Raw genomic sequence first — 72,089 nt, 5'->3', positions numbered from 1 at the left:
TCTGGAATTTAGGGCGAGCTAAAATTTTGTTAAAGTTACGAAATCTATCTGAAAACACATGTGTATATTATATAGGAAATTCAATTTCCTGATCAGCTCTGGCAAACTAAGTGCATCCAGAGCTTTTAAAGTCTAAAGTTTAACTGTGACTGATAGCATTCAATCCACTGAAGGATATATCCTACAGAAACACAAAACAGTAGTTTTCCCATATGATTTAAAACAAGGTAGGATCTATTTCCAGTTCTTAAAATTATTACAATTTATGGCTTAGAGCAAGAGAGAAAGAGAAGAGAGAATTCAGAAAAGAAATTGCAACAAGTGAAGTGGTAAAATAGTAAATACTGTATCTTTTTTTCTCCTTCACTACACGCTTCCTCTACTTTACCAGCTTGGAATTCAGTGCTACAATCTTGCTTTAGGAATTGGATCTAATTGCAATAGCAGCTGGTAACAATTTCTCAGCTCTACTGTATGCACAGGATATAAGTGCATAAAATTAAAGATCACTGCTTTTGGCAAGCAGACACAGCAGCAGTTTTATTGCTGGGCTGGGGTCAGGATTGTGTTAGCCCAAGAGCACATCCAGAGCTGCTGGGAAACTGCCATTCAAATTCCTGACAGGTACGAGCACCGAGGGTAGACCTTAGTACAGACAGTGTGGTAGAATGGAGAGCTGGAGTCCCTGGATGAAACCACAGACAGGGGGCAAAGCTGCACAGGAAGAAACATTGAATAATGCTCTCATCAAATGTGTCAATGGCTGCAAGGGGTGGGAACAACATTTTTTTAAAACACACTATTTAGCTAACAGACACTGATATTTTGAACTAAGCAGATACCACTTTTCATATTGACAGAGAGATCTTGTATAAGGTACATGGTTAATTCCACTTTATGGCACACTGCTGAGGCCAGAACAGAGCAGCACCCCTCAGCACGGGCAAATCAGATTTTACAGTACTGAATTAGGAAAAGTTATAACCCCTCCAGAATAAGAAAACCAACTAAATATCCCTCCAAAAATAAACTATTGAGTCAGTGAAGGAAACTATGAAGTGACTGTGAAAAATAACACCAGCTTTGACTGGCATTTTGATAGTGTTTTTAGGTTTTAAAAATGCAAACATGTAAGCACTGGAGTTTTAAAATCATGTTTTCTCCAAATCTGGAGTCCCTGTGCCAGACCTATGACATCCCAGACATTCTGCTTCAGTAAAATTGGCTTTATATTTTAGTAAATTAAGAGATATAAGAACAGAACTGATGGACAAAACAACTAAAATGCAACCTGTAAAACAGGCAGTACTCTGCATGCGTGAACCAAGAGACAGTCAAGCAAAGGGGTACCACCAAGAACTTTAGGCAGGCCACAGATACTGATGATGTCTAATTTACTCTCCAGTTCAGGATCTATTGTACCAATAGGTCAGAGTTTTCTAAAGAAAATGATCTTGTGAGGTTACATCACATTGTGTCAGATACCAGAAAGGCAGCATCGAAATTTCTGCTAGAGGCAAATGGCTGTGAAAAATGTAAAGAAGGCAACACCATCTATTAGACCAGGAAGAAGGTCCACTAGAACTGTGGTCCAATGACAGACAAAGAGAGCAGACCCTGAGCCAGTTGGGGGCTGCTGGGCACCGTCTCCTTTCCCAAAATCTATTCTTCAAGGCATGCTGGGCAAACCGATTACAAAATTCACCTAAGATGACAGAATTTTTTACAATAGGCTGCAGTGCTGTTGATGGAGCTGAAAACATGGCAATTTTTCATACTTCAGGTTTTTCACAAAGTAAAATGCAGCTAATTCTGGAACTGATCTCCAAAACCCAAGTGAGTGTAAGGCAGATGTCAGCTTTTCCTAGGAGAAGACAGACAGCTCTGTGAAAGAATTTAGCAGAGTCAATGTTTCTGAAAAGCAGACAAAGCTGAGGGATGGAAAGAAATATGTGTGCAGTCTCTAACAGGGACCTGCTGTGGGAAAAATAGTTTAGGGGACAGATTTTGGGACTGTGTGTAAAGACACCTGGGCTTAATTTTGGTTATGGCACAGATTACCTCCTTGCCAGGAAGATATCCTGCTTTGCTTTGTTTCTTGAAATGTAATTCAGACGAAACGAACATTATGATACATACCAATTACCCCACTGGAGGCAAGAGATATATGCCTAGCAAGAGATTTTTCATTCATCCCTAATGGGACACTTAGACCACTGTAAGTTCGCTTATTTGGGCCTCAGCCAAAGGACTGCTTCATGGGAAAATGGTGCTAAGAATCTGCTTCTGATTACACAGTTCTATTTCCTGTCTACTCAATTGAGATTTATGCATGGAAAACCAGATGCCTATTCTATTTCAATCTTAAAAGCCAACAGCTTTCCAGATTTTATTCCAGCAGTATATTTATTTTTTTGCTTTGAAGCTCAATATTAAATATAGGTGTATTGTTTAAATTCAGAGCACAGAGTAGGTTTCTGAAAGAAAAGGAGAATTTTTTCAAAGGTAGGAAAAAATTATATTGCAGTAAGTTTGAAAATTTTGTTTGAATAGAGTCTGTTGGGCTCCCTCTCTTATAACGTTAACATTTTTACAAAATGCATTTTGCCGCTGCATTTATCCTGATTTTGTCTAGGATAAATTGCTTTGAGTGTACCAAGGGTATAACGTTTCAAAAAGTCCCTACCAGATCATGACAAAAGGCCTGGTGTCCCAAGGCTTACTGAACTCTGAGCTTGGTGTCTGTGGTTTCCTGGGACAGAACCTTTTCATGGTACCACAGTATGCTCTGATACAGGAGCACCACACAGATCTTTATTTTGGGAGTACAGGCTTTAAGACTCTTTTTGCACTAAAAGTCAACTTTCATATTTCTACTCTCACTGAAGTCTGTTGCCTTCCTAGTGAGTGCGGGCAAATGGTTTGTAGGAAAGGAACACCTCCCATATGTTCTGAATTTCAATTCAGTGGGAGCACAATTTGTTTACCTTTGGTAAGGTCTCAGCTGGAATAACACATCCAGCTTGGGAAGAGATGATAATGATGAATGACCAAACAAATTAGAGCTGATTGGTCTAAAGAAAGGAGACGAAATGTCTAACAGTCCTAAAAATTCTAAAAAGAATGCAGAGAGGAATGGAAGTGCCTTCTCTATATTTAGAATTAGACAAGAAGCTTTAGGTTTAAAGCACATGAAGGAAGATCCAAAATAGATGGTAAACAAGAAAGATTTTAATAATGAAGGCTTGTTTCATTTACAGTTCTTGAAACCTTCAATGGAAGAACAAAGATGAAAAATTGTCTGCCAGGAGCAACACAGGTGGGCCCAAAGAGGGACCAGCCCATTGTTATCTGCATCTCCCTCTCACGTTTCCTGGAGTGGAATTGTCCACCCTTACACAATCTCCCAGTATGAAACTCTGATTCTGATATTAGCTTTCTTCTGAATAATCTGATTCAATTTTCTGAATATTTTGTTTCCATAGTATGAATGAGACTAAAATATGCATAAAGTACAGAAATATAAAAAATATTAAATATCACCTGCAGTAAAAAATACATACCTTTCACCACACAGCTATGAACTTCAGTTACTGCTTTTAGTTTAGCAGGTGCAAAAAGTCATGCACACAAATGCTTCAAAAGCTTTTGATGAAAGCCTCTTCATCAATTTATAGAAGATACTGAGCTGTATCTGTATTAAACTTCCTTTGTTTGTGTTTGGTATTATTCTACCAATACTATAATATTTGCATTATAGTATTGGTATACTATACTACCAATATTGTAAGTATTGTATTGTAAAAAAAAAAAAAAAAAAAAAAAAGAATTGTGGAAAAACTATGTCAGTAAAAGACTGTACATTTCCTGTAGGTTATAATCAGATATTTATTCTTTTTCCTCTGAAAGTTGAGATTTTATATTCAGTAATTCCAAATTCCAGCACCTTAATCTAATATAAATGTTTACAAATCACCACAAGATCTACAAAATATTAAAAAATGGTTCTATTTTTATAACGATAACTTTTTGCATTTTTCTACCCTAACATAGCAGAGTTACATTTCTGAAAAACAGACACGAGATCCAACATAAACTGCTAGGGGCATTTTTGCTAAATTAACTAAAGAACACCAATAACTAATCAATATGAGAGTAAATCTAAGGGAAAGGTTGATAACTTATTTGAAATATAACACTATCTTCAGGAGGGAAACAATACATAAAGCTTAAGAGTAATTCAAACCAGCAGTCCCAGAATAGGGTTTAAATCAATAACTGTAAACTTCCTGCAGGTAAATTACAAAACACAATAAAGCACCATAAGTGTATGTAATATAGGAGTTTGTTTATCTAACTCCACAGTCGCCAAAAAGGGTTCAGCTTCTTTTTTCCACTTTTATTTAAAACTCATGAATACAACGAATGTGCTGATGGCAATTTTTAGATGAGGAATTAAACTTTAATTTTCAATATTTTGTTGGCTTTTACTGAGAATTGTTCTGCAGTTTATCCACCTTTGTATCCACCCAACTGAAGAGGAAGGGTGCTTTACAGACAGCGAGTGCAAACCTCAAACTTCACACTTCTTACATGCGGGGATTCAAGAAACACCTCTAACTTACTCACTTAGCAGGCATTAGAAGCTTCCTGCCTGTCCCTAAAGCCGCTATGGGGACTACACTTCCATCTGCAGAAGAATAAAATTATCTGAAGAAGTAATAAGTGGTCAGCAGCAGATCCAGAATTCTAAAGGCAGTTATGTTGTCAGTGGTGTCAAGGAAACCTTCACAACATTTTAGCTGAAACAAGTAATGAAAGGACAATGCCTTTCCACCAATGCCACCAACTGCCTACAGTGCTTCCTTATAAAATTCACATCTCCACTAATGGCATCATTTGCATTTCTCATTGGTCCTTAACCTAATTCCTAATCCCAAATGCTTTTAAAAATTTAATTAATTACCTAATTTAATTGAAGCTGTTTATCAATACTATAAAAATAGATGTGTAAATTCTTCCTTCCATTTTTCTAGATATTTTTGTAATATCTTCTTTAAGTTACAAAGTTTCCTCATAATGTTTGACCTAATCCACCAAAATGTCTTGAACTCCTTTGAAAGTTTTAGATTTACTTCACTGATAAATATTTCCTAGCAGGGAATCTTTAAAATCCCCATGCCTTAAATATTTTCAAATTGCAGAGTCCCTTCCTAAGTATAGTAGATAAATAGAAACTATAGCTTTGTGTGTGTGTGTGTATATATATATATATATATGCAAAATTTCCTCCTCTTTGTTTGCGGTTTTCACCCTCCAAAACAGCTGAATACCACACAATAAATTTAGACTTCAGTTGGACTACCTCACTTGTTTTTATACTGGCCTAAGTGTTTTCTCTCTTCAGACAGTCTCTTAAAAATCTCTTCCATAAATTCATGCTGCTTCTTTAGTTTTATGTAAATGAGAGACATTTTTCATTAAGTAAATGTTAGCTGTGAAAAGGAATGAGTTGAGAAGGAGGAAGAGATTTGGTGAAGGGAATGATATAAATATTTTTGTCATTGATATTTCTCTTCATATTTTATGCCATATTTGCTACTCCTGTATAGATCAGTATTTAACACTCTCATATTCCTTGAACTGCTTCATGGTTGATATTAATTTCTTCAGTGCTTGTTCCATTGATTTAGAAAACAGTTCTAGGGATTAAAAAGCCATTTAAAAATTAGTGAAAATACATCTAGAAATTATTCTATTGACATATTCTGTTTTCAACAGAGCTGGTGTGGGTTTGGGCTGATTCTCTTTTCTTTTCTTCCTCTTCTTTTGGAAACCATTGTGAGACAAAATAATTAAAAAGGTGCTTGCTCTTGCTACTTAATCCCACATGAAAATCATAATGATGTGCTAGGGACACCGTAATCACCATAAGTAACTAGAAATGATGTTGAATAATCAGCACCAGGTTTGTCATAACTATTCATTAAGGGTGTAAAAAGATGGGATTAGGCATTCTGATCCGTTCCACTGAGAAGAGGGCTGGAGAAAACATCTTGCTGTGTATTGAGTTCAACTCAGAAAGTAGCACAACTCCTGGCAGGGGAAAATCATGGCTGCTGACTCTTCCTTATAGAGTGAATGAGAAAACAATAATCAAAGTATGATTGAACTCCTCATGTTCAAGAATCTCTTCCAGCGTTGGAGGGAAGACATGATCTCATAAGAGCACAGGGTCTCTTCCCTCTGCCCTGCCCCTTAACTGAGCTTCTTGCATGTCAGGACTGGCCTTGGTCAGAACCTCCTTGCACTTGGTAATTCTTAAGTAGAAAAAACACATGGGAAAGCATCACAGTATGAGCCGTGAGAATTCAATGAATATATTCAGTCTGCTGCAGTACCGTCTAACCTTTAACCACTGCTAAATTCCCAGAATGAAATAAAAAACAATAAAAAAAATCATTATCTACATGATTCCTGTATCTTGTACAAAAGAAAACAAACCATATTTAATGCACAGAAAAATGCCACTAAATGCTTACAGGCATAAGGAGATAAACATTTTTTTCCTAAATTAAAATATAAGCAAGCTCCTTGAACTTTAAATTAACCTGTGTTCAACATGTTCTGTCAGAATTTAGTACAGCTATATGAGTTACATGCCTGCTTTTTAACAGGCAGGCACTTTGTAACTTAGCACTAGATTTTGAGTGGGTTAATAGATAATAAGCAAAGGAGAATCTCAAAGCCTCAAATTAAATGAAATAAAGCCTGTCTTCAGAGATTGAGGCAATTTGATGAGAATGAAAGATATCTTTCATATAACACAAGACAGGTTTGTACCACAAAAGCTAAAATAACATAAAAAGAATTTATTTCCACTAAAGACACCTCTGCTTCCTAAAGAATCACTGATTCCTTAGACAGCCTAGTCAACTTTATTTCTCTCCCAGTTCATTTCTTTTTTTTATATCCTGTGGGGTGCAGTAGTTCAGTACAGCCAAGCACTTTTATATTTCCCTAATGCCTGGGTTCCCTACATTAATATCCCAATGGGATATAGTGTTACTGAACTGCTTCTGCTGCACTTTACTGGTGAAAAAGAAAAATTACTCTACTTTCTGCTAAGGGAGTAGAAAGAACTTTGGGTATTTCAGTTACTAAACATTTGAAAATTTATTCTCATGGTCTGAAAAGTTGAAAGAGTTATCCATTTCTATCAGTTTTAAGGTGAGATTTCATCCTCTAAATCCAGTAAACAAATGAGGCTTTTAAAGTGAGCCTTAGGCATCTAAATTTCATCTACATGCTTCTGAAAAGACCCACCTAGTTCCAACTCTGAAAACGCTTCTCTTCTTTTTTCCTAAAATTTCCAAAAAGCTTTTTTGATGCATCTTCACAACTGTTCAGCCTTGAAAGGCTCTCTCACAGTTCTCCATCAGGAGCCATTAACCTAATATTACTATAGCTTGAGCTTCCGTAGCCTGGTTTGGTAAATATTTGCAGGCTATGCCCAAACCAAAAACCAGCAAGGATAGGGATTTTTATGAATTCTAGTTTCACTCCAGAGTAATTTTTAATTTGAAGTGCTGATACGCGGTATACATAGAACCCATACTTAGAACACTTGGCCACGACAAAAAGCAGAGCTGAAAATCACTTATACTGCATTTGCCACCATTTGGGGTGTGCTGCTTTTGGCTAGGGTAGAGTTCATTTCCTCAGCAGTAACTGGTCTAGGCTGTGTTTTGGATCTGTACCGAACACAGCAGTGATAATACAGAGATGTTTTTGTTATTGCTGAGCAGGGCTTGCACAGAGCCAAGGCCTTTTCTGCTTCTCACCCCACGAGTGAGGAGACTGGAGGTGCACAAGGAATTGGGAGAGGGACACAGCTGGAACAGCTGACTCAAGAGATATTCCATACCATATGCTGCCATGCTCAGCATATAAAACTGGGAGAAGAAGAAAAAGAAGGACAAGGAGACATTCACAGAGGTGGTGAATGTCTAAGCAGCCATCACTCATGATGAAGCTCACCTTTCCTGGGGATGGCTGAACTCCTGCTTGCCCATGGGAAGTGGTGAATGAATTCCTTGCTTTGCTTTGCTTGCATACAAGGCTTTTTCTCCTTTTATATAACTCCCTTTATACCAGCCAATGAGTTTTCTCACTTTTACCCTTTGTTTTTTCTTTTCCTCTCCTGGAAAGTAGATGTGCATTTGAATTGCTTATGGGCCCTTAAACCAGGCCTCTCAGTCAAGCTTTTTAAGTGCTGAGCTCTCAACACTGCAAGCAAAGGAAGTTATGGAATTCCATACTTCAATCTTTGTAGCCTCTTTTTTGCCTTGTGTCATTCTTCCAAGCTGTCACATGTGGAAATTACTCTAGTGGAAATGTATAGCACCCTATAGCTGAAGGAGACTACCTGCACAGAAGGTCTAAATCCCTACATATTCCACCCATATGGATGGGTTTTACTAATACATGTCTTTTTGTTCAATTTTTCAGCTGGATTACTTTATTATAAATTAAACCTCCAGTGTTTCTTTATGTGGAATTATTTCTCCTGTCACGCTTCCTGTAGCTGTTGTACTTAAATAGGAATTTAATGAAAGGAAATGCACAGCAAGCCAACCATAAACTCCTTCAGTGCCTCGCACTAGAAGGGGGCCCAGGTTTCTGATGACTACTTCTATCTCAGAACATCCTGAAGATCAACTGTACTGACTACCTGTCACAGCAATCCTCTGAAATACCTCTGAAGGCCCACTTCTCCGTCAGACTGTAAAGTAATATGATGAAGCAGAAATGGATGGATTATCTTGAACTATTAACTGTAATCTGGGACACACAGCGTTGTAAACCTTTTACTAAATCAGACATCAAGAGCTATATAGAAAGGATAAACCAAAAAGGGAAGAAGTAACTAATTGTGAACATTTTTTTTTGTAAAAGTATTTTATATATTAATTTATATACATATATAAATTAAATAAAAGTGAAACTCAGAGTGTGGATTAAAACTATACATCTGTGAATGCATGAAGTTTTACTTATAAGGACGGACTGACTTCCTGTACTGCTGATTAGCTGCAACTCTTGAGTGTTTCAGTAGATCTGCTAGAAACCTCTGACATGGCAGGCTCATAACTTTACTGCCTCTGCAATCTCTCATGAACTTACAAGCAATTGATACCAATAATAGAGAATTCAACAACACTGCTGACTAAAAGATTCTGCCCTTACAAAGCTGGGCGAGGAATAAGCGAATCACTAAGAGACATTCAACTGGAAACCGTTCACAAACAGAAGGGAATAAGTCTGACCCTGCCATTAGAAAGGGAACATTTTTGTAGCAAAAAGACTTCCTGAAATCTGCAGCTCCTAAGGCCCCAGCACCTCTTCCTGTGCCTTTAGTGCAAGGCTCAATCACTCCACATGGTCCTGGACAAGAACAGCCCAGCTCTGGAGGCGCTGTGGGGACACACGGTTCATTGAGAGCAATTGTTCGACAGCTGGATCAGGTCCCAGCAATCATAAAACATTTACACTCTCTGTTCCTGCAGAGTTCACAGTACATTTACACTCTGTATATTCAGCCCCCATGGGTCATAAACCAACATAGTATGACAACTTTAAGGCCCACAAGAAAGGCAAGCTACAATGCACCATTGGAAGACAACAGAAAGAAATCCTAAACACAAGACTATTACCAAAATCCTAAAACAATACAGGAAGGAGAAACTTGGTGTGTCTGCTAGGACAAATTTCACAAACCAGATATATATTTCACAAACCAAGGTTTATTGCTTAGCAGTAGTTCATGCTAAGCAAACCATGCTAATTTGCAATAAAGTATTTCTGACTGTAACATTTTCTCAAGAATTAATTTAACTCAGCCAATTTTTCAGCCTTTAATATTTTCTGTAGTTACAACTGAAACAGAATTAAGTTAATTCTCGAAAGTAACTCACAATTCCTCATGACGGACTACTATCTCTAAAAACGAGATATGGAAAAATACAGGGGGGGATTTCATATAATCCATGTAATTCAAATAAACTAAATAATTAATATAATAAAAGATACATCCAACTCCCATGGAAGGATTTACTATCTCCCTTGTAATTTACATCCCTTAATAGAAGAAAATTTTGCAGAGCATTTTAAAATTCCTGAGGATTTCACAATAGCTGTTGCAAACCCAGGGTAACATAAATTCAGAGATAATGGACAAACTGTACTGCAAGTCAAATAAGGACAGATGAACAGTTTTGGAAAAAGAGGACCTTGCCATCATCCTTCCAAAAGACAGGATAAATACATTCCATGTCTTACCAGACTTATCAGAATCTATGAAATATTGAAATCCTCTGGGAAACATTTACCTTTTTTCTGACCAGCTCTATTTTTAACCTGTAATTTTCTAACAGGATAAAATTATACTGTAGGCTTCCCTAAATTCCCTAGATTACATCTTTTGATAAAAATTTTTGACTTGTTTTACAGATACTTGAGTAACTGGATCCACTGATTTTGAGTGGTTGACACACACTTTACATTCCCCCCCCCTTCCCCATCTCCTTGTATGTTTTACAGAAACTTGTATTCAGGAAGAACAAGAATATATTTTGTAAATATTCTTATTAAATATCATTTCCACATTTCCTAAAAAAAAAAGTGTTAAAAAGACATTATTTGCAATGGTTTTTTATATTTACAAAAATACACTACTATGTAATGTCTACATTATTTCACACAACAGAGTAGTTTTAGCATTGCCAGAGATGAATGCAAGATTCCCCACACCACCCACAGAAAAGTGACTCAGTATAATTACAGAGACACCACTAGTAGTGTTGGGAAGATAGACACTTGTTATGCCTCTCTAATTACTGGGTTGCATTAATATGATTACCAGCAGTGCTGCCAGTTGGTGCCATTATGACAAAATGACAACATCATAGTGTGGACAACTGGCCTCAAATGACTTCTTTTATATACACTGGGGAATAGCCATCAGTAATGGCAATTTCTGTTAATTTAGTCTAGATTTGAATTTTTACATAAAAAAGCAATAACATCGGTTATTATTATGCTACACTCTGACATCTCTAAAATGTATATTCCTCCCTAACAAGTGGGCAGGCTGAAAATCCACACTGTACTATATGCTTAATACCACAAGAAGTTTGAGTGTTTTTCCTGCATTTTCCTTGCTTATTCTACTCATCCATGCAGCAATTACTCTCTGTATGAAAGCACATTCCTGGCTTTCTAAGTATTTTTCCACCATTTTAGTCTCTCTCCATGAAACAAGAGTCTGTGATTTACAGGTTAGGTCTACAATACAGCCTCGGTGGCTTTTGGAGAAATAATCCTGTCTTTGAGTCCTGTGTTGCTATTCCCAGTGCTTGAGATAATAATTTCAAAACTCCCTCCAAACCATTGAGTGTCCACATTTCTTATTGGACTCCAGTATCTCTTGCTGTAAAACATCATCTGAAGGAATTTCCTACTCTGCAAGAGACCACACAGATGTGCCTTGGAGCTGGATATATATTCAGTGCTATGATTCTATGAATCTGTTAATAACCAAGCAATGGGTTAGGAAAGTCTGCATGGCTGAGAATTGATAGAAAGGATTTAGCAGCTGAAAACTGACTGAAATTCAATTCTCTGGCTAGAAAAGCAGGGGATAAATTAATTTAAAAAAATAATTGACTTAGTAAATAAATTGCTTTAGCTCATTAGTAATATAGAACAAGGGAGCTCACTGGCATTCTTAATTGAATAGGAGTAGAGTCACATATGAAAGAAAATCACCCCTCACAAGCAGTACCCTTATGAGCAGGCCTCAGTCCCAGACTCGAGAATGATAACTGTCTTTGCCCACAGAAAAAATGCAAATAAAGGCTTCAAAAATCAGCGCAAAAATTATATCATAATAGACTGCTTAAAATATCTTTTCTCCTCTTCTTCTCAACAAACAAATATGCATTTTTTTTCTACTGACCACTGCTCACAAGTATAAACTATGGTACCATTTAAAGTTTACAAAAGTATTTTCTTCCTGGTCCTGAAATTCAGTGTGCTTTCCCTTTCCTAGTTCAATCCAGCAGAATCTATCAAACATTTTTTCATGTTTTCAGAGGTAGCACAGAATTTCAGTTTTCTGACTGCTTCTCTGATGCATGTGGAGAATAAGACAGCTTTTGATTAAAGCCAATTGTAGTGTGAAGCCCGACCTGCAGGGCCACCACAGCAGATACATCACTCATACATTGTGCCACGGCAGTAATGCTTCCATATATGTACAACTTTTATGAAGCTCTGTTTTGTAATGGTATTGGACATAGTAAATATTTGGAGACAAAAATTAGAAGTAGCTGCAGCCGACTATAAATACTTCTTTCTGAATCATGAGATGCATATCCAAGAAGGAATGACACACGCAGTGTTTAGAGTTGTGGGATGGCAGAGCTCCCAGGCATGGGTGAGTATTGGGTGGGATGTGTGTGAAATTCTCACCTCCCACCATCCTGTCTTACACATTCACTCCAATCCCTACAGGAAAAGCAAGAGTCTAAGTATGGCAATAGTGAAATGATCAGAGCACAAAACAGTCTATAAACATTTTTCAGGACAGAGGATTAACAAATAGAAAAGCCATAACACCAAATAAGGTTTCTCAAGTTCTGTAAAAACCTAGCACTGGGAAGATCTGTATCTGCAACAATTTCCTTCCTCCAGCACAAACTTTGGAACTGCACAAGTAATCTAAGTTTAAATAAACCAGTTACAATGATGGAGAATGGAAGGGGGAAAAATGAAAAAGAATCTTGCTCTTATTATGCACCAGGTAATCTATAGTTACTCACATACAAAACAAATTAGCTCATCTTTTAGTCCAGTTTTTTCTGAAAACAATATGAGTGTGGAACCTAGGGGTACTTCTGAGAGAAACAGTTGCACTGGAGTTCCCCTTCCCTGGGATACTGAAGAGGGTTGAGTCTTTGCACTGGTCGGTTATGAGATACCACTAAACTCATTTCACTCTTCTCTTCCCCTTCTTTGTCTTGACTTGTTTATAGAGAGATGGAGTGCCTCAGTTATTCATCCATCCTGTCCCTTCCAGTATAATCCATAGAGGTCCTATTCAGTCCCATAGGGGGTGAATTTGATAAGGCTGCCCAGTTGTGAGGACACAAATATTCCTCACTACTCACTCCCTCATGTTGCCTACCACAAGAATTTCGGAGAAGCAGAAGGAGTTTCTCTAATACTAACTAATGCAAATACATGTGAGCAGCATTTGGCTTTGTGTTTTCTTTGTGATATAAACTCAGCTCTGTGTCTCTTTAAATGCCTCCTATGAGATGCCACAAATTTCCTAACTTATATGTTAAAAGAGTGCACTGGTGTCCTAATAAAAAATTAGCATATGAGTTAGATGATAAGGGATTAACATAAAAATGAATTGCAAAAATCTGGATTCCAAAAAAATTTGCATTGTACTGTCAAACCTCCAGTTTACATTAAAATGTAATCCTAAAATTAAAACAGCACACAGCATCTTTGTATGTCAACTTTCTTTTTACCCTGCAGTGTATTAAAAGTGTCCAGACTCTGGGGATAGAGAGTCGGAAGTTTACACAGCATGAATTTAACTCAAACTGCTGTGAGAAATTGGTGTTTTTCTTCTTTTGCAAAAGCAAGCAGAAATGAAGAATAAAAGAAAGGGAATGCCCTGTCATAGCAAGAAGATAACTTATTCACTTGCTATCACACTTTAATGTGCAAATCAATCCTCATGGCGTTCTTTGCCAGTTTCCACCGTGCTAGTCACCCTGGAACAGCTGGGAGCTCTCCTGCTGCTCCACCTGGCATTGGCTTAGGATCAAATGGGGTCATCTGTTAAATAATATATGAGAAATAAATGGATGGAGGTCTTCCAAGGGGTGGAACCACCCCTGTTGGTTGTGTAGGTAACTTACGAAGAAACAACATAAGGCTCATTAGTTTGTTAATTAAAGATTATTAAATAAATTGTCTACACACTAAAGATTTTTTTTTCCTAGATGCCTGCTCCAAATCTCATAAAAGGTATACTTTTAGAAATAAAAATGTTTGTTTTCAGGTGGTTGAAAATCTCTGAGGTAATTTTGGTTTAAGAATTCTTTCTATACATCTCACATTTCATCTAAACCAAAATAGTTTTGAATTTTAAATTATTTCTAAGGAAGATTTTTTTTTTTCTCCTTCACCATTAAACATAACACTTGGGTTTTCAAAATAATTTCAGTGTCTTTTTGGCTTCCTCAGAAATCTTATCTGTACTCTAAAGAGAGGCATGTGCAGATACCTGTAACAAAACCTCAACACAAAGCACACGTTGCCCTATTCCAAGCATCTTTTAAAATTGTGCTCCATCTTGATTCAATTGGATAGCTCTCCTGATAGGCTTTATCTTTACCAGGAGCTCTTTTTTACTATTCTGTTGCTTTTCATTAAAGTGTTATCTTTCCCAAAGCAAACAGCCACTCACCATCACTGACACTCTGGGATATTTGTACAGGAATCCTGAATGCAGGCTGCACACAGTGAACCAAGTGCAATTCAGTACATGTGCACTGATGTCAAACATTTTGCTCCAATATTCCAACTCTATCAGCTAGGGTTCTTGTCCAAAATTTTAAATATGTGCACAGTATTATTTCAGTGATTTATCACAATAATCTGGACATTTTAGTGCATGTCTCATCCAGAACACCAGTTTTGTCATGCTGAACACTAATTTGCTTAGAAATTCTGTCATGCTTAATCAAATTAAGCATAATATCAAATAACCTCACTGAATTCAATGACTCAACCACTTCTCCTGTGGGAAACAATCAAAGCAACTTCCCATGTCATATAATTCCTTAGCAGCTTTGAAGGCTACTCCCATTTTCAGAGGGGAATAAATTTAGATTCTTCAAAAGATCTTCACAGATACTGGATCCTTATATGTGATCTACATGTGTAATCTATCTCTAGGGCTAATTTAATAGCTGTTTGATTGAAATAATGAACAATTTACTGTAATTATGCATGTAGCATTGTTGTAAGTGCAATAAGGCTGGCAAAATCATGAAAACCATATTGTGTAAAACAGTCACTAAAGGAATTAATGGCCAGAGTTCAGCGTCACAGAACTGATACAAGCACCTGTGGTTCAAGATTATATGATAGCATTCTGTGCAGGCAATGAGCACCCCGAACTTATTCCACAGGTTTAGTTTTGCTGAGTGCTAAAGGAGTTCCAAAGTTTTCCAAAGAAAAGTTTTGACTCCATACAGAACACAACACTAAATTACATGAAGGACATACTTATAGTCAGAACAGATGTGTGTGTGTCATAATTGTTCATTTTTGCAGGCAAAAAATAAGCAAACGTTAATGGCCTCGTGGGTGAGGTTTTCTTATAAATTTCACGTTATTCTTTTTTTGTGCAACATAACTTTCCATAGGAAACAGCCTGGATAATAGGAAAAAGCTTCATAGTATTCAGCTTCCTTGTTTTTTGGTATATGTTTTATGATAATACAGCAAGAAAAAATGCCATATACATTTGCTTTGTCAAAAGCACATAAACCCAAGATGGGTGTGTTTGCATAGGTTTGACTTGACTTCTATGAACATTATGTCTAAGTAGAGACTAAAAAATAATGGAGCTTGAAGGTGCCCCCATTTCTCAGTGGCCCCTACTTCTTCCCAGTGATATACATAAGATCAGATAAGGTTTCCTCCATAATTATCTTATCACGTACATCTCACTTTCACTTCAGAATTCTTATCTCTATAAATCTAAAGTAATCTTAATGTATGAGTTTATTATTCAATTGTTTCAGCTTATGATGCCACAGCTGTTCTTTTCTTTGTCCTTTACATAAGCAGCGGTGGAAATTCAGTCACGTAACACAACCAGCCTTGGGGAACAGTCAATGAGAAATGGTACTTTCATCATTAGGTCATCAATTAGGTTCTAATTTGGCTTGATACTCTTGATTACACATTCACTGCAGCATTACTACTATTGGTTTTGTTTGACAAGTCAGATGCAAAGCTGCTCGGGATTTACCTGCAGGTCCTGACCTTACATGCATTGAAGTAAATTAAATAAGTTGTGCTAAAAAGCTGGCAACAAATGAGGAAAGTCCAAACAGCAAAATCGGTAAGGCCATCTTTCTGTGTGTCTCTCTCTGAAGATCCAGAAAAAGAGAGAGTAAAAAAAGTGTTTTTAATTACTTACTGATGTCTGTCTGTATGTAAAGAGTTTTATACTTCTGATTATACTCTTAAGGCAAGGGGAGGAAGAAAGTAACTCTACTAATATCATTAGTGTCCTCATCAGGATTTAAACGACAGAATCCTGAAGAAACATAAAACTACATTCATTGTGAGAAAAAAAAAAAATCTAAAGGAACTATAGCAGCAGTCTTGCTGACAAGGTAAAGTCACAATACTTTAGATCATTTTATCTCTTGATGCATTGTTTTCTGCTGCAAGCCCTACATATCCTGTCACAGATAACAGAAACTAGGAAAAATGAAATAAGACTGAGGAAGTAAGTTAAATAACACAATAAACTTGCTGATAATGGGATCTGCTGTGCCTGTGAGATAACTTCCTAAAGAAAGTGACAATGACCTAGTTATTCAAAGAATGGAAAGCAGATGACCCTTGAAAAGACAACCATTTTTCTTCAAGCAGAGCATGCTGGGCTGCCTGGTATTTCTTAATCCTGAATATGACATCTGCAAAACCAATTGGACAATTTTTTGTCTTTATCTTTTCTAACTAACACTTTTTCTGTCATTGAAAAATAGTGAGATTGCAGATGCCTTCAAAAGTTGCTTGAGAAATTTTGAGAGAACCATTGCTCTTCAGTGTGATAAAGAAGTTTCAGAGATAAAATATCATCTAGGGAACATTTCTTATTGCGATCAGCTTTCATATTTGAGAACTACAAAATCTCTATCTTTTCTCCTGTGGCTTATTCAGCAGAGTGTTTATTATTAATACTCTAGCACTTATGAACAAGAAAATATCTTCTGAGCTCAATATGCTTCTGAAGAGGACACACACTTATAAATGCCTATCTCCCTGCCACTGATTGTTTTATTCCTTAAAGAACAAGCAACTTACTTGTGGCTTTAATTTTCATTATCCTTCCCAAATGTGTCAAGTCTCTACTGTAGTTATTTTTCTACCATACTATGTAGGCAGTAGAAAATGGAAGAGGGCAAAGAAAAGGAGGACTGCATTTTTCAAAACATAGTAAACTAAATTTTACTCAAAGAAAATTTTTGGGTTTAACCATGAAACATCTTTAAATGTTTGAAAGATTCTAGTTTAACACAAAAGCACAGGAAGTTTGCTTGACATATTATTTCATGTTCTTACCATCTGTTACTAAAATGTTGGCATTGGTATTTTTTCCCACATTTTTACTAAAAGCTATTTACAATGTTTGATTTTATTGTAATAAAATACTTTCTAATATTCCTCCCAAATTAAAAAAATCTAAAGCTAAAATATGCAGAAGAATATTTAAAAATATTTCTTAAATGCACATTTTAATGAAATTTATATTTGATGTTGGCACTGATCTCTTTGTTACTGTAGATATCCTTATCCAGCAGCTTTTTAAAATAGGATTTACTTTTCCCTCTAACAAGAGTTAAAATAATATCTGCCAAAATAGCAGGAGTAATATTTGGACTCTGTTTCATGAAAATTACCTAAGAATCTTTGATGAATATATATTTTCTTTGTTCATTCCAGCAAAGAAAAACCTCTAAGTGAAAGCAGGAAGCTACAACCACCCACCAGGAAACAAAGATTCCAGAATTTATTATTATTGTGGTTTTTTAAGTGCTTGGTGTCTATCCTGCTGAACACACCCACATTTTACAGCTCCAGACTTCAGTTTTTTGAAAAGGCAGGATTAAATGACAGTATTGAGAGCAAACCTGTACCCTGTATAGAATTACAATTTAGTTTCAGGTAAGCAACTTTCAGTTTTTCACAGACTTTGTACTACTTCAGTGTCTCTAAGGCACTCTTCATTTAAAGCATTTGCTCCGTCCTCTTAGTGCAGTAGGTGCCAGGTTGCCATGGACTTAACTTTTCTCTATCACTCTACAGAAAATTAAACTTCATTATGAATTATGAAGCTCTAAAATGTATACACACATAGGTATTTTAAATCACTGTGTCTTTGCTGATGATTTAATCTATTATATCTGTTTAGTAACAGCACCAAAAGCTTGGTACTGGCTGTGACAGTCAGGTCACATGATGTTAGAGGGCTGTCAGCGTTATCAGGAGGCCAGGTTCTTAATCCCCTTTTTGGAGACTGAAATCCTGTCATTTCAGACTGCACATGGCTTCAAAGGGCAGATCAATTTTTATAAAGGCACTGGGGATGCTTCTACGTAGTGGCTGCGAGAGAACACTTTGTTTATGTATCTTGCTTGTAAAGCAAATATGCAGTGATGCATTCCTTTTATCACTTTCAGCACCCCTCACAATTTGTCCAGTAAAGCCCTCTGATGGAGAGGAAATATATCACAGCGGCACCTCCAGTACAGGACCGTGCACATGGCTGGTTCCTTGGGAAACAAGATTGCCATCTCCCTCCCAATTCTCCCACATGTCATTCTAAAATCAAAACAGGTTGTCAGGAAAAAAAGCTGCCTTCAACAGCTGCTTTTTAGGCACTAAATGCTTTAGGCCAGTCTCTTGAAAGAAAGGATTCCATGGGACTGGATTTGCAAGCGTATGATTGATTGTTACCGTGAAACACACATGAAGTAGCTACCTGCATTTAGAGAGGTATAGCTTCCTCCTACTGTCGTTGAAAAGCAGTGACCTTGGCATACCATTTAAAAGAATCATTAATGGGCAGCTGATGACACTTATTCGTGGTTTCAGTTTGGCTGAGCTTTTGGGGACAGATTAGAGGTTTGAACACTCTCATTCCCCAAGTTGTGAGGCATTCATGGGAAAGCTCCAAGTCATGCAGCCCTAATAGCTTGTATAAAATACATTTAGATAAGGAGATTTCATACAAGTAATTATTTGGTATTTACAAAAGCATCCAGAAGGTGTTTGATTGCTTCCCCCTCACTCCCAACCTCACACCAATTTTTTCTTCATGGCCAGAGCATGCTGAACCTTTGTTATGCATTGAAGGATTACAAGTATTCCTCTTAGACTGTTTTCTAAAAAGGTCAAATTTGCTAAAATGTAGAAATGAGTTTCAAAAGTGGCAGAGGTGAAAACTGTCACCCTTGGCCATTTCCAGAAGTGCCTTTCTTTGGCACCCTATACTCCAGAGGAGGAAGGTGGCTTCCAGTAGAGTGTGTCTCCTGCTGCTTTTGGGCAGACTGCCATGGGCACCGTGAGCCCATGCACACACTCTCTGAGGCAATGGATCATTTTGGTGACGCCAGTGCACTTTGTGAGGTGTAATGCTATCAGAAATCCTACATATGGTGCATATATTCCCTCCTGAATGTACACTTCATCAGTGATTCTGAGTAGAATAGAAATGCACGAATTATGTAGGAGAGATTTCAAAATAGGAAACAGGTGTCAAAGTTGCACTACTTTTAACATTTAAAATCTCTTTTTCTTATGATATAATCACTTTTAACAAGCTCCAACTATGAAACACTAAAGCAGCATTTTGAAAGTGAAAATTCATTTTTTGCTTGCTTTGTCAGTTTTCTAATAACCTGATATATACATTAAATTCCTTGCAGAATTAATTAAGATACAGGATTTAAGCCTGATTAACAAATACCAATTTTATTCATGAAATCCTTGGTTTTAATTTTTAAATAGGAAAAAAATTAAAACTAAAACACGTAGAGCAGGAAATACAATCTCCTTTAATGTTCCAACCCATTCGTTTATTGCATTAATTTTAAAGTAATTGTGCTTAACTTTTGCTCGGCTAGGTACCCTGGAACTTGAAGAAATTAGTGTATTCATACTACTAAGACATAGCACAGTGATCCTGTCTTTTTATTTGCTTATTCATAAATTAAACTCTTTGCTCGTGCCTTAATTCTTTTATTCCTTTATCCAACTGTAGACTTTTTCTTTCCATGAGTAAAAATTATAAATTCTAGGGACAGGTCAAGGCATAAATGTCACACAAAATCTTCCAAGAATAAACTTAAATACAGCTTAAAGAACACATGTAATTTCCCTACTCCAAGAAAAAAGATTACTCAATGCATATAATTACATTTGCATTCAATATATATAGATGAAGATTTGCATATAACTGGAAAAGAAATTAATTACTAGTAAAAAATGCATCCTTCATATTAAAAATAGCTTTCTTCATTGTTGAGGCAAAACACAGAATTCCCTGGACAATTCTCACGCATGGTTTTCCTTTGTGTGAATGATACATTTATTCCTAGCAGGCATTCATTTAGTTTGGATGCAGAGAGGGCATGGGAGATAGCTTTACCTGCTGTGCCTGTGGAATTGCCTTCTTAGATCATTGGGATTCAGAAATGCAGGCAGGCACCAGAGCCAAGCACAGCCTAAGTGGGCATGACTGTGTGCAGAGGGCTCTCAGCACTGAGCTGCCACCCTTGGACCAGAGAAGTGCAGTCCAACAGCATTTGGCCAGCGTGAGACATTGTGTGAGTACTCTGGAGCTGATGTTTTACCTCATATCTTGGCTCTACAGTACCTGGAATAGGTGGGTGCTGGCTGGGCACAGAACAGGAGCCCCACCATGCTCCAGGAGAACTTGTCCTGATGTGACTTGGGATTTTCCCTTCCAAGGACCCCAACCTGCACTTGTAGCTGGCAGACAGGGAAGGTTCACCCTAAGCTACTGTGTAGCTGAAACACGGTGGAGAGCACATGAATCCAAGACTTGAGTGAATGGCTGGGAGGGAAAACTAGACCCTGGTGATTTTGCATCTCTGCTTTTGCATCTCCAGGTCCAGCAGAATGACCAGCCAATGTACTCTGCTTGGTGCCTTACAGTCAGGCCCACTAACAAGGCAGAATAATTTGCCCCGGTAAAAATTTACATATGCCAAAGAACCACAAAGAATAGAGCTTCTCTTAGAGCTGCATAAAACATGAAGACAAATAAAATCTATGCAAAATAAAGTCCTGATATGATTATTGAACCATCCTAATGTACTCTTCTGAGGAAAATCAGCAGTTTTTTCTCAGACTTTTCTGTCATCTGATTTCTTCTCATTTCTCTCAAGGACTTCGGCATGTGAGAATGGCTTGCTTCTCTTTCAGAGAGAGAGGGCATTGTTTTCCCTGAAGTTTTAGTACAAGTTTTCTCTCCCACCTCAGGTAAAATTTATGTTCTTGCTTGATTACAAATGCAACAGAACACATCAATTTTCTCATTACTAGTTTTAGGTTAAAAGCCAGTAAGTTCTCATCTTTGCCATGCAATATCCAAGGGTTAACAAACCAAAAAGGCAAAAAATAATTGCTAATGACACACAGAAATCACATTAACACATTTTGATTTGCAATAGTTCTGATTCAACCATGTAAAATTTTATAGGGGTCTTCACTGAGTAGAATGAAGCATATATTGTATTATAACTCAATACTATCAAACTCCTTTCAGATGCATAATCAGTTTGTACTTAACAGGACCCCAATTTGTTCTATATCCCTTTTGCACAGGGGATATATTCAATTAATAGGCTTTCTTTAGATCTGAATTCTGTGACCTAGTAGTTATGAATTTGCTGCTTTTCACCTTTTTAACCCCCCTCTGTTCTTTTTCAAACCAACAAAACCTAGTAATTACTCCAAATGCTATTCTGTATGCTTCATCAAACGGATAAGGAAGCACCAGGTTGCCATTTATATTTGTTAAAATGAAAAATATCTCCTGGTTATCCTTTTGATGAATCCAGCTGTCAGAGAAATTAGCATGAAAGGCTAACTCATGCAAAGAAGAATACATAAATGAACAATAAATTATACAATAAATAAAATACATCATTTATATTTATTAAGAGCCTAACTCTGGATGCTCTTACTCATCACAGCATCCCTACTCAATTTAAATACTAAACAGAAATATAGGTATTTTCATACTGGATCAGGATATGTTATTCCATCTCTGAAAATGGTAGAATCATATAGTAATTTTAGATGAAAATGGCAAGGGAATAGGCCTTAAAAAAACCCTGCAATGTATAAACATAGAATTTATTCTGCTCTCTAAAGATGCTGGTCTTACCCCAACACTAAGATATATTGTCACTTCTATGAAAATTCTAGATGTTCCTTACAGTCAAAAAAATACATAGATCTTTTTTGACCCTTTAGCCCATCCCAAAAGTCAATGAAAAGTCTTCCAAATTCCTTTTGCAGTGAGCTGCCAGTCTGTGCCACAAGGCACATCAGGCTTCCAGTCTTCTGCTGGCTCACTACAGCTTTTTTCCAGATCCTTGTTCTAGGTTTTCTTCCTCTAAAATTAAAATCATACATATGCAGGGCAAAGAACTGGTGTGCACTCAGGACTTGCCACATAAATGGCTGGGAGAGAGCAATAACACACACCTAGACCAAAGCAAACCTGGCAGTGCTTTCGATGTCATCAGTTTCGAGGTAGTTACCCTAATTTCGCCTTCTTTAATTTGCAAACTTGTGTTGGATTAAGTTTCAGTTACTTCCCTGGGTAGCTATAACACAGTAGTGTTCTGGTTCAATATTCTCCAAGGACACCAGCTACCTTTTATGTGAGCAAGTACCATGTACTTATTCCTACACCATCCTCACCTTGTTACTCAAGACTTGATTCTGTCCCTTGTCCTGTTGCAACAGAGATAACTTTGAAAATCCAGGGACTGTTATACCTCCACCTTCCTTGTGGTACCATCAGCTGTCTTTTGATCCCATCCTCATTAGTATGCAGGATGCAGCTACAAAATGTGCTAACAGTTTGTCTAGGTAAATGGGTTATGGAAATATGATGATCTTCAATCAAAAGCAGCATCTAAAATGTACCTGATGGAGGCAGGAGCAAAAGCCTAATCAGGTGAAGAACATAAGCTAAATTGTGGAATGGAGCCATCTGAAAACTCCATAAAATCAGTTTTTCATGGTGAGAAGAATGAGAAAAGCACCTTGGTGGCTACCACTGTAAGTGCTGGACAGGAGCCAATGTCCAGATTCCAGGGGTATTATATCATTGTCAGGAGCCAGATTAATATTAATGTCTCCAGCCTGTACAATTTTGTACCAGGAAAGCAGCGAGTATCACTGGATGGACTGACTTACATTTGGTATTATCTACTAGGCTGTGCCAAGGATTCTTCATTCAGTGTACTCAGGTAATTGCTGTATTCGTGCTGAAACTCTACAGATTTTGGCTTTATCAACTCTTGCACTAAGTAATTAATCACACCGTGGTCTAGTACCAGTTGCCAAGCCTTCAGAGAATTCCCAATCTACTTGTTAACTAACATCCATCACTGTGATACCAAATTAAACAAAAACAAATTTTTCCTTCAATTATTTGGTTATTTTTACAATTTGTTAATAACTAAGAAGATACTTTTTAAAAAAACCCAAAAGCCTAACTAGTCTGCCCATGAGCTAATCTTTATCTTCTGATCATTCCATGTGCATATATTTGAAGATCTTGTTTTTAATTCTTAAAGAATTCTGTGGTGTTTCACTCAGGCTGCAGTTGGCTTACTCGGAGGACTAAACTCAGAAATGTATTATTCTGACAGCAGGAGCAAACAAGCTGACGAGTCTTCTGTTGGCATGGCAACGCAACACTGAAACTAATTCAGATCTTTGGTAATGACAAAAAAATATTCTCTTCAAAAAGCGTAGTAGTGAAGCATTATTTCATTCCACACTTTCTTATTTTGGGATTAGAATTTTGTTGGCTTTTTTTGGTTTTGTTTTGACAAATCCTATTAAACTAGCCTGTTTCTAAGCAGTCTGGTTTATTTGGATCAATGTTGATACAACCTCCCTTCACTCTTTCCTTTCGTAGTTTGACTGTGTTCGCACCTTGATGTTTACCATTGCTCCCGAAAACTGCAATTACAGACACCTCTCAGCGTGCAAACTAATTAATTAACACCCTCAGCTTCTATTCAGAAGCCGTCAGTGCTGTAATGGATGGCTTCTGGAAACAGATATAGAAGCACTAGGGATTATGAGCTCTTTTTCTTTCAGTATGTAGCCATGGCAGAAGAAAAAAAAAAAACCACAAAAAAACCCCCAATCAAACAAAACAAAACAAAAATAACACCCAGCAAAAACACCCCAGATAAGGATGATATTTTTGAAATCTTCATGTAACAGTACAGATGTGGAACTGACAGAGTCAAAGCTCCAGTTAAAACTCACGAAGTCCATGATTTCAGTGAAACTGTATAGAAGAAAGGTAGTCTACCCTAAGTTATATTTGATACATACTCAGCAAAAATATTTATGTTAAAAAAAAAAAAACCACTGAAAAGCCCTTACAACATTGTGGACAAGCAACAAGAAAACCCTTTACAAAAGCATTATGGAATATAATACCACTTCCCTGTACACCTGCATTCTTCTTTTAATATCAACCTCCTTTCCTGATTCGATCTGATCAGTTCTGCCATTAATTTTATAGAAAACAGACCTGTCCTCCAGCCTGCCTTCTGCTGTCCCAGATTCAAAGAACTCACTGAACATGGCGCACAAAAAAAGGAGAGGAAAAAACAAAATGCAGAAGATCAGTTTAATTTATCCAAATTCAAACAGGCAATGGGATAAGTTGAAACAGATGCTAGAACACCCAAGGAAAGAGATCAAGGTTTCAGATCTCATTCTTTCCTGTGACTCAAGACATCTTGCAATTAAAAACAAACAAACAGCCTGAACAAGAAAAACCACCATTATTCTGCCCATTTAATAGCAAATCATGGAAGTGTAACAAACTTTTCCAGTGTCTGAAAGTGTTTCCAAAAGACCCTTAAAATAGACTACAAAAACCACTGATAGCCTTGCTTTTGGTTACAAGTCATGGAACTGGGGAATTATTTGCATGCCTAAGCAGGAAACTGATGTTGGTCAGTTCAAAATCCATGACATGAGTAGACTATTCCAATTCAAGCACTCACTACTGAAAACTCCTGACACATTACAATTGTTATGCTGATCTCTTTAATTTTCATCGTTGCCTCCATCAGAAATAAAACTCTATGAGGCTGACATTGTGTTCTTTTCGTTAGGAGTATGCTGGTTTTCTGTGAATAATTTTTATCCATCGTTTTGTGGTTTTGTCAATCACAGCACCACAGACCGCAATACTGACAATTTTTTTTCCTCATGCACACACCATTTTAGCAATGGCTTTAGTAGGAGTTTTGGCAATTTAAGCACTGCAATTTGGAGACCAAGTCATGCTGGGCGTACTGACATCTAGTTTAAGAAATGAGTTCTTTAACTACTGGTCTGGTTTTGAGGTGATTTTTCTGATGCCATTTTTTACTTTAATGCTTTTAGGAATGCACTTTCATATAGCTAACTTTTCATCATTTGTATTTGTCCTGTGTTCCAGTGTTACTAAATGAGATTCAGTTCAGAACTGAGGTTAGAAACAACACACACAGTGAAAGGCAGGCTGCAATAAAGAAAGGGTGAAAAAAGCGCATTCCCCTGGACTTCTAATCTCTCTCCTTCAAAGGCAGAACCATATCCTTTTAAAAATGTTATGTTATATAGGAAGCTACTGCACTTTGAAAACTGGATGCAATATGCTATATATACTTAATTAGCTCTGTGTTTCATCTTTTTATTTTACAGGTCCTTTGTTGGTCTGTGTAAGTGCAAGCAAAATTCTGCTTTTCTTAAGGGTTTGTGATCCCCGATATTATTATTTTAAGAAATACCTGTGTGATCTATCCCATTATGATATTCCATTGTGCTTTTGACTTGGACTGAATTACATTATTGGGTTCCACTCAGACCTCCCATCACATCTGCACTGTTAAAGTAAACAGAAATTCCCACAATAAAGGACAAGAAGGAAGAAATACAGAATTATCCTTCTATTTCTTGCAGCCATTTCCTTTCCTATCCATCACCACCTAGATATATCACACAATTTTAAATCATTTACACCAATGCTAGTAGGAATCCAGAAGAAAAATGCAGGTACTGGACAATTTAAAAAACAAGGCTTTATAAGAACTAAAGAAGTACTAAAGAAAAGAAAGTCTTCAGCTCCCTCTGAAAGATACTTGAAAAGTTTTGCAGTTTATATTTTCTTACACTCTGTTTCATTTGCATTTAATTCTAAAAACCAAGCCTTTGGTGGAAAAAGCCAGTGAGAAATCCTATACTTGTCAAAGAGTGAATATATTCATATATCCATAAAAAATAACAAGAGTTATTAACAGTCAGAGTTACCATGACTATTTACAGATATACATTTTTCACTTCTTCAAATATACAATACAGAAAATACAGAAAGTATTTTTAAAAAAGCTTTGAAATATATAATCTGTTAACATTAACATTAGCATTAAGGTTATCTACCTGGTAGATATGAAGTAATATTTTTCATTGGAGGACAGAGATGAGCACATAATTTCAACCTCCGAAAGAGCTGCTGCTACTCAGTAGCAGAGATGCAATGCTAGAGCAAATGAACTACCATTTTAATCTATCTGCCTGCAATTACCTTGTCTAATTTGGTTTAATGATTTGCAGCTCTGGTTTTTATGTATTGATAAAACCTGGTGAGGATTCTGTGTGAATATAACATCTTTTTTTTTTTTTTTTTTTTTTAAACTTGAAATGGTTTCTGCACTGCTGGGAGTTTGGCCATTTTTAAACAGCCATCAGAGTGCACGCCTATCGCCTTCCTTGACTGTACGCTTGTAAGAGACAGGCAGCATGCAACAATATCCAAAATTACACCATTAATGATTCTGTAGGAGTTGTTTGTCTATGAAATATGGACCTGATCAACTCCTTCAGCTCAGCTCAGTCAGAGGCAGAGAATGACACTGATCACCACAAAGAGAGAAAACCAGATGGGAAACCTTAAGGGATGAGCCATGCTGGAGCAGCTCAGGCAAAGAGAGGCAAACAGTGGATTCATGATGAATGAGACATTGAAAATTGCACAGGGAATGAGGGACAAAAGGATCACTCCTAGCAGGTATGGAAACTCCATCTGCAGCAATGAGAGACATACAGAGGCAGAAAGTACCCTAACAATATAAGAGGACAAAAGAACACTGGAAGGGGTTTGCGAATGAACTAAGAATAACCTAAGGCAAGAGGGACACAAAGTCTTTATTATACTTTCTTAACATCCATTTCTTACCACTCACACATGAGCTCATTTTCTGAGCTTGTAGGCTTCCTTTAAAGATCACATTTTAACAGTACAAAGTTACTCCAGGCCACTGAGAAACATTTTTTTCTTAACCCTTGCTAAGTCATACATAAAGCAGGACCCAAACCTAGACATTATTCTGAGGAGTCTGGTGTGAGAATTGCAGATAAACTGTATCAGCTTACAGTATCTCACACATACTAAGGCTTACTGCTTGTGTAAGTGATTGCTGCTAACAGAGAACTGATGCCCACAAGGAGTTTGAGCATATCTTCGAGGTATAATGAAAGAAAGTGATCTCTGTCAAAGCAACCTGCTAGGAACTGCAGTTTTTGAACTTCATGAAAAGCAGCAATAATTTGAGAGCTAATGGGATACCATCAGGGAGTCTTCAAACTCTCAGGTAAGGCAATTCTTTCTTCTCAGCATGTTCTACAGCTAGAAGAGAATTATTACATTAGCTTGGACCCAAATCCTGAAAGGAACTCGCCATTAACATCGATCTCTTTTCCCTGGAACAGCCAACAGTAACTATTCAGACATCAAGAACACCAAACACCTCTTTGAAAACATTCTATGCAGGAATTTGCACATTCAAGTCATGGTAGAACTACAGCAACACCAAATACACTTAAACTCTTAAAGTGCCAGTGCCTGTTTCCTTGGCTAGCATCCCCAAAGATTGGTTTTGTCATTAAACATTCAATAAAAGTATTATGTAGCATCTTTCAATTTCATTTATGCTTATGCCTTCTAACAGTTCTCTCTCTTCTTTCCAGGAAACTTCATTGTTCCTTCCTAGGAATTTTTCAAATGATTTCTAGCAATGCTCCTGCTGCTTTCTGAGAATTTTTTACAGCAGGGTTTCAGAAATATCTCCTGTGCTTTATAGGAAATTTTCAATTGCTTTCTTATGCCCACTACTTTTTGAAATTATTTTCTCACCACTTTCGTCCAGGAATCTTCCCAAAGCTTTCCAGGTCTTTTTCTATTGCTTTCTAGGAATTTTCTATGTGCTGTCTTGAATCCTCCCTGTTGCTTTCCCAGAATATTGTCTACATGGTTGCTAGGAATTTTACAGGCTTCCGAGGAAATTTCCAGCTGCTTCCTAATATTCTTTACAAATACTTCCTGCTGTTTTCCACTAATACTCTTGTTATTCCCCCAGAATTTCCTCTAGAATTTTCTGAAAATATTACTCTAGGAATTTATTAATGCTGCTCCCTAGGAATTTCTTTTCTACTTACAGGTCTTTTCCACTACTTTCTAGAAAACCACTTAATAGATCCCAGGAATACCACCCCCCTCCTACTCATAAATGCCTTTTAAGAATCCTCCAGATGTTTTTTTAGGAATTTCCCCATGGCTTCTGGCTGATGCTGTTGTAAATTTCCCTTCTACTACATAAATAGACACACTAGGGATAACTGATACTCAAATACATTCTCACAAAAAGAAGGGAAAATGCCCCTGGGCTAAAAATATTGCCAAATCATTTCACAGCTCATGCAGGTGGCAGGTCAAGTTGATTTTCTGTGAATCCTTTAGAGTTACACTCCATTAACTAAGGGTGCACTGACACAATGACAGTGAACCACAGAGCTACAGCTGTCTACACTCTCTCACTATCCTGGACCTCAATAACCACAATGTACCTTCCTTTCATCTTAGTCAATATAATTTGATCAGCTGACATTCTGAATCTTGGTGCAAATATCCTTTTCTTGGTAAATTGATTACAAGTCATAGCAATCTTCTGCCAGATTGCTTTTTCCATCATACAGAAATATTATTTATATGTCTTCTTGTCCAGAACTTCAATCCTCATCCTATCCTAATTCCATGTCAGGAGATTCAGCTCTTATCAGAGCAACCTGGTAAAGGCAGTACCCACCACCTGTTCATTCAATTTTCAAATAAATGTATTGCTGTTCCTTCCAGGCTGCACCTCTGGCTAGGAAAAATCTTTTTATCACCAGTCACAGAGTTAGCTCATGGCTTTCACTCAAACACTTCAGATTTCTCTTTCCACAATACTTCTACAAGTATTGACAACAAATGGGCTCCTTGAGACAATAAGACCACAGACTTTCATGACAACTTCACCACCTGTGCTTTTCTGTGTTTCCTGAACATGTTTATGTTGCTCTGATCTCCATCTCTTTTTCTGTTTTAGTCTCTAGGGCAGAAAGAATGATTCAGTTTTGGATTGCACATCACCTAATCTGAGTTTGACATTCACAGTTACAGCTGGGAAGGAAATAGCTGCTTTATTTCAAATAGCACCAGATAGTTTTGAGCAAGTTATTTACGTAATTTTAGAAAATTGGCAAAATTATAAACAGTTATATTAGCATCATAGAAAATCACTACATTGTCAGTATTGTTTTATTATACATCCATGCTCCCATTTTCTAACTAGGACTCAGGTGAAAGATTGTTTTGCAAACCAATTAACGCTGTGCTACCATTTTTAACCTGAAAACTTCAGACCTCTATGTCGTGGTCGTAGATTGCCTAAATAAATATCAGAAGGATTCACATATATTGATACTAATTAAAAATCTATGCTGTTTTATTGATGGAAAACACCTTTAAGTGCTTTTTAAATAGATTATGTCAAATTCCTTTAAAAATTGCAGATGGTTTGATTCAGATATTCATTGACAGAAAAAAAATGCAGAGGATTATATGATCTGCTGAAACCTATGATGGTCTGAGGAAGTGACAAAAGTAAGACTTCCATAACTTAATGAACAGCTGGTCACCGTTAAAAACGTGCAATTGTAAAAGAGGAAAGAACTCAAGGTCTTTTGTTCACTGACTTTTACTGACAAGATCAGAGCACACAATGGCAAATCTACTTTAAGGTTTAAAACCAGAACAAACCTTTACTGTTTCGAAATAAAGTAGTTTCATGTCTTCAGGGTTTAGTGTGCTATTTTCTTCTTAAGCCAGTTTGTTAATAAGAAATCTGTTTTCAGCATCCTTCAAGGAATGTCATTAATCTGAAATACAGGGTTCTGTTTGAAGGGACAGAAATGTGTGGGGAAATGTTGCATTTTGTAATTCTCATAATGGTTCTTGAACTTCAGTCTGGTGGGGTATGTAACTGGAACGGAGGGCATTAAAAAACTAACACTGAAGCATACTACAGGTCTTCTAATGGATATTTTCTGGAGATCTCAACCAAGGAAATAAATTACAAGGAACGAGGGATATTATTCTCTCACAGTACCAGTTTGTGAGTAACTCACAAGTGCTCTACTGTGGCTGTATTTTCTTCATATTTTTCCTCTCATACAACCAGGTGCTGCATAACAGCAGTTGTTATTCTTGCTTAGTTGAAGAAAATTTTAGTAGAGAGTACTTCTCAAGTCAGTTTGGGTCTGAAATGCACGCAGGCTTATTACCAAAAATAAAATTCCTCAATTAGAATTTTCTAAGAAGTGTTTATTAAAAAGCCATATTTATTATTCAGAGAAACCTATAATTGGCGAGATTTCACCAGCATTTTACCAAAAGTCTGTGAGAAAATTCTAGAAATACCTATTTTCTACATTGCATTTTACTGACTCATTCTACTTTTTTCTGCACTGATCCTATTTGAAGGATCAGTACAAGTCTCTTGCTCTATTCCAAGTGCTGAATAGTGACAAAACTTTTCAGCTATCTACAAGAACTTTTTAAAATATATTTACTTCTCATTCATTAATGTGTCTACCGTGCTTTAGCTGAAAATATTTTTGTAACTGGAGAGCTTGGCTATTGTGTACAAGAGCCCCAAGAACAACAAGGGGGTTGATTAATGCTATATGCACACATCAAGAATTTTCACGATGAATCTCAATGGATTTGAACATTACCTGAAGAATGCATTTCTAAAGTAATTTCTCCTTCTATTTCTTTATTAGTCAAGAACAAGTAAATTGCATTTTCTGAGTTACAACACTTGAAATTGGTTGTTAAGTCCAAAGGGATGGGAAGGAGTTTGGAGCTAGCATATTAAGTACATTTTACTCTGGACATGATCTTAATTTACACTGTATTGCATTAATAGTTTCTTTAATGTTATATTTCTCCACTGTCTTGGATGAAAGACCTGAAAATAAGGGAATAATTCTTTCAATTGTTTTGCTGTAAAAAGGCAACTGTTCTCTACTGATCTGAACTAAAAATGTAATTCTTATTTTAATGACATTTTAGACACATAGTCACTAAAAATAAGTAATTCAGTAAGGAATTTAGCAGCATTCAGAAGACAATGTTAAGAACAGGTTGAAAGTTTCATGATCCTGTAGCAATATAAATGACAGCAGAGTCTGATTTTCAGTAGAATTAAGTACTCTTTACTGCTTTTTCTCTGATTAAAGGGCATGCAAATACGTTTTTAGACATATTCAGGCCCCTTTTTGGTCATTTGAGTATCAATAAAGGGTCTCACATCTAAGGAATAATGCTGATGCTTTTAGGCAAACACAGATCATCCCATTGCACTGAGATGCTCAGACGCTCGAAGCAGGAGTGAAGCACCTCTGCAGGTCAATTCATAGAATTGATTCAGGGCTGACACAAAACTTTCCTGTGACCCTTGATCATGGTTGACAGCAAAGCCTGATTAATTCTCTAATTCAAAAATTCACTAATTCCCAGACAATTGCTTCAGGCTTATTAATTACCCAAATATTTCAGAATATCTCTCTTCAGACCCAGAAGCAGCAGAGGATCTTCAAGGAACATATTTCCTTTTCTCTCTTTTCAACCAAAGAGATCAAGTAAATTCAATTAAAGCTCATTGTAAGTGTGCAGCACTTCCAGACTAACAAAAATATAGTATATGTTATGTGAAGAGATACTTCATTAAAATCTTGGATAATAATCAAACCTCAAACACTATCTCCAAATAAAGTTCTAGGAAAGCCACACTGGCAACAGGCTGGAAGCCTTACCAGTCTTTACTAGTGAAGGCACATTGGGGAATACTTTGTTTGTAAACACCACCCTGCAACACTCATTAGGGATCATCACTGATTCTGTAAAGTGTCAATATACTCTGTTTGGATAGGTATTGTTATTTAGGTGACAAACCAAGATGGTTATTGGCTAAATATTTGTATAGATAAAGGCATAGATATATTAAGATTCAGTCTTAGCTAGACTTCTCAGTTCCATATTAATGACAGGACAAATGCATTTCTTGCAGACCCTACAAACTGAAATTTTTCTTCTGCATTGACAAACAGAAGGGAAAGTGATCAGCTTTGGAAGCACTTTTTGACACTACTTACTGTTGGAGAGACAGAAGTCTTATCTCATTATCCCAGTTCTTCTGCTCTCTTACAAGCAGTGGTCAGAGATTCCCAGGGGAACAGAAGCTGCCATTTAGTGATGTTTTCAGTTCCTACCTAGCTATACTTACTTTTTCAGATGAATGTTTTTGGGGTTGAGGTAGTCATGGCATTTGGTTGGTTGTTGTTTTTCCAAATGAAATTTTTGAAGTTGCAGGGAATAAAGGCAAAGTGGGCAGAATGTCAAAACAAGGGGGAGCAGAATGACAACCATGACAACTAACTTGTAAACACAGCAAAATCATTTATTTGTCCATAATCTGTTATAGCTTTAGCATTTCTTTGATGAGTGACTCATATATGATATATCACTACTTCTGTTGGCTGGGGATTTATCTAAGCTATGGTTTGACAATAGAGCGAGTGTGACTTGCAGAATCCTAGCACCAGATTGAAGATCCAGTCACAGAATAGTAAGTACCCATCTGCTGTAAACTCCTTCTATTCTTTTGAGGGAGGTTTTTTGAGAGCTTGCAGGGATTTTTGTGTCTACTGTGACACTCAGTGGGTGAGTCAGGCCCAGTGCTGTTAGTCAACACCACTCTAACCCTATATGTGGGTTAGTTGGTCTTCTTTCAGTAAAAGCACAGGCTGCATGAGCCCTCTAACAGCGTCCTGGGCTGCTCCCACAGAAAAAACTCCAGGCATAGGATGTATCTGGGTCATACCTGTCCTATTTTAAGATGTGAAAGCACACAGAAGCACCACTTGGAGCCCAAAGTGCGTGGTGCTGTGCCTGTTTCCTGCTCTCTCTACCTGCAGAATCCTGAACAGTGAGCAAGGGTAAGTGTACTCCCAACACAGAGCTTTGCAGCACTGCACGTGAGTTCCTTGCATAGATCACCTAGTTCACAGACAACTGCAATTCTCATCAATATGCAGCTATCCAAATCCTCTGGAGGAACAATACCTAAAGATACTAAAAGCAAACTGGGTGGTTTTCTCTCCTTCCAAAACAGTTGCTTGGCTTCCATCTTTATTTATGCTATTATATATATACACAATTTTTTTAAATTTTGAAATTTCCCTATTTTTCCCTATATTTAGGAACGAATGCAGCTGTTATGACTAAAATAAGACTAAGAAGTTATGGTTAGAGAATAGTTTTTGAACAAAAATTAAAAAAATGAAGAAGAGATAGAAGAACAGGCTCAAGAAGGAAACAGGCAAGGATGAAAAAAAAGCAGAGATACAAGAAAAAGGACAAAGTAGTGCAAAGAAGAGCCAGAGGGAAGGAAAGTAAGTTGATAAAAGGCAAGTGGCAGAAAGGAAGAATGAAGGTGACAGAAGAAAAATCGTTATAGGAATTAAAAACAACTCCCTTAAGACTCAGCTTTTAAAAAAAGACCCTTCCAGATAATGTTCTCAAAATTGTTTCAATTTTTTTCCTTCCTTCACTAGGTTAGGTGGTTTCCATACAATATTGTTAACAGTGAGAGGAAACATTTTTATTTTAAATTTAGAGTCCAAGTCCTTTATTGCTTTTGTTACTACTCAGGTGGCTGTTCTTCCAGGCTAGCATGACAGAGCAAGAATTAATTGATAATTTAAATTCATCTTGAATATTCAGCAGGACTGAGGAGACCTATGCACGTTAGTTCCACTGAATATGCTGTTAGGCTTATACTCATTACATGGGTCCTTTCTTATCTACATGATATTTCTAAATTGAGAATTTACGCCAGCATTTGGTCAATCACCCCTATTTAGACTCCTTTAAATTTTCTTCTTTAGTAGAGACAGATTTAAGTCCCAGACTTATCACTTCTCAATTACTTTTGAAGATACTTCTGTCCTATAAAATGCTGCACGTAAAGAGTTAGCAGACAAAGACATCACATATGTGTGAGGTTTGCTTAAGGCCAGACAGAATGGATACTCACGTGAGAGATTCAAAAAACATGATATTGTGCCTTACAAATGCATTTCATTTGAGTGCTTCCTAAAATAGAGTGTAAACATAATACGCATTATATACACACAGAACTTATCTATCATATTATATAAAAGCTAAAAGACTTCTAAATACATTGGTATTTGCAAAACCACTTAGTTAATGATGAAGTCCCAGATCCTTTTAGCCTGGTTTTCTTCAGCATGATTTTGTATGGATAAAAGCATTCATTATATCAAAAGAATTACAATAATCTTTAGTCAACGTAAAAAAATGTGCGAAGAATGATAACCATCTAGACCATTGTACATAGCTTGCTTTTCTGATTTCTCCAGTGAACAGAAATAAACTTTCTTACTGCCACCCAGACTTCTGTCTGAACTGTGTTACTTTCAGTTATTTTAACTTTGGTTTTCAACATATACATTTGAATGAATGTCTTTTAAAGGACGTTTCATCTTGTTAGGTAAAATGTTCCAATAAATCTTTCACTTTTAAAAGAGAAACACAATTAATATCCTCTCATGGCAGCATCTACCCACCTGTTTTCCCCAATGTCACAGTAGAAAATTAAGAATCATCTTTCTGAGAATGGCTTTCCAGTGCCTAACACAGCCATTTTTACTGATACTGTTTGTTTAGGGGCAGAGCAATCTCTGAGGAATTCTTATCTGATCAAGTGGGAAAATGCACAATCTAGATCAAAAGAAAATTAACACTTTCCCCACTGAGCAGTATTTACATTGATTCACCCCATTGTGATGTGTCCTCTCAGCCACCACTCTAGAACTTGCTCATTGCTCGTTTGCAAACCTGCTGAGAGCCAACGTGGATCTGCTTTCAGAACGTGGCTGCTTTGTGCAGTCTCCAGCACAGAGGGGAAACAGCAATCAGTTTGGGGGCAAACACAGAGGCTTTCAGCTATTCTAACTCAGAAAGATTTTGTATTCCTGCACCCAGCCACCACTCTTCTGATACTCAAAACACAATCACAGAAATTAACTTCTGCAGCTTGTCATGGCATAGATACTTTGAAATTATTTTGACTTTCAATGCAAGCACTCTCCCAAGACAACCTAAGTTTCAAGGCCCCAGATGTATATCCCAGGAGAATTCTCTGCTGTGATATTCTCTAACACAGTAAAACTGCTCTGTTCAAGTCTCCTGGGCATATATCTTTTTACCAGAAAAAGGAAGACTATGACAGAAAATCCCAAGCCTGCATGATACTAGTTGAAATCAAAGTGGAATTACAATCTTTTTGATCATGCAGTGCCAATGGAGGGGAAGTGCCATTATATACAAGCATATTCTTCCCTATTTTCATATGCCAGGAATCTATTAGAAAATCTTGGTATACATTCTGTTATTTCTATGAACTTATAAAAAAATTTTAAAAAGAAACCCAAACATGAAATGAGTGATAGTTATATTAAAACACAAAAAATCCAAAGAAATAAACAAATACCGACATTTCCTGTAGCTAATTTGCAGCTGTTACAAAATTTAACCAAGAGAATTATGTATCATGAGGAATTGCTGCTGTTTTTCTGTAGTACATGGCATGGCAGACACAACAGTAAGGCCTGACTTGAAACAGAGGTCCCCCAGCTGTATCAGCATTGACACCTGGTCTAGCTAAACCTGTAAGTCATAGATGAGTTTGATCTCCCAAAGATACAGTTGCACTTGAATAGGTAAGTAACCTTCAAGATGAAAAAAAAAAAAACCTACTGTGGATTGAAAAAATTACAGCAAACTTGTAGGCACAACAGTAGTTACTGCTGGATAGGAACTGTCATCATTACAGTACCCAAGGCAACTGCAGTAAATTAAAATGCTTTATGGATTTATGGAAAAGTTGATCTGAAAAGAGCAAAGAAGCAGCTGTGGCTTGGACTCACTGAAATAATTTGGAGAATGAGGTTTTCATGACTAGCATCTTAAGAGATAAGAGTTAACCAGTTTTTGCAGGCAGCCTTATTACAGTGACAATTTATAAAGAGGTATAATTTGTTGGGGTTTTGGGGTTTTTCTTTTTGGCTTTGTGTTTTCTTTGGCAAAGGTTCATTGCAGCCCCATTCTGGAGCAAAGATTTCAGTGAAAGATCCTACATTTGCAACTGAGATGAAAAGATACGGAAAGTGGATTGTAGATAGATACAGCCAGTGAAATAGTTAACAAAAATAAGTTGCCATTCCTAGTCAGAATAATAATCACAATTTTTCAGATGCATCATTGCATCATAAATTAATGTTCTACAGCTGATTTGCGCTTCTTTTAATGAAAAATAAAATTAGTTAAAGCAACCTATTGTACTGTTCTACACTATCATTAACACCTATGTACATCATAAATTACAGAATTTTACCTCCCTAATGTTCAGGATTTATTCTTAAATAAGGCAAATTTTATTATGTATACATTAATTAAAACAGTTCAGCAACATTATTCATGATTAAATTTCTCATTCATGGCAGTTAATTAGTATTTTAAATTTGGGCTATGCTCATTAGGCTCTGCGGCTACATGGCATGCCTTGATTTTCTTTTGGGGCAAGGTCAAGTTCCTACATCTAGGATTTCTTTGCAGAAATATTTGTCATTTTCCTTTAAGATGTAAGGAGCTTTCCAGATTTTTCTAACAATGAAGTCATTAGGTATACGTTTTCCAGGCAGAACCTCCAAAGAGACGTCAACTCATTAGGAATAAATTCACTTAATATTTCAGCTGGGTATATATGAAATACCCCGACTGAACATTCTAGTAAATATTCATCTCTGCTAAACATAAATGATAGCCTGTGTATCTCTAATTCTTTTTGCAGAAATAAAAGAAACAGAAAAGTCCCATAAATTTCAGCAAAACCTGAATTTAAATGAACAGAAACTGGCAATTTCTAACTACGCAAGTATCTGAAGGCTATCATTTATTTATTTATTTAATATGCTGAAGGGCTCTGCAGTCCACTGGTACCTCACTTCATGGAGTATAAAAGGGACTGGTTTAAATTTGTCATGGCAAATAAATGTGTGAAATCTAATCTCTTAGTCAGACAATGAAACCTAAGAACCAGTCTTAGATTTAATGCTGAAAATATAAGAAAAATATACTGCAGGTTGTTTAGATCTGCCTGATTTTACCTTACTGGCTGTGTTCCATTCCTTATGAAATACCTCCGGCTTAGAATCATGGGCTTTTTAATAGCACTCTAAATTAAACTTAATTCCACCTTCATATCCTTTGTACTAAAAAGAATGTTCTAAGGTTAGAAGCCATTATGAAGCTTAAATCTGTTTGAATTACTGATCACGTTTCAGACCTATTTTAAATAACTTTTATAATATACACATGGAAGTTTCTGGTGAGGGTACTGTAGGATCTGTGAAACGTTATCATGATATAGTAATATTATTATTAATAAACTAATAATAGATGTTGAAATTGAAATGCAATTCTTTCTCCTCTGTAAGAAAATTCTTTTTCATATTCTATTTATGACACATCACAATGATTCAGCAGTAGAGTTGAAGTCACCTGTCCTTAAAGGCAGTAAAGTGTCAGGCTAAAGAGCTTTCCTTAACCACTAAGATTAGAGGTGGTTACATGTCCTTCTTTGCCCAAATTGCAAATGTATGACATGTCACATTTTGTTGATAAAAGAAAGCTACTTGAGAGGATTTATTCTGATTATTACATGGTGTAATCAAATGACTCTTGCAGTGATTATAACAACTATGACAAACTATTTTTTTGTGGAGAAATCTTCTTTGCACTTTAAACATAGTCAGTTGTGTCCCTTCTGGTTCACTGCAGGTTTTGCCCCGACAGTGTGCATATGCATAGTCTGTTATCCCATTAGCACCATAAAATCAAAGTTTTAAATGCCTGGACTCTGATGGAAAGTGCATCTCTCTTATAAAGACAGATTGGGGTCAGGCATAGCCATGGCTCAGAGACAAGAGTATGTGGAGATGAAAAAACTACTCATGGGTGAGAAACTCTCTTCATCTCCCTCCTTCCCAAGTCAAAAGAATACACCCATTCCTCAGTACTAAACCTTATTCTACCTATTTCCAGGAAAGACATGAATGTTAGGAATTGTATTTTAGGCTGCTGTTTTACTTTACAGTATAGATGAAGTGAGATTCAAAATGAGGCAAATGCTATCTAGATAAAATCTTAACTCTCATGCAAAAAATGTCATTTGCTAGCAGAACGTGACATGAGGCACATCCTCTTCTCAGAAAGCAATAAAATGTGATATACCCAAGGTCATAGTGACTGTTCTTCCACTGTCATTTCCAAGAAGCCATAAGCCATTTATATTTCTCAAATTTGAAGGATTTAAAAAAAATTAATTTATAGAAGCACCAACTATTTTTCAATAAAACTGTTGCTCCTTAAAATACATATTTTATATTTTGTCTGTACCTCACAGCTACTGTCTAGAACAATTAATTTAAAAATTTATTTATATAAGTGCATACACTAGCACTGTATATAGACCTATTGAAATAGAGCAGATAATAGGATAACTCTCCATTCTTTGCTACATACAGAAAATTAATTACCAAGAAAATACATCCTTATTTTACTGTATCAATGCTATACAAGTCAGTTCAGAAAGCTAAATTTCATGCTCCTCTAGTTCCCCCTCAAAGTGTGGTTTTCCAGCTCATTAAGGAAACAAAGGAAGAAAAGGTGAGCAGTTTATGGCCACAGGTTAACACTGTCAACTGGTGCAAAGAAAAAAACCTGAAAAGTTACTCTGTGCTTGATGGAATAACAGCTGGTAAGGTATACAGCAGCTTTCATTCACTGTAAACTATTAAACTACAGTAGGCAGAAGGCTGAAAATGAAATTAAACTCGGCCATACATCACCAGTGATTTTCCTTTCAGCAGCTTTGAACTCTGCAATGGTTTATGCAGTGAATGCGTGTACATTGCGTTATGCTGGAAGTATTTGTAGAACTGGAAGCTGCCTGCTCTGCAGATCTAAGCTGAAGCAATTTCAACCAGGCAGGAAAACTTTGAAAACATTAACTATATTGTGTATTACAAGAAAAAAGTAGGAAATCCAAAACAAAAGCAAATAAAACTTGGACAGAATTCAATATAGAAGAATGTCTTTTATAAATGTTTTATGTAGATATCCAGTGTCTTTCAAACAAATGGTATCTTCTCACTACTTCTCTTAACAAAAGACTGAGTTAGTGTTACCCTTGTTTAGTGGAAGAAATAGAAAATTAAGAAAAGATAGATTATTTAAAAGAAAAAAATTTTCTTGTTATTTGAAGCTATTTGTTTTAGAACTGTTTTCCCAGTGGAACAGTAACAAAAATATCACGTCACAAGGGAACCAACATTCCCCACTAATGAAACATCACTCCAGAAGAAAACATTTTCATACTTGCACGATTTGCAGTGAATTCTACAACACTTCAATATTTTATGTTCATTTTCTAAGCTACTGTTTTGATCATATTAAAAAATCAAGCTTGAAGAAATCCAAGGATCTGAAAGCACAACCAGCTGAACCCAAAACTCCAGTGACTTTCATTTTTACAGCTCACATAAAAGTGTGACACACATATCCCAAACTGAAAATGCAAACCAAACCATAAAATGAATTTAGAACGGGTTCATGCAACTGACATCACATCAGCACTGTACAGATATCCATAGCTGCACATGCACCATTTACAGATAGAATGCATTCCTGTTATAGTTTCAATACAAAATCTCTAAGCTCACTTACTAAAACTAGTTCATGGTCCAAACAATGCATTAGCATTCAATATGATACAGGAAACAGAATCCTAGAAACATTGCATTCAACAACTTGAAAAAAAAAAAAAAAAAATCAGCATTATCTGCACTTCCTATTTTACCCCATCGTCTTTTTTTTGTTACGCCTTTTAATTTATTTTAAGGTCATAGAGCATTTTAAGACACAAGAAGGGGACATTCAAAAATACTTATTGTCTTATTAATCCAGACCGCATTCTTAAACACACAAAAAAATTCAAAACATCTGTTTATAAATTACTAAATTAGTTCTTTTTAAAACTGGATATTTGTAAAGAACTCTAATAGTTTTCACTTTAAGGATTGATTCACATTTAATTTGGTTGCTATAGAAACCTTGGGACTCAATAATTGGACATTGCACTATAAAAAAATTAGGGAATCCACAGGTGGACAGTGAGACATCCAGATTCCTTGTGTAGCTTTGAAAATCTTGACCTAAAAACATAGTTACTTGTTGTACCAGGTTTAAGAAAGCTAAAGTTGAAATTATTTTTATTAGTGTATTTCGAGACCAGAGTGAATAACCCGAATTACCAGCTGGAATTATTCTGTGCCTTTTTAGAAATAGCTCCTGAATTCACCTGCTGAAAGATTTGCACACCGGTAGTTTAAGTAGAGCTGAATACAGTGTTCCACAGTAACAAAGCAGATTACAACCCACACTGGATCACAAGGTAAACCTCTCTCTTGAAAAAACCACACCCTGCTGCTATTAAAATGAAGGAATCTATGAAGCCGAGCTACAGGACCCAAGAGACCTACACCAAGTTTATTTTAAAATTTTAAATATTCTGACAGACAATTATGCAGGTATTTGCCTACTCTGTCAAGTTTCTGATTTTAGAAAATAATGCATTAAGTTTTCCCCTGGCATATATCCATGTGCAAAGGGTAAGATTTTATGAGGAATTTACCTTCTCAGAACTGCAAAAGAATGCACATCTACCCTCGCTAAGTCAGTGTAAATAAAAAAGTGAAGAATAATTAAAATGCCTGGCTTACCTTAATTGACAGCAGAGTTTGGTTCAGCCACAAGGTCAGCACAACACAGTAAATATCACAGCTTTTTGATCTTTCATTAAACTATGACCATGAACTAGAGCAGTGTCTATACATTTTTTTAAGACGATCAGGACTGTCTCTTAACCTAAAACGATTCTGAAAAGTCCAGCTGAGAGAAGGTATGACACCACATGGTCTTGAGCTGTGGTTTCATGGACTGTGGATATAGCTGGAGAGAGCCAGACCAGTAACAGTAAGTGGATATATGATAACAAATGTCTGATTTCTAAGTAGAAATTGAAAGGTGGATAACGAGAGTACTATTAATAGAAGATATTCCAAGCCCTTTTGTCAATTTAATTTCCACAAGTTATACAGAAGTCCAAAATTTTCAATTTTAAGAAATTCCTGCTAGTTCACACAAAGTTCATGTAGCCTTTTTTATGTAACCAGAGTTCCAGCCTGTACTAAACTGTTTCCAGTGCCTTGAGTTCTCACTGTGACGTGTTGCAATGGCAGAGCTAAGAACCAAGTTTCTCATTGTTACTACTTCCATGGACCTTATCCTCACAAATGAAAGACATGGAGTGTTAACTCAAGCTCTGCTTCAGTTTCTTAATGAACTTCAACCTCCAGCAGCCACAGCCACACCAATTCCCCTTTTACCTTATGTTCTTTTTCCCTTTAAGTACTAATTAATACTATATGTAATGGAAGCTGTTTTTCCGAGCATGTGCCAAGACCTTAATACAAGCAATTGGGCAGATCTTCAATATAGCTTCATCGACTTTTAATGATTTACAACAGATGAGAATCTGTCTTCAAAAAGTGTACTGCTAATTAACTTATGAAGAGTTGGCTGCTTGCAGTATTTAATATAATTCTTGAATGTTCCTAGGCATGCATCTGCATTTCAATGAAACTTCTACCAATAGATATTGACATTCTCATGAATACCAAATGAGTTCCTTAGCACTTGCCCTGCAATGGTGAATACCTGCTGAATTTATAATTGAGTGGCCTTCAAATGAAACTGCTGGCCACATATCTTAGGCTCCAACTGCTTTTCATCAAGTCTCAAACTTTTTCACCTTTTCCATTTTCCGTTTGTGAAATGGTCTTAGAGAATAGGAGGGTAGAAAGGAATTAGTGGAGAGATGAGAGGCAAGAACGTCATACACCACAGACATGCTTACTGCACTGAGATTTTGACAATTCAATACAGCAAACCTAGGGATGTGATTCCAGTCTGTAAAGGGTCTATCAAGAAAGATTAATCTTTTATGCTTTTCCAAATAAAGCCATTTGCTTAATAATTAAGAGAGAACTGGAATGCCTTTTGGCAAAGGGCAAAGGTTAGAAGTACACTTCTGTCTTTCAAAAGTGTTTTTCATGTAGCAGCGACTCTGTGGGCTCTGGCAATATACCTTAAACTCTTGGCCGCTTATTATCTCATAGCACCCCCTCACAGCATCCTTTCTTCACAGTTAGGCCGTTGGTTTACATCCATTTCCCACACATACAGTTTGCCCCTAGATTAAAATGGGTCATAGCCAGGTCTTCTTCAATACAGTTGCTAACACTTACATTGCTTGCAAAATGGCAGAGAGGAAAAATGAAAGATAATATGGAGGCCGAAGGGGAAATACAGAACAGCAGCAACAAAGAGTTGTTCTTCCCACATAAACACTAATGTATTTGAAAGCATTTGCAATTTGCAGAGACCAAAGAGAGTTAGGAGTGAAGGACAAAGCCAGAAGCCTACAGTAGTTAAAGGTAATCGACCTTGAATGTGAATTTAGCAGTGAGAGAGAGAGCAGGGAAGATTGTCGGTACAGGAGAACAGCTTGCATTACTTTTTTCAGATGAATGCCACGTTATTTAAAAGTGAAAATTGGTAATATGTAAGAGTAAGAAATGAGCAAATAAAGCCTATGGACCTACTGATGGTTGACTTTTCCGATAAGAAATAAAGAAAAATCCTGCAATGAAAATTCTTAGCCATGTCATTAGCTAAGAGTCCTTATATGGAAAATACTCAGAATCCACTAAGGTGAAATTGTTTTTGTGAGAGACTGATTATGTCTTATCCCTCATCTGAAGTTTCAGTATGTTTGAGTCTCACTGATGTCAACTAGATTAGAGCGCCATTCTGTGACATTAGGAACAAAATAAAAAATATCTGGGATGCAGGAGGCAGATATGTAAACTGATCATTGCAGCATACACACAATTAAAATTAATTTTGGATATAACTATCCCTCTTATTGTGATTCCATACATAAATGCATACATAATATAAATCTATGCAAAAGTTATAACACTAACTCATTTGTGCTCATTCTTGTAAGACACTAACAGAATTCCTTATCTTGGAACAGAGAAATGCACATGACCTCAAAGTCCATGTACTGGGAAAGAATCTGCTGCTTAGACAATGAAAGAAGTGATTGACATCAACATCTCTCCACTACGTTAAATGAATTCTGATTCTGGAAATTTGGTGGCCTGAAACAGAAACACAGATGGGGTAAGTGTGAGAGATTAGTTCTGTAATGGGAAAGAAAGAATTTACAATATCTTTTTGCACATTTCTCCCTAGTACAACAGCACATGACACCATTTCCATACTGTTCTAACCTCCAAACAAAATGTATACGAGCAGGAGAATGAGTAGACCTCCTTCATCCCAGTCTTTTTCTTTTTGTAATAGGACCTTATGAATGTCATCAACAGGACCATCATAATGAAAAATAATCCTGAAGTACTCCAAATGATCAGTTCCATTTTCCAAAGCAAATAGAAACATTTTGACATGAACGAAAAGTTATTACTGGTCAAAGGGGAAAGTATGAAATATGAATTGTCATGTGGTCAGTTCAAAACCATAAAAACAGTCATCCTCACATGCTGCATTCTTAATGCTAGCTTCTTAACTTCCTATTACCCTTTTTTATTTTACACAAGGTGATTTATATGGGCATTGATACAAGTTGTAAAAACCTTGGAAAAACATCTAAATCTACAGGATTCTAATTGTGAACATATACTTTTTTCTCCCCCCTCACTTTCACCACAACTGTATTTGTGTACATGAGTAAGCAATTTTAACACAGTGATAGAACACCTTCTACTTTCTCTCAGTGGAGCCTTTTTAAGTATTTTCAAGCATTAAAAGGGATTGTTTTTCTCCAGCAAGGCCAAGAGATATCCTGTTATATTGTAGGAAGCAGAACAGATTACCATTGTTTTCAAAAGGAAAAATCCTTTTGTACCATGCAAGTACCTTAAACAATCCCTAAATGCACAGGGCCCTCATGGGAAGAGAAGTTCCTGCCTGCAGCCTCTCACTCAGATGTATGAATATGTTGCGAGTCCTCCTCCTTTCATCTTGGTTTGGGATTGACTAAATGTTTAATGCTACTGTGAGAAATCAGGGTTGTTCAGGAAGTGCTAATTTTTTCCCAAGCTCAACACCTGGGAATGGAGAAGCATAGTATTATGGTGTACATTAACTGAAATCTAGTGATTGGAAACATTCGCATAGAGGGCCAAATCTGTCTTGTGTATTGGGGCCATATAAACAGACACCCATCTGAATTCAGAGAGCTATTTGCTTAGAACAGCTGCTGCTTGAGGGTGGAAGTATTTGGAAAAAGGATAATGTTTCCATGCTGAAAGACAACCCACTTTCAAAAAATGGTTCAAACAGGAAAGCAGCATAGATGCCATAGCTGATTTGAATATGATTCATACACTTCAAATAGTCCTGCATAAACAGACACAATTATTAAAGAATAGCTACATAATATTTCCATTCATAAGGGAGTTTTTATTTGCTTTCAGTTTTTTCCTTTGAGGGAGAAAGCTTCTCAGTTCAGAATGATTCTATTCTTTCATGTGCAATACAACCAAAGTGCTTTTTTGCTAGTCCTCAATATGGACTCTAACTCAGCAGCAGCAGTGAAGTAGTCCCATTTCAGATGTTTCTTACTTGTATGGAATTTTATAAGATTAAAGGGACTTCTTTCTGTTTCAAATGGTGTTCTTGGAGCCCTGGTTCATTTTAGTCTGTAATACTCCTGAGGCTGTCAAAACGTAGGCCTCATGCCAGGAGATGAATTCCCATAAACACTGCAACTTCATGACACAAAGAACCCACACCACAGAAATTTTCTAGTAAAAATGAGGTACAGTGTTTGAATTGGACCACTTTTATTTTTAAATAAATGAGAGGAAACAATTCTGCCAGACTTTACTATATCAAGGCTTCATGAATATCTATGTTTCTAGCAGTAGTTTTATTCCATTAAATATGGACTTTAGTGCTTATGATAAATGGCAAGAAACAGATTATCACGTTAGAAGCAATGAAAAAGCAGGTTATTATACCTGTACTACACTTGAATCAGGTACAGAGTAGCTATCTGGAGTGCATCTATCCCTGTGTCCAGGAAGATGTTGAGCACTAGTCTAAAACTGCACAAATTTAGCAGCACTAGGCTGACTGCAGCTTTACTGCTAACACATTTGAAGCTGTGCATTTGTTTAAATTCTCCAATGACTTAGAGCGGAATCCAGAGCACTTCACAGCACAAAGGCATAAAGCTCCGGCAGAAAAACCTGGAACTGCACTCCATGATTTGCTGCATATTCAGTTATCTTGGTTGTGAGGAGAAGATGTCGAGACAGTAGAGGAAGGGAATAGCTGTTTTGTGTTATGTTATCTTGGACAGCTACCAACCCTCTCATAAAGAGCAGCCCAAGACCAGCTCTTAGAGGATCATGTGCATGGATTTCGGTTTTTGAGCCCACTGTGTGGGAACCTGTATCTAAGCTGGTCATCTCAGGCTCCCTTATACTGACTCTGATCTAAAGAGTAAAAAGGTATCAAGGGTTCAATTCTAACTCATTTTAGAACAGATGTTAACTTCTGATCATCTGAAGTGCACCACTGATGACATGGGCTGCCCAGGGTGACTTTCTTAGATGTGCATACATCATACCTGTGATATATTCATATTTATTCATGTGAATCCCACTTTTGCTTAAGGCAGTGGCTTCCACTGCTGCGGGCTGCCACTTTATCATCTCTCCTTCATACCTGCTTATCTCTGAGACCAGCAGTAAAAAAAGGATGCAACATGGGCATGAATGCCCCTTGACTTGAGTTTCTGTGCTGTTCTCTATCGCATTGTACAGGAGATTCTCCTGCATTTTTTGGTCCACATCGATGTTATGGCAACAATAATCTTGGGCTGACTCAACCACTTACCACATTCAACTCACAGCTAAACTCCATACTTTTGCTACCTTCTGTGAAAGATATTTAATTTTTTCATCATCCTTCATGATGAATAATGGGTATTTATTATCTTGAGAAGTTCTCATTTGCATTCAATCTTGTGGCTTAAGCTCATCAATAATACTAATTCACACTTACATAGCACATTTCATCTGAAGAGCATAAAGCACTTCATAATTGTCAAATGATTGAATTTTACATCATCTCCCAAAGGTAAAAAGTATTTCATTCACAGAAGGCCTGGTCTCTATTTTAACTATGTCTGCATGCTAGTTTTTTTGACAATTGGCATAAAGGTTAACAGCAAACTGTACACATATAATTATATAAAGATTCATTTGCTGTGTTCAGCACCACATTGGAGAAAAATTTCAGCCTGTTGAGGAATCTTTGTGCTACACTTGTGCAGCAATATTTTATTTAACCCAGCAGATCTCAGCCATGTTTAAAAACAGTACAATTGTCAGCACAGTCTAGAACTAACAAAAGGGTAAAGCGAGGCAGATGCTTCATTCATAAAACCTGTGCAGTCTGAGTTAGGTGGCTACTAGTAGATTGTATAGATCCAGTGCCTTTATCTGTAATAACTTCTTTGAGGTTTCACAAGTTAGCAGGAAAACTGAGGTGGAATCAATTTTCACATGTGTTCAACATCACCAGCATTTCCTGCCTGTTTTCAAGGCTGCATCATGTGCATCCAGTCCTTGGGACATACAAGACCTACATCTGCAGTTTCTCAGAGCACATTCTCTTTTCCTTGGCAAAGGAGGCAGGGAGAAAGCAGGAAAATTCCACATGAGTTAAGCAATAGAAAATTTCTAGAGCTGGGCATTGCCACCATTCACTTACAGAAGAAGAGAGAGGGAAAGCGTGGAGTGATGTCCTAGAAAAGGGGAGATCTTCAGTGTAATAATTCATGAGTCCAAAAAGGAATAAAAAGTAAAGGAAAGCATTCAGAAACCTAATAAAAGCAGCCCAAACAGATCTATAGGCACTCCTGTCCCATGCTGGGTATCAGGCCATGTAACACCTGAAGTCCCAGAGTGGGGCTGCAGCTAAGCCCTTATGTACAGAATATGGGGTATATCCCAGCTCCACAGCTTCTTTGCTCTGACAAGGCTTCACCTTCCAGATAGATCTGGGCTGGCACAGGGCATGGAAGAGATAGAGAGTATCAATAATGATGGAAGTTCCCTTGTGGTCTTGTAAAGTGAGATTCTAGATCACATTTCCAAAATCTATACCTAATGAAAACTAAAAGTAAAGGGAATTATTTAATTTGAAATGGATAGCCTGTCTTTTCAGAAATGACTGCAAGAGGTGTTCACTTCCTTTTTACTAATAACATTGTCCATAATCTTAATTTTGCCTTGTAGGCAAGACTTTTGACCCTATCTTTTTAGTACAGCACAGGTGTCTCTTACAGAAAGGAGCCACAGGTGAACACCATAACAGTCAGTGAGAGCAAACATTTAAGATTTGGCAATAATCTTGATAACTACATTTTCTCCTTTCTTTCTGTAGCACTTCATTTAAGTACATGAATAAAATGTTCTTTGCATCTATTTTTTCTGGACAATTGTTTGCTTAAGTAAACACTCACGCTGCACACAATTAAACTTCTTCCTACCCATCTGTGAAATAGCTTGTGTTTCCTGTCACAAAATCTATGTCAGCCACAGCAACCTAAACCCAAAAATATAATTACAAGATCTAGAAATACAAAGGGCCAGACACACAGAATTCTTCCTAACAATGACTAAGGCAAATAATTTCCAAGTTAGAATTCACATACTAGAATTGGCTAGGATTACTTTTAAATCACAAAATCCTGCTTTTTTATGCCATCTGAATGTCAGAACTTTGGAGTGCCATATTTCACTTGAAACATGTCATTTCACACTAGGAGAGGGACATTTTTCATCGTTATGCATAAAAGATCTCCTCTCCATGATAATTTATGAAAGAGATTAAGCTTGTGTTAACTTTGCTGTGTAATTGCTTGATAGTGCTTTCCCACACTGCTGTGGTAATGAAACACAAGATGCACAAGAGCAGAGCAGGTTTTACACCATTACCATACACACGAGAATATTATTACTTGTTTCCATAACAAGCAGTTCTCGTAATATCAGATTTCGCAGACAAGATACACAGATTTTATAATCTTGTTTAAATCACTGGTTCAGCTTACTGGCAAATGGCAACTACCTCTCTTCTCAAGGGTTCTTTTCCAGCTCACCATCCCCTTGCAAAGGAATATCAGCAATCCTTTCTCCACTGCTGAGCTCAAATGTAATGCTAACATCATAGCCATCATAGTGTCAAAGGAGAGGGATGTTGATGGGGTTGCACCTTGAGAATATCATACCCAAATTGTATCCTAATTTTATATTTCAATGAATACAAAAAAAAAGGCTAGAGAAGCGGACACATGCTGATTACAGTATGATACTTCACAAAGAATATAAAAAAAACTATTAAGCTGTTATTGTTCAGTAGTACCTAACAGCACACCTAGACCAGGCACCTATTCTTAATGCTCTGATCACTCTTATTTTGCCAATTTCAATCTAAATCTGAGCATAACTGAGGAAAAAAACTCAAAAATTCATTCAGTCTGGAAAGAACACCAAACCAAATACATACAAGACATTAAAAGTAACTGTGGTGGTATAAAGATGAAGCATTAAGTTGACAAAACAGAGCTGTGAGTACAGAATAAGCCCTGTATGAATGTGAAAAGAAGCAGTACTTGGCAGTTTAGTGACCTTTCAATGCAACCTCTGCACTCCTGCAGGACAGACACAAAGGTGCCACAGCAGAAGAACAAGGGGAGTTGGTGAAAGGTGGCAGTCATAGCCTCTCTTTTCTGCACTGAGCACACAGTCCTGCCTACTGTATGGTACTGGAATTGTTACATGAAGCATCCAGAACCTTGGAAGATGACAGAGAAGCCAACTAAAAGGAGTATATCAGTATAGTTAAGCCTAAAGGGACACTTGTTTTGTTATGTCCTCAGGGTATGCCCTCAGAGGATATTGTGGTGTACACTTGCAACAGAAAACTTTGAACAGGAGAAAGGAAATAATTTTTCTTTTCATTTGCTGAATATCTGTATTGCATGCAGTCTCTTGGTTAAAAATTCATAAATCCTTAGCACTCAATTCTCAAGCAGTCCTACTTTCAACACACTTTATATTCAGTTGGCCTTTTTCTTAAAAACAACCAGTAAAATTCCACTCTACAACCTCTCCTGTGCTAAGGGGTTTTGCAAGCAAAACAGCTCCCTGAATCCTGGGTTTCCATCATTTACAATTCAAAAAGAAAAATATCTGCCAAAATTAGCTGGCTGCTAATTGTATTTCAACAAATGGGGCTCCAGAGGATGCAGAGAAAGAAAGAAAAAGTGTGAAGAAAATTATTTGCATTCTTAATTATTTATGCAATGTAACAGAGAGAAAAAAAAAGAAACAACAGAGAAGCAAAAGATTAGCCAGGGCAGAAGATACATGAGGTTCTTAGAGTCCAAATTTAAGTACAAACAACCACAACATTTCACAGCATCTTGCTATTGCAGTGAAAACTGAAGCTGAAAGTCAATGAGCAGCCAGGAGATAATAATTGTTATAATTTGTAAGAAAATCTAAATTCACATGAAAAAGAATTTGGGGGAATAACCAGTAATTTTAATTGACTTAAAGATAAGTTCTGAGCCAGGATTGATTAAACCTTCTTTGGTACAACAACTATCACATTTGATTTTGATACTTTTTAAACTAGATCTCTACAGTTTGTTATTTGAAATTAGCTTTATTTACAAACTGATCTGAACTAAAAAAAGAAAGAATGTATTCTAATTCACTCAAGATTTGCCTTCATTTTCCAGTTCACCCAATAAGCTGAAGAATCCATTATTCTTCCAAATCTAATAATTATTCCATCAGAATGTAGCAGCTAAAGTGCTCTTTATTGCTATGAAAATTACTGTGGCACTGTTTCTGTTTTACCTATAGTGAACTGAATCAGTGTTTCATTCCCCTTTTAAGTGGAATAGCACATTATTCATTGATTCAGTAATTCAGTGGCTTTGAGTTATCTAATCAAGTGCTCCTTGAGAGCATAAAGAGGACAAAGTTTTAGAAATTGTAATAAATTGCCTTTGAATGTGGTTATATCTTACAACTAAATTAAAGCTAGCATTGCTCATTCTACAGATTTTAAGTCAGTAGTAGTTTTCCTGATTAGGGAAAAAAAAACCCCACAACAATATTTTTCACACATTCCTGGTGAGGGAAAAAAACCCTACCCTTCTTTTCACAACTGCCCAGTTCACTCAAACCCTCTTTGGTGCATCCTATCTGTGTGCTGTCAGTTAATTGCTTGGAATTTAATCCCTGCTTTTGCATTTAGTGACAGTGCTGTCTCCTTTCCCTCATACACCCTCAGCCACAACAAGATACAGCAGCCTCCATTTTTCTGTGACCAGTTATCACCTCCACAAGAAACAATACTATGACCAAAAAAGGAAACAATGAGGGTATGTCTCTAAAACATTAAACACACTAAAACAAGTATGAATGTGCTACTGTAAATCCTCAATGTATCACAGAATTCATTCAGTCCTCCAGTGCTGCAAGACATTATGGGTAGAGAGTACTCCTAATATAGTTACAATCTGCATCTCATGAATGCTCCCTCCTATCTTTATAATTCTTGAGGAGCCAATAAATAGCACCTTACCCTGCTGCCAAAACCAAGGCTATTTAGCTCTTTAGCCTCTTGCAGCACTTGGCAGCACACATACCATCTCCTTTAAGCAATGCCAGTTTGTGCTGGTAATTCACTTCAGTGCTAAAGCACAAGAGATAAAATACCTTGCAATTTTCATTCTACCTGGCACAAAATTAAAACTATTAGATTGTTGTTCTACGATAATTTAATCTCAACAATTTTCAAGACTCTCATTAGTCCCTAAGTTACCAAAATTTGTTTTCTTATTGCAGAATCAAAATCTGCATTTTCTATTCACCCATATATAAAATATTTACACACATCCTCTTGTTTATTCTTAAATAACTACACACAAGCACACATTGCTTTTTGTAACACCACTGACACTTCATTCTCTTTTTAAGAGAAGGGCCAGCTCAGGTAAAGTTGATGTGAATTTCCATACACAGGTGCAGGACAGATTGGTCTAATTGGAGCCAACTGCAAGTCACAGAATCAGGATTAAAGAGATATAGGCGAGCTCAGCCCCAGACTAAGAGGGGCACATGATTTCTAGGCAAATCAAGGTGCTGGCTGCCATAATGGACCAGCTTACTTCCACTTCAGCCTTGAATCATTTGTTCCTATATGTTCAGAATTTTCTCTTTCTGAAAATACTTGTTATTTGCAGACCAATTTCTGTAATAATAGAGATTATAAATTCCTTGTCTATCATTTCCTAATGGATTAAGGTAAGTATCTGATATTCAAAATTTGAGCTATACAGGCTAGCTTTTTATTGTATTCCAGGAAAATATTGCAGGTTGATAATTCCTCTGGTTTTTCCCTATCAATTAACATTTATTGTGGTTCTTCCCTGAGCCAGTCTTGAACAGTTGGTGTTTTATGACTAGGCAGTTTCTTCTGTTGTATTTTTTATATGTACCAATGGAAAGCAAAGAAATATGATCTGCTCTCTAAAGGAAATCTCCTGAGTGATATAAAATATATTGTAACTGCTGTAACAAACTTCAGAGAACAGTAAATCAGCCAACAATTTAAAATTTTTAAAGAATATTTGAGAAGATAATTTACAATCAAATAGGTTGCTATAAACCCTCCTCAACAATATCATAATACAAAGTATCACTCAACAGCCATTTAAAAGAGGTACATGTAAGGATTTTTAGAATTTGTTGCAATTCCAAAACTTTTCTTTAGAACTGCATATTTTTCCATTGTACTCCGTGCATACAAGCTACCAGTATTTATTTTTCAGGAATTAAAAAAAGTATCATTTTTGAGCTGACCCTGCATTTATCAAGACTATTTCATCTACAGAGGAATTTATACTGACTTACACAGAACTTTGTGCTGAAAATTCTGTACCTTATTATCATATTAGCAATTATTTCAGTGTTCTCAGACAGCCTAGTGACATACAGGAGATTTGTCTCCTTGTCTGTATTAATAGTATGTGATCTATGAGCAACAATAGGTCACAGAAGTATGTGACAGTTGAAGTATCAATACAGTTAAAACCAGGCAAATATTTGGACCCAGGTCCTTCAGGAAACACCTCATCTCTTAAAAAAAATCTGGAACAAATTTCAAAAGGTGAGTTTCAGAGATTTGCTCTTATGCAGAATAAAAATTTATATAAAACTTTATTGTATAAGACACTATAAAAATGCTGATTGGCAACTTGACTAAAGTCAAAGGAGAAATGATCCTTAAGTTTTCAAGAGCAATGTGACCAAACAGAGCTATTAGTAGCACTCACTTTCTATCATCTAAGCACAAACCAGGACAAGGAAATGAAATTTAACTGCATAAGAACTTTGCAGAAAGATTCATCATAAACAGCTGTATTTGCTCTATGAAAGGTAACCTAAAAATTACACACTCTTGTAGTTTGATACACCACCTATTCAGAAGAGAGTGGAAAATGTGCTGCTACTTCATTTGAAAATTTTCAAATTATGCCACTTTTCTGACTTACAGATTTCAGGCAAGACAAACTGCACAAGTAGGGAGCCACTTGTGGATCTTATGCCAAGATGAGCCTTAGCCCTGCAAATTTTTACTTCTGAGTTACAGTGTCTGATTATTCAGCAAGGTGAGTTCATGTGACACTAACAAACTGGGATTTACCTCTCTACAATGTCAGTAAATCCAGTGAAGTCTGGCATGAGCATACACTCCCTCAATAAGCATGTTACAGACTTTTTTCTGAGCAACGTGGACATAAGGAGCCTTTCCTTCCAAGACATAGAGGCCAATATTGAAAGAATGGTATTACTACACAAGGCTGCAACAAAAATTAGTACTATGAATATAAAATGGTGCTCCTTGGCAAGGAACAGATGCCAGGAGATATTCTTTACTACTTCAACCCTCAAAGAAATTCAAAATTTGGAACTCAATTTCTCATAGAAGCAAATATGAATGACTGCACCATTTCTATTTGAATAGTCTGCCCTGAAAATCAAATCTGCAACCACCATTTCTTAGAGATTCAAGTATATGATGCATCCACAAAATGTTAGACAGGATCCATGCAGATCACACCTGCTCAAGCGCCTATTGCAAAGGAAATGTACAGATTTATTTCATGAAAGCCTTCCATATGTAAAACATTTAAAGAAAATAACATTGTTTATCTTGAAATGCATGAACACAAAAATTATCATGCTACTGGTATAAAATTTTTAACTTTAAAACTTTTAACTTTAAAAATGAATTTATTGATTGCTACAGTTATTGAGTCTCTACCTTACAATATAAAAGCTCACTTTGAAATCTTCAAGGCTAAAATTTCAATTATTTGATTTTTTTAAGAGAAAGTAAGGTTCAAGCCATCCCATTGCTCTGAGATCTGAAGAGTTAAGAAAAACCGCACATAATTGTGAGTTTTATTATAAAAGAATTGTCAACCCAAATGATCTCAGTAAGGGAAAAATTAAGAAAAGGCCCACAGGGAGATGAGATGCCAAAAATGTAATATTGGAAACAAGGGCAAAAATAGCATCAGGGAAAGAATCTTATGTAACTTAGAGCTGTCTGACCTTAATAGCATTATTTGAAGAGACATTAAAGCTTATTGGTTTTACACCTCAACCTATAACAGCACTTAAATATAAACAGGTCTTACAGCACACTTATCCCAGTGAAATGATGTCTCTGGTTAGCAGCTCTGTATTTTTTAGATGTTCTCAGGTACTAAAGCCTAGCTCACTTTGTTTCATTAAAACCTACAGACCACTCCAAGATTATCTTTTCTTTTTTGCATGGTAAGGAAATGAAGGGTCTGGCCAAATAGATACCTGTGTGGAAGGATTAGATCCCACTTTGTACCCAGGGAGTATAAAAACTGTGTTAGTCTTGGGCACTAGAATTACATGAATGGAATAACAGCAATGAAAACACATCAGGACTGTACCTGAGTATTCCATGTTTTGCCCTTCCTGCCACACACAGGTCTGATTCCCTGTCTTTACCCTATTCCTAATACAAAACAGTGTCTGTCCACGCATCTCTTCCCTCATTATTTAATATACATTCTACAACATGGTTTTCTTGTTGTCTAAAGCAGCAATTAATGCGTTTCCATAGGGTATTAACCAGCTGCAATCAGCACACATAGTGAATTCACTGGAACAGCTTATTACCATATTAATTTTTATTTTGTCCTTGCCCTAGTCCCAAACCAGTAGTTTTGTTTGGAATGCCTAACGTGACTTTGGAGCATACTTTTTATTTTCACACAGTCTCCTATCACTGATCTGTTCCCTGAGCCTTACTGCTGCCATGCTGGCTCAGTGAAATTCTAACACATCCTCAACTAGGACACAAGCAATTTTTTAAATCATTCTGTTATTAAGACTTGATTAAAACAGGTACAATAACCACCCACTGAGGAGCTCCCTGATCCTGAGGGACCTTTTGAAACACCCTTATGGTCATCATATTTAGCATGGGAGTTTCCTGATTCCATAGAAGAGATAGAGGCTGTACCCCTTGAATTAATTGCCTGCAAACAAAGTGATGTGGGCAATTTTATTTTCTGTTTATCTTTCCTCATCATTAGCAGGTACCAGTATGACTGCAGTTAAGATCTGCTTTACTAGAAAGTTGTCTTGAGACAGAGCTTGCAAGAAACAAAATCAATCCCAACCTGCAGGTTGTCTGTGAGATTTCTAACTGTGGCTGGAGCCTCTCTCCATTAATGTATAATTATTATTCTCATAAGGTTCCATTCTTTTCAGACAGTATTTACTTTCATTACATCATAAGTCACCAGAAATATCAGACTCATTCACAACCTTCGTCACAACCATAATTACATTTGGCTTATATAGTCTCACCTTTGCATCAAGAGGTCTCCAATTCAAAATCTGCACATTATTACTTGAGTCTAAGACAATATTATTACATTTTCCACAGACTTTTAACTTTATTCTTGCCCAATGCCTTTCTTTAGTTCTTTTATGCCCCTCTCTCTCTGGTCACAAAAGATTCTTTTTGAACTCTTTCATTTAAATCTATCAGGGTTTCTTCTCCTCTGCAGCAGGACAGTACCAGGTTTTGAGAACTCAACAATTTCTCTGCTGCTTTAATGAATTCTAAGTTGCTTCAGGGTGATTTTTTTTTTTTTTTTTTGTGGTGCATGGTGCATGCCATGGTTAATTGCTGTAATTGTTCTCTTTCTTGTATTATTTATACTCCCACACTGCAGTGCTGTAACTCTGACAACTCTTAAATTAGATCACTATGGGTCACTGGTACACCTGCTAAACTGAAATCTTTAGGTCAAAGATTGGAAACTAAATGAGGACTCCCAGGTCTTGCTGTCCATTAGAAAATTTGAAAATATCACCTGACTAGTATGTAATTTCCTACACTAACATAACCCTTTTTCCTTTTTTGCTCTTTCAAGAATCAGGATTAGCCATTTACTCCACTTTAATACTATTGATTGTTTTCTTTATAGCCTCCTTGAGCTGGTCATTTCTAATTCATTTCCTCCAGCGAAGGCTGCAAATGTTCTCTCCATTTGCTATAATTAAGCTTTCATTAACCCATACACATATACACCAAATGTGTTGCAGTCTCCTTCCATGAAGGAATAAATGGCTTTCTTAGTTTGCTGTAACACCCATTAGGCAGTGACGACAAAGCTGCAGATAACACACTCTGTAATGTCTTGTCTGTATTTCAGCCACAACTTCAGAACTACCACACCCAGGAAACATTCCAAACAGTATGTGTGGGGGTTTTTATCCTAACAGAAAAGGAAAATGTTTTAAAAGAATGGGGTCATGGGTAGTGAACTAAAAACCTATAAATCTAAAATATTAGTGGGTTTTTCAGATTTTAAGAGAAGGGCAGAAGATTTGGGGGCGCGCGGGGGGGGGGCGGAGGAGGGGGGGAGCAGGGTGTAGAGGGTTAGAGTGGAAGAACAAAAAGGCATTGTAAGTAATCTGATTGTGGAAAGAAACTTGCAAAAAGCCCTCCAAGGCTGCTTCTCTAAATTAAATGCTTGTGCCAAAAGAAAAACCAAACCAAAAAACCTCAAACTCCTCTCCCCCCCCAAAATCCCAAACAAAAACTAACTGCCAAAAACCCACACCAAAAACAAACAAACCGACCCCAACCAGCAACCACAAAATCAAGCTCAAAAACTCTTATTCATAAAAAAAATTGTGATTATGTGAAAACAAAGGATATAGACGTCCTCTACAAATGTTCCTGTTTCGAATTTTTCATATATAAAGGAATAGATGAGGTGCAGTCTCCTCTTTGTACTCTATTCAAGACCAGGTCTCAAGCAGAAAGTGCCTTCCTGGTCACTTTAGATAAGGGTTTTAATCATCCCAGCTCTGCAAGTAATAACAATAGTCTGCCTTGCAGTGGTTGCTCACTGAATACCAAAGGACCTGAACTTGCTGTTTTAGTCTGAGTATGAATTCAATCATTTTAATTTTGATGACCCTTGCTAAAAGCATTTTTGCAAATCAAGAATATACCACGAGGCTCCAACCTCTTTCTGTTTATACAGGTACATTCTCTCCCTTGAATCCATTCATAATAACTCATATATAAATTTCTCCAGCTTTGCAGATGCCAATGCCAGCAAGACATTGTGGGTTTGCTTTTATATCAGATAATTCTATTTCATATACAGGGCTGGTAGAAGGAGAGAGGTTCCATGGAAATGAAGCAGCCCACACAAATCAAGGCATACATGTCCCCTTTTGCTGGAGAAGATTTGGAAGGAAACACTAATCCAGAGAAACCTAAAGATTCTCAGTGCCTGTAGTTATCGTTGCCTAAAAGCAGTGCCTTGTTCTGTTATGCAAAGATTCAAATACAAGTGCACCCGCTCCAACTTTGCCGGCCGCTATCTCATTGCAATTGCATTTTAAAACAGCTTGTTGTCATCTGACAAAAATAACAAGGATTACATCTTGCTCAACCTCAGAGGATTTAGGAAATGCTTTCTTACAGCCAAATTGGGGTTTTTTGTTGTGTCCAGATTGGATTACAGCAATTTTTTGTTTGCAGATTTGCCAGCACCGTTTTTACAGATCTTGAAGGAACAAAACACAAGAAAAATCTCCACTTGAGGGAACAGGACGTCTGGTGTAGCTGCTCTGTCTCAGCATTTTATCCTGCAGTCATTTGAAAATTGCTTTTGATACTCTTCATTCAAGATCCTGATATGCCTGTGACTGATACACTAGAATGAGTATCCTAAATTACATAGTTCCTACTATTTCCTAGGCCAAGAAAGTACCACACACTGGGAAAACACAAGATGCCAGAGAAAAAGCAGTTGTGTAATTTTTTCTACTACAGAATTTCCTTCTTAAATATCCCAAGTTTAGCTTATCTCTATATATTTCAGGAATGCTACATCATAATACTCCAAAGGAAAAATCCAGTGCATGTTGTTGGAAACTGCTGAAAGCTAAGAAAGTAATAAAAAAGTAGCTAGAGCATTACAGTAATACATTGGAAATCATAGAACAAAACCCTCCTGGACTTATTGGTGATACCCCACTTCAGACCTGCAAAATTTGATTTTTCAGGTAGTTTGAATTCCATTGTCTGAAATTGGAGTAAATTTTTACCTTAAAGTCTATTGCTTGGGACAATATTAAATATTTTATATATTAGTTGTTGGTGTCCCTCTCAGAAATATTGTTAATGACTCTGCAGAAAGTTCTCATTCCCATTCTGATTTATTTGTACTTTATGCATACTTTACACCTACACAAGGGACTGTAGGAGATGCACAGGAAAGAAGGATATAGTGCCCTGAATCTAATTTTCCCCTCACAACTTGTTGACTCCAGACCTACACGAAATTCACACAGAAACAGTGAATGTCAAGTTTCCAAAAGACAATGTAAAGTCTAATGAATGCAACAGGTCTTGCATCAAAAGCCTTATTTTTGTTATATTTCAGTAAGACTGACATATTTAATACATTTTGAAGATATTACTCTTGCAACATGTTTAAGTTTTCCATGGAAACCTGCGCTCCTGAAATCACTAGGGCATTTCTAAAAATTACACCCTACAGGGTAATGCCAGGCTTTTGCAGAGATTGCTTATATTCTTTGCACATAGGTTGAGTTTGTGGTTTGGTTTGTTGTGGTAGTTTTTAACTAGATGATCACTGAGTTGTTAATTTAACACATTAAAGAATTACATAGGTAAAACTCTTTAAAATTATTTACATGGACATATAAGTGCATTGTACAAAAAATAAATAATTTAAATAGGGATTCTCTATTAATTGACAATCTTTGCTTTTACTGGGCTATGACATGCAAGAATGGTGGAAACTTACAGACCCATGCCAGGAGTTGCTAAGTTTCCTGAAAAAGTGAAACATTTCAACATTTCAAAAGAAAGTGTTTACACAGTGATTTGCATAAGTCTGTATATATTGCAATTTACTAGGCAGAAAAATGGCAAAACTTTAACTGTAGCCCCATTTGAGCCTTTTAAATAAATTTTTTGTTTGTTTGTTTTTGGTTTTTTTGTTTTGCTTTGATTTTAAATACTCCTGTTAACAGTATGAAATACCACAGAAATACTCTGGCAATATTTTCACAGCCAAAAGAACAATTTTTAATATCTTAGAGTACCAGGACAACACAGGGACCCCTACAATTTATGGTTGCAAAGCAGTCTTCCTCTCCAGCTGTAATTAAACAGAATACTCTGTAAAATTAATATTATTAGAATTATTCCTTTGTGTTGTTTATCATTTGACATATTCTTATTTATTAAGCAGCACCTGAAACTGAGCTTTCCATGCTCCCCCTCCCCAAAACCGAATACAAACTGGGACTCTGCCAGAACTAATTTTAGACATGACACAATGACTAGAAGTGGAAAAGGAAGCATTATTTCTGGGAATCAGTCACAGTCTTCCATTCCAAACTTCCTACTAGAATTTTGGGAGAATACACATACTTTTGGAGTTTAAATACCATGGTTTTTACAGATATAGTTGAAATAGGGAATTATCAAAGTGATAAAGAAAAAACATTTTTCCAGGGAGTTTGCATGTAACAGATTGATTTCTCTAAATTCACCTTTTGCCTCAGCTTCAGGCTGTCCAAATCTTATTATTTATTCCTCTAAACAAACCCCTTCCTCCTAAATCTACCCCTTTAGACATTTACAGCTTAAAATAAGAATCCTGTTTTTCTTAAACAGCTTCATCAGATCCTCTCCTCTTCCTGCCTGAAACGGACTGCTCACATGCTGCTCCCTGCTGTATTCCAGGCAGTCCTTTGTTCTAACTATGCTCTCCACTAAACCCTTATTTCAAATCTATAGTAGAATCCAGGAAGGGTGGAGTGGCAAGAACAGCAGCAGATCCTGAACAGCAGCAGCACTGAGCGAGCGTGCACCTGCCTGCCCAGGAACTCCTGCTGCCCAGAGCAGGGTGTCAGGATTAGCCAGGAGCACACACCCCTGCCTTGCTAACTGGTGCTACCCCAGGGCCTTCTACCAGTTTGTTTCTTCTGTCTTTCAAAACAAGTAAAATACTCAGGTCTGGAACACTATCCTCACCTGGATATGTTTAAATATTTCATGTCATACAAATGGTCTTTATTACAGGGGAGCCCCTTTTGTCACTATATAATGACAGCCGATTCATCTTAGTTGTCAAGTTAAAAGATTTAAGAAAAGGTATCTATCTTTCTCCATATTTGTTGGATATGAGGCTTTTGCTTAGGAGAAGAACCTCCCCAACAAGTTACATGTTTAATGAGAAAGAACATTTACTTCTGCAACCTCTCCAACACATTATGTAGGCTGCATCTGAGTAGCAGAACCCCACAAAGATTTAACTCTTTAAAATGCAACCAGAATCCCTTCTGTGCCATGTTTACTTCCCTTTATGAGCAAAAAGTGAGCTAATGGATAGATGCTCTGCAAACTATTATGCAAATGTCTTTTTCTATATGTGACAAAGCAACACTGAAACAATGACAAAAAAAAGCCTAATGAAAAGAGAAAAGAAAGAAGTGGTAGATTTGTAGGTCAGCTGGAAAGGAGGTGTGGCTTCCTTTTAAAAATGTAAGTTCACACAAGGAATGTTTGAGAAATTAGTGGGACTACAAGTTTCCAGTGGTCTCCTGAGGATCTGCCCAGATAGGCTCTCCTGTTGTAATCATATTCTTTTTTCATCTGTTTACACCTGTGCATGCACTGCCAAGTTGATAGTGTAAGCAAATAGAGGCTCAAGCTTTAGCTCTTCATTGTGGATGAAGAACATACCACAATGTGTACAGAACAAGGTGGTTTTTTGCCTTCCTTCTCCTTGCAAGATGTGGGATTAATCTCCTGGCATAACTAAGTACTGGCAGAAGCCAATGCCTGCCTGATGCACACTGAGCTGCCAACAAGCTCTGGAAACTTGGCTGGTAGCAGAAGCAGGTTGCTCAGAGAGCAAAGAACTGAATTCATTAAAATAGTGAATCTTTTGTACTGCTTGGTTCTCCTGGATCCCTGTTGTTTTGCATATTAATCTCTATTGACAGTTTTGTAGTTCCTATCACATTCCAGATTCCCGCCATCCATAACGTGCTAGTTCCCTTGCAAGCTGTCACAAGCTAGCAAGTAACCTTGGCAAGAAAATTTGTTCACAAAACTGCGGGGGGGGGGGAACGACAGTAAACTCCAGCTTGTTCTTCCTTCCTGCAGGGCAGATGCAGTATTGGTACCTTCATCATTTCATGGTCACCATAAGAATTGCTTTCTATTCAACCACAAACTTCTCGAAGGTTCCTGCAGCCTACCAGTTTGACTCTCACTCCAGTTCATCAGCAGTGAACATGTGTCCCATTTACAAACTCTGTCATAAGCCACACTAGCAAGAGCATCAACTCAGCCAGCTTGAGATATACACCCTCTAAACTCAAGTCCAGCTACTGAAGAAACTCTAAGCATATCTTTTGTGATGCTACAATAAACTTACTCAAAATAAAGCTCTCCAGTTTCCCCAAAAAACTAAAAAAGGTAACAATCTCAACTTCTAAATATACTAAGAGAAATGGGACTCTGTACTAAGCTGGCTATCCCAGAAGTGTTCCCACTGTTAGTGACAGCAGCTTTGGAATGTACAGGCACTCTCTGACAAAGCAGCTCTAGGTCTGTCACAGGCTGTAATTTAAGACTGGGTGCCAATAAATTAATCTGAAATGCCCATGTGATGCTCCCCACTCAGGCCAGTTAAAGAAAGCAAAAGGCAATGAGTGCTTCTGGCAGGCGCAGCTCACAGCAGGGCTGGGGAGCAGCGACTTCCCAGCCTCACTGACTTCGGGCTGGACAGGAGATTCTGGAGGCCTCCTGTGCACTTCTCCCTGAATTCTGTAGTCTGTTCTTTATCGGCCAATAGAAACAATCCCTGAGGTAGGCACCTACCAAATAATTTTTTATATTTTTCATCTGAGTTCTTTTTTTTCCCCCCTTAAATATAAAATGTGTAAACATATCCAAAATAAGAGTCACATAATTATTCTTTGTTAATTACTGAGTTTTTTCCCTCCATTTACACTTTAAGCAATTTACACATCTACAAAAAGCATTCAAAAAAGTTCATGTAAATAGGATGATTTACATGATTTATATTAACATCCTATCTGTTTATATATGAAAACAGAAATAATTAGAAACCCAGATCAAGGTCACCCCCTATGGTAGATATATTTTCAGTTAAAATTACTTCCATTTTTCTTTTTAAATTTCTTTTGGGATATCTTCTCTTTACTTAAGAAACTACCATGCACCATTTGCTTTAGAAATAGGTGTGCCTCCAGATCAGTCTGAAAAGTACCTGAAGAACGTGTAGAATGATTGTGATTAATGCACAAGCGGGGTTTTTTCAACTCAAATTATACAAAAGCTTTAATTTAGAGCCAAAACTGACTTTAAAAAATATTCCATAAAGGAAAACTTACCTCGCTTTTCTTTCCAAAAGATTTTATCTTGACCTGTCTTCCACCTAAGTTAGCACTTACAAAAATAACATTTCCATGGTAACTGTTCTTTTGCTTCGTTTTCAGAGATGTTGAGGAACCTCAGCTACCACTGATACCAAACAAATCTGCGTATGCTTCACACCCCTGAAATTCATATTGCATATATTTTCCAGTACAGGCGCTCATTTTTTTGTTCATTATTTTCCTCTAAATTTCAATTAATATCTGTCCCTGAAAAATATTTGGGCTGTGTAATTTAAACTATGCATGCCTGACAGTTTACAGAGCTGGTAAGCAGAATAGAAACATCCTCAGTGCTCAGTCAGAAGTCAAACACAGTTAGATGCAAATAAGCTTTAGAGAATGCAACAAGAGATGGATTTGCATCCTCTGAGACTAAACAGCTGCAGAAATGTGTCCTTAAATTTTAGGCCAGGGAGAGATCCTAATCTAAAACCCATAAGCACACTTTTTAATATCATGTCCCATTGTTTAACTATACAAAGCACATATTTCCACACAACCCAAGACCAACTTGTGAAAGCACTCCCTAGAATAGACAGGAATTTCATTCCAGCATTTCACTCACAATATGACTGAGAACACCCCAACAGGCTATAACCCTTGTTTATAGTTGTTCAAGATATTTTATTCTTGAAAAGTGGTTAGTACTGAGCAGTTAATGCTGTTTCTATATGTTTATAGAAACAGTATTAACTCTGTTCTCATGACACAACAGAATGCATTTCACAAGCGACAAACAAAATATGTATTCAAATGTGGATTAAAACTGCAGGTGAGTTGCATGGCAGTCCCAGCAGATACAAGAAAAGACAACCCAAATGCTCCTAACCTCAGAGAATTAGCTTATCTCTAAAGTAGCTGTCAGAGTACAGATTAGTTTCATTTCTTTGAAAATCCATAGGAAAACGTGGGATAAGAACTTGATCTTATAATGTATTCAAATTCCCATGGAAGTTTTGCACTAGTCTTCTGTTATTTCCAGTTATCAAAAACGTCCTTTTCCAAAAATCAGGCCAAAAAAAGAGAAATTACTGATTATTTTGTAGAATTTGTTACAGACATCATCCTTTTCCCAATTTTCCACCGAGGAAAAAAACAGTAGAAAAGTGATTATCAGGAAAAGAACACATCTGCTGCCATTTACCCAGTCATCTTCTGGACCACGTTCCCACAAATATCACAGAAGGAATGAGACCACATCAAAATTAAGGTGTTTTTCTTTCCAGGAAAACCTGCGGGGTGAGACTGTCAGCACTGGAAAGGTTTTCTTGAAGGTTTTATTTATGAATTTAGTGAAGGTTTTCATATATGGAGTTTTGTTGCATTTTGTTTCTTAATGAGTGCAGAGATACTGGAAAACAGAATATCAATATCTAGATAAAGTTATATGCCTATGTGCTGTAGTCTTGCACATCTCCTTCCCTGAATAAAGCTGATTAAAAATTAGATATATTTTGCATGATCTTCACCAAGGGTAATTCAGCGTATCGTCCATGCCCTGTCTCTTAATACTGTAGAGATCTTCTGCAAGCAGCAATTAGGAGGAAAAAACAGAACCAAAACAAAGAAACCCAAGCCACACACACAACTCTATAACAAGTGGTACTTTTCAATCCCTGAAAATCTATATTCATGTTTTATCAGATAAATTAAATAGTATTTGGCAGCTTTAACACTACCCTATTTTTTTGTTATAAACTTAAAATTAATTTTGGTATGGAGACACCTGTGCACTTTCAGGACTATTACAGCACTGTAGACAACCATCCTTTAGTAATGAACAACATACTTTAAACCATCTTGAAACATAAAAGAGCCATGTTTCCTTCTTGGAACAACCCTCTAAACTTCCTTCCTGCATCATTGAGACTCACAAACAGCTGTTCAATATTTTAAGTTGATTGGTATTTACGTATGGATATTATTATATATAACTACATACATTATCTAGGATATTTTATGTATGACAGTCATGTGCGTTACATAGGATATACTACACATCTCTTCACTAATATACAGAGATTCATTTAATGTGCTCATAACCCTCTTGTTTTATGAAAGATACATTGGCAAACACTTTCAAGAAGCTGGATAATCTAAATAAGCAAGTGAATATTCCAAAAAGCATCTAATGGTTATTTCTTAAACATCCTTTCATAGATTACACTTTTTCTTTCTGCTTAATTTGCGTTATTTTTTCTAAAGAACTCCAGTGGTAATTGAATTTTGGATACCTAAACAAGATGTAAAGAACAGTGATTTTTCATGCAGTACTTATCATCCAACCGGGAATCCCAAACAATATTAAACAGGCCTAGCTAAACTGCCTGGATGACAGCACACTAGGCAGCGAGACTTTTATTCCTCAGATACCGTTCAGTTAGTTTTATAAGGTATTCCTGTTCCAGTATTTTAAAAAATCTGATTTTAATTTCTTTCAGTGGTTTTCCCCAACACCTTCAGAGACATTTAGCCTAAAGTAAGCTGGCACAGGAGTAGTTGCATGAAACCTCCTGACTCTTAGATCACTGTGGATCATGGCTGCCCCACCCAGCCAAGAGTATCCCTGACAGGAGCGTTTGGCTTGCACAGCCATGCAGTGGCATTCCTGGGATCGCCATGGTGTGGACTGGCTGATTCATTGTGGGAAGATTTTCTCCCTGCTGTTTCCTCCTCTTTCACCATCCCTCAACTGCACCTTTGCCTGAACCACTGTGACTCCTTCCCTTCCCCCAAACTCTCTCCTCTCATTCACTTCCTCACTTTTTTTACCTTTCCATCCAAATCATCATCTGGTACTTGGGTCTCTATCCAGACAGCAGAGCTACAGGTGCCACAAGAGCAGCCAGAGGTGGGCTGGAATCATAACAAACAGCAGAGGGTAGCTAAGTCTTTATAAACTGATATTGACACAGTCAAGAAATTCATTTCATGCGTGGCTAATCTGATTACTGATGTCTTCATCGTGGGAGCCTTTGCATCTCCTGAAGGCTGCTGCCCAAACACCTCAGCTCACCTGATTTCTCCCTAACACAATTCCATAGCCTAATACAGATTACATTTAACAAGTAAGAGCAAAAAGTTAGCATCTAAGAGCTTTCTTAACCCACCAATTCTACAGAACTGGGGTGGAGAGCAATCAGAAAAATAAAGGGAAAAAACTAAGGGAGAAGGTAGGGGGCAGGGGCAGTAGACTGACACCATATCTTGTGAAAAACTAAAAGCAGAGACTCCCTATCTGGATTATCAGCAGCCAGGAGGAGTAGAGTTTTTAGTGGTTTGGGCCATTAACAAGCAGCATTTTATATAGGTGGGTATGAGTGTAGGCTTTGTTTTTGTTAAAAAGGAGTTTAGGAAGCAGACAATTCAGAGTACCAGATACAAGAAACCAGACCAGTAACAATGAACAGCACAATACAGAATATAAACACATCTGCCCTTCAAAGTGCCCCTGAAAATCTTATTTTTGTTCTTTAGCTGCTTTAAAGCCACTTTTAGAAAATGAACTAAATTCTGAGAAAGGCCTGTACAGGAAGCTAGTTCTGTCACTACCCTTTTCCCCAAAAGACACATACTAAAATAAGGTGTCTCTTTCCTCATCTGATAAAATTCTGAAATAATGAAAAATACTGCAAGGAACCCATGATATAACAGAACTCATACAGCAAAACAATGCTACTGTCAAGTAGCAAAAATATATACAATCTGCTAGATACCTTAAAAGTTTCTTTTCAAACACACCATTTCCTAGGTGTGAGAATTACATTTGCCAAGTTTATCCTGGAAGACAATAGATATATATTATAACCCTCTGTATTTAATACAGTCTTTAACTACAATGTGGAACAGCCTGGCTCTGCAACTTCTACCACTTACCACAGTCACACCAAAGCACAGAACTGCAGGAATTTGATGAATTCCCATGCAGTATTCAATGCAGTTTGTTTTACTAGAGAGAAAAAAAGTTATTACCTCCCTTCCTTTGTAAGTATTTGCTATAACTGATATATGTCTGTGTGTACCTTGAATTCATTCACAGAAGCAACTTGTACTGCCCCTCTTTAGGTAAGAAAATGCTTAATAATTGTAAAAAAAGCCCTCCATTTTAATCTCACAACAAAATAATAACGGACAAATTTAACTGTAGTTTCAAATAAGCATGATATATTTGTTACCATAGAAGTTTCCCTGCACTTTCAGGTGATCCTTGTAACAATAATATAATGAAACACTGCTTCACAAATACAAATCACAAAAGATATCCACCTTCCAATAACTGTCCTTGAAACCTTTGTCATTCTCTGTGTTTGTAGTGAGCTCTATCCACATAACTTTCATGCAACAATAGCGCACTTATCACACTGCACTGTCATATTAAATACAAGAAAAAAGGGTATTCAGGATGTACCTGTCCCCAGTCCTGCCCTATATAGAAAATACATGGACCCTTATGAATTGTTTTAACCTTGAAATACAAAGTTATAAATAGCTACTTTCAGTAAGCAGATGCAGTAGATCAGGAAAGGGGCTGTGTGAGAGAGACAGCCACTAACAAAGGAACATCCTGCAATTTGATCATATCTGCCAGCAAGAGTAACTGCTATTGAATATCACACTCTGCTGTCTCAGAGGCAGCACACCAGCCTGAATGGGTTTTATTAATAGGTTATTAACCTGATTATTGCAGACATATCCATAGATGTGTCCTCCCCATTTTCCTGTGCCTGTATTGAAGGGGATAGCAAAACCCATTTTCTGTAACAATATAAAATATCCATGTGCTTGTGCTGAGAACAACTGACTGAAACACCACTGACCTACATAGGATCACTCATATTGAGCTAACAGAGGCTCAAAGATTCAGGGGGAGAAGGGGGCAATGGGGAGGGGACAGTTTTGGAGACACACATAAAATCAACTGACACAGAAACATTTTCATACTGGATTAACGAAACTAAATTTGCTCACAGAATTCTATATTAGCACACTTCTAACAGAGAAAAAAAAAGTAGATTTTTTAAGTGAGAAACAAGAACCCTTACCTTTCTGCTGAATCTTCAGGGAGGCCATTCACTAATTATTACAAGATTTTTTTAATAGCATACAATTGTGTTGTAACAGGGACTGGCAAACTCACTTAAATAGGCCCTGAAAAATCACAGGATCATGAGTTTCTCTCTTAATTTCCAGGTGGTAACAATCTGTGCAAGAAAAGCACTCATGTGTCTCCCATTACCAGATTATCCCCACACCTTGCAGCAATGAAGGTAACCTCCCCCTGCCTTTGCTATTCCAGAAGAGCCTGTTGTTCTCATCCTGCTATCCTGTAGATCCAGAGGCAGCTGGACCCCTGACTTTGATACTGATGTCACAAATTTAGCTGGGCTGGGAGACTTTCTCATGGAGAATCAGAGTGTTGTGGCAGTGAAGTCTTTCTGAGAGCCGCCATCCTTCAGCTCTCTCCCCACAGCTGAGTCCCACTAACGCAGCAACTCGGTCAATGTTTCATATCCACAGGACCATTCCTACAAGGATGATGGCAAACATCTCCCTTCCTTGTTCTTCTTAGTCACATCATTTAACATCCCTGAAATGTAACTTTCCAACTTGGGAGAACTTTCCCCCTAGAACTAGATACTGTACAAAATACTAATTATGCAAATCTCACTCAAGTTGACATTTTGTTGAATTTTTTATTGCTCCACTGTTTGCCCTTTCAGAAGTAATTTCTTTTTCTGGACCAAATCAGTATAGTAATGCTTTAGCTCCACTTTGAAAAGTGAGAAACAGGTAAGAATTGGTCCAATTTACCTTAGCACTGTAGAGTGCTGCAGCATTCAAATCCACAGGTTCATGTTCATGTGTATGGAGCATAGGTTTACCTTTTATTTTTGCATTCATACCTACATATGTAGAGTACAGCAGATCATATGTGCACTATAAGACTATCTATGCCTTTTCTGTATTTCCTTTCAACTTCAGTCTGAACAAGGTTTCCATCTGTTCCTGTGACTGTCAGCCTGCAGCCATTCTAATTTTGTGATCACCTGTTCTCATGTATTCCTCATTTCTCCTAGTGTTTCTTCTTGCTCTCTCAGAAAAGCCTATATGCTTCTGACATCTGCTCACCACCATTATCTTTTATGAACTCCCCAGCAAAAACCCATTCAGAGATGCTGTCAATGTCAACTGCTCTGTCAAAATATTACATTTGGCATGTCTTGCAATGTGCTGACCTTCATGGTGTCAATGCCCTTGAACAATACCTTTTTTTCACTACTCCTGTACAAATTAACTTTAGTTTTTCTTAGGCAACATCACTTAGTACAATCCAATAACCATTCCTGAACTGACCACCCTGCACATGAGCTAGGAACTAATGCAGTCCTTCTTTAGTCAGTGAGAAATTCAGCTGAAACAAGAATGGCTTGACTCATCTAAGTACTGACACTAAAATATTCCTGCCTTTGCAACTGAAGGAGACTGAAACGTCCTTCCCCAAGACCACAACATGTGATCAGGGGTGATTGAATTCAGAAGGGACATTTGGACACTTCAAACCCCAATATGCTTCCCCAGACGAGGGACCAATTTTTCAAAACTTACACTTTTTCTCTATTAGGATCCAAACTGTAGGCTCACTCCTGAAAGGAAGAAATCTGCCTCATTTATCAGGAAAATAACGTGGAAGTGAGAGCATTCACAATCTTCCTGGAATATATTTGTTTTGTTCAAAATAAATGAAAAGTTCCATTAAATGTCCACAAAGCAAGTAACCTCATTCATTGCAGAAAAACAAGATTTGGCAACTTTTGCTATAAATAGTCCTTCAACACTGTTTCTCTATCACAGTTCTAAGCACATAGAGGCACAAGAGCCTTCCTTCACATTCTCCTACATTTCCATAGCTCTGGGATTAAACGGTGCTTAAAGTGTAAGCACTTCATTTGCAACTGTCAGGCTAATGAACACTGAACTGCAGAATATTTCTCTAACTGGAAGTCTAATTAACTCATAGGAAGTGATATTAAATGATCCCATGGCACTTGAGAACTCTTGGGACATATAGAACTTAACATTATTTTCACCTGTATTACCCATAGCAGCTGCCCCCATTGTTGCCATCTCAAGAAGACATCATATTTCTTTTAAGAGAGAAATGCTGTATAATCTCTATCGTGTATACAAAAAATTGCCTTGGAATGTTTCTTTTACCTTCCATTTTAACACAACTGAAATCAAGTATCCTACTCTGGGAAAACTGGGGGGTTGTCTTTTGTTATTAGGAAGAAATTCCCATTTTTCAAGTGCACAACTAGTTGCACTACGATCTTCTGAAGGCTTCTGAGAATTGAGGCTTTTCTCGTGCTTTCAAAGATGCTTGATATCAGAAATGTGAACCAAAATATTTAGTAAAATTCTGATTATCACCATAAGAAACATATAGACCCTAAACTGAAGGTAGATCATGTTATGATGGTGATTGCTCCTATATATACTTAAATGCAAGAGCTGTATGGGCTCCATCTGCTCTGATATGGAAAGTTCATCACAGTTTTAGCAGTTCTTTTAATTTACCTGTTAAGGATCTGGGGATCCCTTTCAGAAAAAAAAAGTATAAAGAAAAAAAGAAAATTATAAAAAGGGGGGATGGGGGGAAGGGGAGAAAAATGGAAAGGGTTGGTTTGTTTTTTTTTTTTTAAAGGGTAATTTTCTTAGGGAAGAGAAAATAGAAAAAAAAATATTCTTTTCTTGTAGGAAACAATTTCTGACGGTAAACTCTCAGGAGGAACCTCATTTTATTCCTTATTGCTATACAGTATCCAAAAGACCAGCTTTACTACAATTGTCGATTGTTTTAACTGAGCTATACTCCTCTCTATCTTTCAAAATGGACTTAAAATGAGGAAATAAATGTCAGCTGTAGTGCATCACTGACTGTGGTGTGTAGTTGAATCGTCACAGTAAATATTTTAATTAAAACTTGAAAAACAAGCTGCGGTATTAGTAATGCAGTAATCATCTTCAGGTTGTCTGTGTTTTCAACTCCAGCTTTCTTCACTCAGGGGACTTTTTTCATGAGGGTTTTACTAAAATCATTTCCTGAGCCTACAGGAAACTCTTAATTACCTTGATTTTAACCATTGCTAAAAGATAATCAATTTCATCTTTGAAACAAAATAGGTTAATTTAGCTCATAGAGTGTCTGAATATTAATGCGTCTGTTTTACATATCCTTCATGATTAGCAGGCATTTAATAAGGGAAAATAAATTGAAACAGCCTTTGAATGAATGGAGGGAGGTAAAAAAAGGAAACAGAAAATCTTCCAAGGAGTCGTTAAGAAACAGGGTGGGTGAAATTGCAGTACCCCCTGCACAAAGGTCTTGACCACAACTGCATACATTTCTTCTGTGTTTGCAAATATATTTATCAAAATACCACCCTGCATTTATGTAAAAATATATCACTGCTTCTACTGACAGCAAAGGTTATCTCATTAGTCAAAACCCTGGCATTCCAGTCTCAGGCTATCATCAAAAAGACATATATGGATACGCGGAACACACCATAAAAACATGCAATGAATTATGATTTTGTAACAAACCATCCCAAGAGCTCTAGTTTGTGTAAATATATTTCATTTCTCCATGGAAACATTAATATAGGTGTCTAATCTGATGGTTCAGACTTTCATGTTTGCTTAGCCTCTGTACAGTTTTAGAGGAATCGGTGTCACAGCACAACTCTAACATTAATACAGTCACAATGTAACCCTATTCAGAAATTGCAAAAACTGTTATCTCACTGCAAATTTAAGGCTAGAGCAATCTTCCCATGTCAATTGGTTGAGTATATCTCTGTTATTACAAATGTCTCATTCATATAATCTCATATATCACTTGGGGGTTTCAGCTTTCCCTGAAATTAGTGACTTTGTGACCAAACAAGTTTTGTATTAAACAACGCCTAAATTACAGAGTGTTAATATTGGTTTGTATATTTACATATACACACATAAAATACAAAAGCTCTGAGATTTTGTATTAAATATAT

This window comes from Corvus kubaryi, unplaced genomic scaffold, assembly GCF_017639235.1.
Source record: "Corvus kubaryi isolate FWS band 111438036 unplaced genomic scaffold, C.kubaryi_AGA036_p1.0 37357, whole genome shotgun sequence".
In the NCBI taxonomy this organism is placed as follows: Eukaryota; Metazoa; Chordata; class Aves; order Passeriformes; family Corvidae; genus Corvus; species Corvus kubaryi.
This window is presented reverse-complemented; position numbering follows the sequence as displayed.